The sequence below is a fragment of the Nansenia antarctica genome (genome assembly GCF_963989245.1).
Source record: "Nansenia antarctica genome assembly, chromosome: 7".
NCBI lineage: Eukaryota > Metazoa > Chordata > Actinopteri > Argentiniformes > Microstomatidae > Nansenia > Nansenia antarctica.
The window spans coordinates 17,252,567-17,324,655 of NC_137677.1; the positions used below are offsets into that span (position 1 = coordinate 17,252,567).

Here is a 72,089-nt window from a genome sequence, read left to right on the forward strand (position 1 = left end):
TTGGTGGGGTGGGTGGGGGTACAGTCATGGGTGTAGATGGAGTACAGGAGAGGGCTCAGAACACAGCCTCTACACACACTATACACACAGGGCTTCAAATTAAACTAACACTTACAAGAGCAACGTACTAAATGATAATGAACATAGATCCGGGGCGAGCGCCCAATTTATGTTACGAACCCCAGGTCTTATGGCTCTACGTCTAGCTCTAGGGGGTGTAGGGGGAGCCGTAACATAAAGGGTGTAAGTAAGTTGCCACTTGTAGATGTGGGAGGGAAAATAACTAAAGAAAGGCACAACACGAACGAACTTAAGTGCAATGATTTAATAAACAAATGGTGGTGTACAAAAACATAAGCCATTGGACAACAGGTAGACTATGAGCGGTGTCAACCCAAAGAAACAAAAGAATAAAGTGAGACCCTACCAGTGATTACAATTCTACATAATGACAGCCGCTCCTTTGCCTAATGTATTTAACATAGATGAGCCTACGTGATGTAATGTATACCCAAGGGTATCTCACCTACGCCTGTTTCCTATGGCTAGTGTGACAATACAAATAGAAAATAAACTGTAGTCAAATACTAAATCAAATAAACAAACAACCAAACTTAATCTTACTCTAAACAAACAACTAAATGGAAAATGGAAAAGGTACGTACGAAATAACACAAAAAATAACCTAAGAAACTAAGAGCTGACAAACTAACAAACAAAACACAACCAAACAGTCAACTGACAAGGAGACACAATGAAGAACATTTAAACAGACGGGCAGCCCTCTGATTGGATGATGAGCAGCCTTCTGATTGGACAGGAGTGGGATGATGAATGAGGGAATGATTGGCCAATTGACAACACCTGGATGGAGAATGACAGAGGAGAACACAGAAGGGAAGGAAACACAACAAGGACACATGTGGACGTAACAACAGCCAAAAGAAGAAAAAATTCTTCCCTATCCCATTACATACAGTGGCTATCAAAAGTCAACATACCTTCACCTTCACTTTTTCCACATTCTGTTGTGTTATTGACTACATTTAACATTGATTAAATAAATAAAAAATGGCATCAATCCACACACAATACCCCATAATGACAAAGTGAAAACAAGTTTTTAGAAAATGACAAATTTATTACAATTGAAACATTGTATGTGCATAGGTTTTCACACCCTTTGCTATGAGTGTGTGAATCAGGTTGTCATTATAAATTGAGCAAATGGAGAGGAACAAAACTGCTCAGGAATGCAACCCTGAGGCCTGGGGAGACTTACAAAAATCAACAACATTGATGGGACATCATCTCAGTCACTCTACAAAATTGGTCTATATCCAAGTGGCCAAAGATAATCCCTTAATGGAAAAATAATATCTCATACGTATGTCTCATTTGTGGAAAAAGTGAAGGGGTGTGTTGACTTTCAATAGCCACTGTACACATGGCACTGACACACGTATGAACATATTCTACATGCAATTATACATAACCATCTCAGTGTTACTGAGCCACATGCAGAATGACTGGAAACATCACTCTTGACAGAACTGGAACACAGCAGTCAGTGATGTCTGTGTGTGTAGTTGTCAATTTTCACACACAGATATCACTGACTGCTGTGTTCCAGTTCTGTCAAGAGTGATGTTTCCGCTGAGAACATGCCTTATTTTATTTGATCTTGTGGAGCTTTTTAATGTACTGCCCAGTTGTCTGCGTCTTCGTTTGTCTGTTTGTCTATGTATCACTTTCATGTTATGAAAATAAAGAAAAATGTTAATCACAAAAAAAAGTGATGTTTCCAGTCATTCTGCATGTGGCTCAGTAACCCTGAGATGGTTAGGTATAATTACATGTAAAATAATTATGTTCATACATGTTTCTTATACAGTGTCATGTATACGTAATGGGATAGTGAAGCATTTTTTCTTCTTTTGGCTACTCAAATCAAATCTAGCCTACCTTGAACTTCAAATGCCATCAGACATTCATCAAATAATCATTGTCTTAGACAGCTTAGACGTTCACCATGTTTTCCCATAATTCCAATATGATCAGTATTTCAATGTAATCTATTGACTTTAACATTCAACACAACATAATAATGTACACAATGCGGTTACAGGATGGAATGACTTGCCATGTTGCCAGTCAGCATTTTGCCAATTCACATGAGATGGGCACATTGAAATGTGTTTGCTAAACAGATTGGTGTTGTGGTATGGCATGCATACAAATTATAGTTTAATTCTGCAGTTAGAAGGTAACAAATTAAGAAGGTAACAAATGAAGGTAACAAAGGTAACAAATGAAGGTAACAAATTAGGTAACAAATGAAGAGAGAACAAAGCATTAAAGCGCTGCTCTTGGTTCAAAATACAGACATTATAAATCAACACAGAAGGGGTGACCTATGATCTTCAACTACACAATGGGGGGGGTCATGCGGACTGTAACTACTTCTAGCCACAGAGAGACATTTTGTCAGTGCAGCTACAGCAGGTGTCATAGAGAGAGCAATTTTAAATTGTCCATTTATTTTCCAATGACATTATTTGATGTGAGATGAGACAAAGGCTGTGACAGAACAAACAACCCTCTGTCCTTGATTCGGTTTGAGGCACCAACAATATAAATAATTATACAACAGTTAGTTCCGACCAAGTAATTTGATTGGACAAAGTAATTTGATTGGACAAAAGGCATTCCATGAGTGCCAATATACAGTATAACAGCAATGGGACTTTTAACTATTACCGGTATGTATCACTCCGCCGCACAGGTAAAGTTACTGGAGACCATCCACCGAGAACAGGAAATTATGGAGCAATGTACTATCTGATGTCAACTCGTCTGAATCGCATTCACACATGCCACCAAAGCTACTGTCAACCCAGTCATATTTCACTGGTTGCACAATAAATGGAAACGTACAGATAAATGTACATGATACAAAGTAGCTAGCCTGCGGATGTTTGTGTTTTTTTTTTGTTGGCCGAGCCAAAATAAATCTAAATCTGTTATTGCTTATTACTGTTAACCAATAAATGGCGCTGTAGAACTGTTGTATAAAAGCAATATCACACAAGAGGGAGTGCTGTTATACTGAATATCAGCACGGCTGTGATTCGGTCGTAGTAGTACGAGGCCGCACCGAATAGGAGTTATTCATAATATTATACCATCTAGCAGTGCATAGCAGTGTCTACTGTATATCGATGTTTGGGTTGTATGTTGCAGTGGCTTTCAATAACAAAGGATTCTCACAGATATTTTTGGGGGGGTCTTGAAGTGTCAAGTTAAAGCTCTTCTTTCTTCTTTAAGATGATCTGCCGTACCATTTCAGATATTTTTGGTTTGATTTCTTTGACAGAAATAGTTGGACCCCAAGCGTCTACTACTTGTCCGTTTACGTCGATCAGAAACTTCCAGAAGTTCCAGTCAGGCTCCTTCTCAGTTGACTCTGTAAAGAATAACAAGAGACACTGAACATAAAGCCAAATGTACCTATACATAATATATATATATAAATATATTATATTATTATATATATATATATATATATATATATATATATATATATATATATATATATATATATATATATATATACATAACGCCAATATGCCTAAAATGTTGCAGAAAAAATATGGATTTAGAGGTACTGTACCTATAAGACATCACTAACATTATTATCTCCTCCTTCCTAAGCCTTTCACTGGAACTCTTAATTGCAATTATTGTACAATACACAATACAAATGTATGCTTTATTTGTTCTTCTTCCTTCCTTTCCTGAAATGTGCAGAGCATGTTCTGATGTTCTCCTTCCCGTGCAATTACTTACTTACTTACTTACACACACACACACACACACACACACACACACACACACACACACCCACACACACACACACACACACACACACACACACACACACACAAACACACACACACACACAAACACACACACACACACACCAGGGTTCGCTAATGATTCCACAAAGGCTGATTCTCCAGGGATCTTACTACTACCCATGAGTGCATGCTGATAACACCATCACACCTCTACATACTCACCCACAAGGAACTTGAAGGCATTGTTGGCCCCTATTCCAACCACAGCAATTTTGCTGAACAGAGGAAAGGAGACTCCATAGACACGACGTACAAAGCTGTCAATCTCCTTGTCGCTGCCAGGCTCCTGTTGACCAAACTGGTTGCAAGGGAATGCCAGCACGTTGAAGTGGTATGGGCCATAGTCCTTCTGCAGCTGCTGCAGATCTAGGTAGTGCTCCTCAGTGAAACCACACTCACTGGCTACATTCACCACCAAGGACACCTGCGGATTTCCCCCCCAAAATTAATGCAATGTAGTACTGATAAAAACACCATCATCATTATGAAAATTAACACAGCTCAAAGTCATAGCCTTCCATTGGATTCGCTAATTTCTGTCTGTAAGTAGAGTATGGAGATTGTTGATGCTGTAATATCAAGTCAAGTCCGTTATAGAAACCCATTATTTACATTAGATAAACAGGGATATGTTTTTGTTCTGAGCCAAAGGAGAGGTTTCAATGTTGAGTGAAATAGATGTGTAGTTCTTCTCCTAGGAGATTATCTCTTAATTGTACTTTAATATTATTCAATATATAATTCACCAATCAAATAGTTGTTCTCATTCAATACAACTATGACATTAGCAGACATTATCCTTAAGGCTCCTAGACTGTTAATGGGAAACACACAGTAGATTCCTTCTGCTCCACTGAAACACACAGTAGATTCCTTCTACTCCACTGAAACACACAGTAGATTCCTTCTACTCCACTGATTTTGCATTACATTTTTCAATGTTATTTCAGCAGGTCAATCACTGATTGTCAACATGTTGCATTATTGCATATAGTCCACTAACAGTTGTCTAGTAGTGAAACCTGCTACTTTTCCATAGCACACATGGCACTGTACCCTCTCTCAAAGGCTCTGAAATGCTGCTTTACAGAGTTTTGCATTCATGTTAAAATCCCATCAGATACACAGGTATTTATAACCGGTTTTCAGCAGCTGTTGAAATACTCTGCTGATGATTATGTGTAAGAGTATTAAGAATATAGTATAGTAGGCTATAGGGTTTGTATTGCTGACATTCTGTAATGAGTTTTAATACTTCAAGAATGGTATCTCTTCTACGTATTCAAGAATAACATAAATCGTCCTTTCTGGATAATTATTTAGAGTGGCCTAGGCTATTCAATGCAATCCCATGCACGTGTTATCACACCACATCATGCACATAAACTGAAATTATTATAATAGTATTATTATTATCTTATTGGCGAGGCTAACATGTTGATGAATAATAACTTTCTCTCTAGGTATTTGCCCTACTAATCTACATTACATTTACCCTGTGATGTTATCAATACAAATAATAGCAACGACGGTTAGTTAAACATAGATTATGGATGACCAATTCTCACCTTTCGGTCTTTTGTAAACTAAGCTTGGTGATGTCAGTCTTGATATAGCCATAGTCAAATATTGACATCTAGTGTCAAGACAATATTATTACACGTCCTGCGTCCCTGAACGTATTTGCGTTTGCGACAGAAATACAAGCAGTAAAGTCATGTTGAATAGCATGTCAAAACCGTTGGACAATTTTAGACATTAAGATCTTCCCACAAGATCAATACCTATTCAGGTTGAAACTGACTTAATCACACTCGAGAGAAACACAAATGTATTCTCCTACTGTAGATCTACTTAAAGTCATATAGCCTAACATCGTCAAAACAGCTCAGTGATACTATTCCAATGGCTCACCTAGGAAAAGACATTGAGGAACTGGTGCCACGTAGGCTACAGGCTGCAAATGATGGACACGCACCCCACATGTCTTCAGTAGTGTTAGCATTTTATTCCAAGCATGATCCATGCAATCAGAATATGCATGTTTTGGAAAAAAGAAGACTGCATGCATACTCTACATACAGTGATATATAGCCTTGGCTAAATAACCGCAGGTCCAGTCCAAATGTAGAGGTTTTGTCGCTGACTTACCGAACCTCTGTATTTTTCCAAGGATACTAATCTCCCTCTGCTGTTAACTACTTTAAATGTGTAAAAGTCTTTTTGTTTGGCCTCGATGAGGTTGGATAAAAGAAGTAGAAATGTAAGTGCAGCGAAAAGCATTTTGTATTAACAAAATTAAGAGAACTTCTGTGGACTGCCTGGACTGAAGGTATCCGGTGTGTGCAGTGTATAACACCGACCACTGAGAGGTAATAAAAACCTCCCACATTTAGCTGGCCTGTTGCGCCAGGAGGGCGGAGTTCTCCAAAATGAATGGAACATGGAATGGAATGAAATGCGTCCCCCAAAAATTCTACCCTTCGCCATTATAGAATCAAGCGGACCTTATAATTCCACAATAGTAGTAGATGTTTTTTTCTAAAGGGACCATGTGCAAATATGATGTTTGCATCATTCAGGCCAGGAATAATAGTAAAAAAAAAAAGTGGAAAAACTAAATGTAATTAAGTTGCATTTTAACCTAAGACTGAATGACACATTGTTGTATAAACTTCGTTAGGGTAATGTAGACTGCTTGTATATTGACTGCTAGCCTATTTAGACATATATAGTGTGACTTTTATCTACTCATATTATCATCACGTCGCAGACATGCCTGCTACATAGTATATCAAATTAAAAGATACGTTATACATTGCATTTATTTATGTATTATTATTATTATTATTATTATTATTATTATTATGGTTCTACTGTAGTGGTCCGTAATTACAGAAAACAACAGAAATAAGCTCATTACTTCTTATTTTATTGGACCGCTTCAGTAGAGGTTCGTTCCCATCATGCAGTGAGTACAGGGGGGTATTCCATCAACGTTGCTAAAGGAAAATCCTGGCTTATTTTTTATAACTTCTCGCGAGACTTATCAGAATATGCCTGGATATTTTTAGGAACTCTCGCGAGACTTATCAGACTAAACCTGGATTTTTATTTAGCGATGTTGATGGAATACCCCCCAGGAGTTAACATGGCGTCTATGGCTGCTGTTTTGATCAGGGCCGTGAAGGAGGAAAACCAAACGATGAGCAGGAAGATGGAAAGAGTCTAGCAATATTCTGATCTGAAAAACTAACCAATTACCAGTAAGTTAACACAGATTCTTTCACATGCTATCATAAGGATTTGGTCTGGCAACGTATATAAGCAGGGTATGTATGTATGTGTCATTAGTTGTCAGCTAGCATAGCGGAGGTGGCTAGCTAGTGCACATAGCATGGCTGTCTGGTAGGTAGCTAGCTAGCTGTCTATCTACGTAACTAGCATGTTAGCCAGCATGATATCATTGCTTCAGTGTAACATATGATATTGTGTTTAGACTAGTAGGACATAACAAATGCACTGCCTCGTATGTTGACGCGTGGACACACAGAGCTACACACAGCTACACACAGCTACACACAGCTACACACAGCTACACACAGCTACACACAGCTACACACAGCTACACACAGGCAGTGAACCATGGCTCCGGACGCCAGGCGGCCTTTTTCGGGGATGTTGTTGTTGTTGTTGTTGTTGTTGTTGTTGTGGTTGTGGTTGTGGTGGTTGTTGTTGCAAATAACAGTCTGTTCATAACAGAGCGAGCCGCTTTGCTCTTTAGCAATATAAACGTAAGAATTGTCGCTTTTATTCAAATTAATTGTGCAATTGAATTCAACTAACTAATGATGCATCTAGTAAAACGGCCAGGACAGCTTTCTGCTGTTAACTGACTACATGGCTGCTTGAAATGTAACTTCATTATTGATTGTTTGAAGGGTACGTTCCATGTCGACCATCGTTAGACTGGCTATGTCCATCATCAACATTACATTTTAGGGATTTGCTAGAAATTAGAAAAAACAACAACATTGTTTTGATAACAGTGTATTTTGAAGTGCTTACATAAAGTGCTTGTGATACTCTGTGTGGAGAGTTGAGACACTGTGCTTCCAGGCTAATGTTGATGACCTCTACAAAGCATGATCAATTTCCATCTCTCCAGGTTCTCATTTGGGTCGTACTCTGCCTCCCTGGTCATCCTCATCACAGAGTAGTTTCTTCAGTCCGGGACATAGAGAGGGAGAGGACGGGAGGCATGGAGGAGTCCAAAAGCCCACTAAAATCAGTCAAGCCCTCTCGCGACGAGGCCAGAGGAGCTAAAGCTCCGTCCTCCAAGCCCCTTAAAGAGGCTCCCGCCCAGAGAGAGGTCACCAAGTCTGTCAGCAGCAGCAGCAGCAGCAGCAGCAAGGAAAACGTCACCACAGCAAAGGATGACCATAAAGATGTAGGCAGCCAGGGCAGTCGTGGAACAGGCAAGACACCCATGAGTAGCCCCCAGGACCTGGGGCGAGGAAAGCCTCGCAGACTGACTGGGAGGACCAGCTCTGGGGAGAGGGGTAAAGGTAGAGTGGGAGGCCAGCAGCAGCCTGGGCAGGCACCTGACACAAGGGCATTTCTGGCCCCAGGCTGGAGCCCTTCAGAGAACAGAGTCACGGTGGCTGGTATGGTGCCCAGCACTCCTGAGGAAGGCCTTACTACGCAGACCAAGTCCTCTAAAGCAACACCAGTGAAGGAGAAGTCACTTGGTGTGTCATTAGACATATTTACACACATTAGCTGTAGGCCTATATTTAACGTTTAATGTATGCTTGATGTGTTAGATCTCATCTAGGAGAGTACCTTCTCTTCTGTGTCATGATTATTATTAGTTCTAGTCCAAACCTGTGATTCCTAAGTGTCTTTTATGCTCTGAAATCAAGCCTCATCTAACTGAGTTTGTGTGACTTGTTGGCTGTTGTTTTCAGGTGAGAAGGCTGGGGTACTGTTGGTTCAGCCCGTTGAGGTGCGTACAGTTCTGGGAGCAACGATGGAGGGTGGTGTCTTGACCTCAGAGCAACAGCTGGGCCTCAGACAGGCAGAGGAGCGCCTTTACAGGGACTACATTCACAGATTGGTGAAGGTGAGGATGACAGCTTTTCAGGAAAGAGTGTCAATTCAATGCCTATCAAACACAATGGAAAATAGACATTCATTGACCTGAACATTACATAGCCCTAAGCCTTTGTCAGTACACTACATTTAGTTTAACCTTGCACATTACAGTCTTGCATGTCTGAAACAGATCTCATGCCAGATGTTAAACCATGTAGTACCAGTGAATCTTATAAACAATGGCTGTTGAAATTATATTTTCTGATTTAGTCTACACAACACTACCAGCTATCAGTTTGTCAAAAAAGAGAGTTGTCTGTGAAGGTTGGGGAGGTGGCGCTTTTCAAACTATCTTTATTTGCATGTCCACAGTATTTGGCCTTGTACTCCCAGCAGTCTCTCACATGTGATTGGTTTCACTTCTCCTTTTGTCTTTACAGCAGTCTCCTGAGTACCCAAACTTCCAGTACCTATGCAAACTGTGTTCTGTGCATATTGAGAATGTACAGGGTGCCCACAAGCACATCAAGGAAAAGAGACACAAGAAGAACATCATGGTATGAAAGAAAGTTAGCCAGTGACGGTCTTTTTTAAGGCCTTTTTCTTATTGTCCACTTTTTTGAGTTCTATAACTTCTTATTTACTGTGTTCATGTTGGTACAATGGAAGGAAATTGGTATGACAAGGCTCAATTTAGAAATGATTTTAACTTATTTAGTTTAAGAGGATTATGTAGACTGTGCCATTTATGCATATCCAGGATGAACTGTGTGGGTCGAGATTTGGATGATCACAGTTATTCATGGTTGTCAAAGTGTTCAGGGGTTTGTGTATGCTGTATTGGTATGCCTTCCTTCTTGCTGCTTCCTAAGGCTATTGCCATTTAGTTTTTCAAAGGTAAAAAATTGTGACTAATCAATGTCACACTCTCCTCAACCAATTAGTGAACAGTTATGTCTATTATATATGAGGCCTTGTTTGTTTTCTGTCTGTTCCAGGAGAAGCAGGAGGAGAATGAGCTGCGGGCCCTGCCACCCCCGTCTCCTGCCCAGCTGAGAGCTGTGCACGCAGCGGTCCTGGAGGCGGCCAGCCTGCATGGCATCTCTGAGGAGGACTTCCAGGTCCGACATGCTGTGGTCAACAGGATGGAGGAGACCATACAGCAGCACCTCTCAGGTAACTTCCTGCCCCTGGCCTCCAGTCTTATCAACACTTATCAGCACTGTCTGGATAGGTAGGGCAGACTGTCTCACTGCTTTCATATATTTCACTGTTCTGTACTGTGTGAAGTGTTTTTATGTTATGACTGGATCCAACAGCTAATGGGGCTCCAAATAAACTAAACTAAACAAACTGATTGATTGGTAATGGTAGTTGAGAAATATTTTACAGATGACTTAGCTGTAGCATTACTACTACAGGGAGTTGTAGTCTAGCTAGGCCTCTAAGAATTATGAAATAATCGTCTAATGGCGAGTATTTTACGTGGTTGCTTGAGATAGAACACATAAATACCTGGACTAGCTAGGGGTTTGTTGAGAGTGACGTTTGATTGAATGTTAGAAATATGGCGAGAAATATGGCAAGTCAAAAGAATTTCAGAGAAGAGATCATTGCCTTGCACAAACAAGGAAAAGGTTACAAAAAGATAGCAAAAGCACTGAATGTTTCTAGGGATACAGTTGGAAGCATAGTTCGCAAGTTCAAAGTTAAAGGAACAGTGGCTACACTACCTGGATGTGGCAGAAAGAGGAAGCTATCAGCGGCTGCCTCCAGATTCCTGAGGAGGCAAGTGGTCAAAAACCTGATGGCCAATACGAGTTGCCTAGTAAGACTTACATCTCCAAAACTGCCATTCCAAATTTGTACGAGAAAGTGAAGGGTGACAAAATACGTTTTATGATAATAAAGAGGCATGGTTTACTTCATAAATTGCTGTGTTATTACACTTAACTGTGAAACGGTAAATGTATTACACTTATATAGCTCCTTATTCCAAAGAGCTTTACAATGGCCTCTCATTCACCCATTCGCACACCAATGGCGGCATTCTACCATGCAAGGCGCCGGCCTGCTCATTGGGAGCAATTTGGGGGTCAGTGACCATTATAACTGTCAATGACAATTATTTCTGAGACAATTAATTGTCCAGAAAAAATTGGAATTGTTACAGGCCAGCATGATATTTGGTACTCTGTGTTATGTGTATGTTATGTGTAGTTTATGGCAATGTCAAAAGTGAAATAATTAGTGTCTTTTCCAGTTTGCTCCCTGCGTCTCTATGGCTCATGCCTCCCCCGATTCGCCTTCAAGACAAGTGACATCAACATTGACGTCACATATCCATCTACTGTAAGTCTGTCTGTTTCCTGTCTCTCAGATCACATATCCATCTACTGTAAGTCTGTCTGTTTCCTGTCTCTCAGATCAGTGGTAACATATCCATCTACTGTAAGTCTGTCTGTTTCCTGTCTCTCAGATCAGTGGTAATGTAAAATAGGAAAGTAAAGGGGGTAATTTATTTGCACATAGCCTTGCAGTGCTCGACATTAAGGCTTGGAAAAAGTGTGTTCGGACAAGAGGACTTCCTCCTACAGTTGTCCAACGGACAAGTTAAAAAAATAAATAAAAAATTAACATGTTCCTCCTTCCGATCTGAATAGTAAAACATTTATTAGCAATCTATGCCACGCCTCATTCTCTCTGCCTATGAGGCTATTTAAGTGCTCTCGTAGTTCATTATCGTCGATGTTATAGTGTAGGCCTACATTGTGGGTCGCCTATCATTAGTGCCATTCGCGTGAACACGTATTTGCTTCTTCTCAATGGCGCTAATTTTCCTTCATGTATTAGTTCGATGCGATCGTATATTTTAGGTTTGAAGTTTTAAGACGAGCACATCGCAATGCGAACTTCACAATGGCACTAGTGATGGGCATCCAACAATGTATGCTATAACGTTCACACGATCATGAACTACGAGAGCACTAAAATACGTAATAGCACAACACCGGCAAAGGAATTAGGGTTAGGGAAGCTAAGAGGGTGAGAAAGTTTCTATTGAGTTGGACAATTTGAGGCAGAAAAGGTGGTCCGTATGTGGTGGACCACCGGTCAAAACTGTCAGCCAGGATTCAACCCATGGGGATTTAGGAGGGTGCTGGAGGAAGATTTCTCATTTTGAATATGGGATACTATCCAAAAGCTAGCAAATAAGATTGCTTCCATTGGGGAGGGAGGGGTGGAGGGGGGCTGGGTACTTACCGAAAGCATTTTTGGTAAATATTCATGCCTATTGTGGCCAATCTTAATCTAAAAGAAATCACTGATCACCCCTTCATAATAATTTTATATAATTACAAAATGTTGTTTAATGAATCATTTAAAAAATAAAGGATACATCATTATCAAATCAATACTAGTCAAATTTGTTATTTGCACTAACATATATTGCTTTTTCAAAATCTTTGTATTTGGACCAGTTAGGCTGGACGCATTGATCTATACATTCACTGAACACCTTATTAGGAACACTATACTAATACTGGGTAGGGCCTCCCTTTGCTCTCAAACAGCCTTAATTCTTCATAGCATTGATTCTACAAGTAGGTGGAAACATTCCTTTGAGATTCTGGTCCATGATGACTGCATCACGCAATTCCTGCAGATTTTTTCAGGTGTACTTTCAAGCTGTTCCCGGTCCACCACATCCCAAAGGTATTCTATTGGATTCAAGCCCGGTGGCTGGGAAGGCCACTGAAGAACACTGAATTTATTGTCTTGCTAATGAAACCAGTTTGAGATGACTTTTGCTTTGTGACATGGTGCATTATCATGCTATGCTGGAAGTAGCTATTAGGAGATGGGTATATTGTGGCCATGAAGGGATGCACACGGTCAGTAATAATACTCAAATATTCTGTGGCATTCAAACGATGATTGATTGGTATTAACGGGCCCAAAGAATGCCAAGAAAACACTCCACACCATTACACCACCTGAATGAATGAGAAGGTGTACAGGTGTCCCTAATTAAGTGTTTGGTGAATGTAGATTGGACAATGTAAAACAGAACGCAATAAACAGTAGAATGAATATCAACATTGTTGCCCTGGCTCTATCTGATGGTCTTGCTGTTTTCTGTCTCTCTAGATGACTCAACCAGATGTGTTGATACAAGTACTGGAAATCCTGAAGAACAACTGTAAGTGGGACCCTCCTTGAATTGACACCCAGTGTTGAGACTGTAAATTCAGTAGAAGGAGGATTGTGGCATAAGATTCAATGAGCTCTTTGTTCTTGCTCACATGATAGAGCTGTGTTGAGTTGTGTTTGACTTGAGTGCCCCCGTTGCCCAGAGCTTTTTGTTATGTGAACAGAAAATCATTACAAAACTGCTACTAATGCACTATTTGCACTATAATCCACTTTGTCAACTGTAATCATGTCCATGTTGTTAAGTCCATAGATTCCATCCTATACAGTATGTGCTACACATGCTTGTTCTTTGTGTTTGGGAACAATCGAGTAAATAATCTTCACGTTTCTTTTTCCAGCTCAATATTCTGAGGTTGAGTCTGACTTTCATGCCAAAGTTCCTGTAGTATTCTGCAGGGACATCAGCAGGTCAGTTCAATGTTATGATTACATTTGTATATGACAATGGCTATGATTGCCTTTTTAAAAAGCTTTTAAATGGGATGTTTTGAATGAATGAATGAATGAATAGTTTAATGACCACACGACCTAGGTCGGTGGAATTTGTTGTCGGTACAGCTCAGAAGCAGTGTCAAAAAACATACACACATTGTACATGACTATTACATGGACATGAACACACATAACCACAAGACAAGACAGAACATATTTACAATTTACAATTTATACAGTGCAGTGAGTCAGGTGTTGAGAGTCCTTATGGCAGAGGGGAAAAAACTGTTATGGCTGTTACTGGTTACTTTTATACCATTTCATGGATTCTCATGTTTTTTTAACAGTGGTATTGTTGTGTAATGTTTTCTAGTCATAGTTCTCACAAGGACCATAAATTGATAAATCAATTACACAATTCCCTTCTAATAAGATAAGCAAGCCTTGCATGAAAAAACCCAACCGAGCATGCTATTGAACTTCAACCAGCCCTATTCTTATTCTAGTGACCAACCACTGTAGTAGAGTATCCTCTGACTTTGCTCATGACCAGTCTGTCTGTTCCTCTGTCCTCACAGTGGGCTGATGTGCAAGGTGAGTGCCGGTAATGATGTTGCCTGCCTCACCACCAACCACCTGGCTGCACTGGCTAAACTCGAGCCCAGACTCGTACCCCTCGTCCTGGCCTTCCGCTATTGGGCAAAGGTAAGACAGGAGCAACTATTATCTGTCATGGATATAGTATCATATAACATTGCTCTAGTATCTAGTTATTTTATGTATAAAAAGGGGTCTGTTTTCATCTCTTCCATCCCTTTTGTTTTCTCCTTAAGTTGTGCCACATCGACTGCCAGGCGGAAGGTGGCATCCCTTCCTACTCCTTCTCCCTTATGGTCATCTTCTTCCTGCAGCAAAGGAGGGATCCCATCCTTCCAGTTTACCTGGGCTACTGGGTAAGTGTATTTACCTGGGCTACTGGGTAAGTGTATCTTGATTGTCTTTTAGTTTGTATCTATTGTTGCTCATGCTGACATTGTTGTTTCAGTGATTCAATGGTTTGTTTTCAGATTGAAGGTTTTGACGTCAAACATGTGGATGAGTACCATCTGACTGGGGTGGAGATGGATCTGTTTGTGGGGTGGAAGCACAGACCCCCCAGCACTACAGAGGGACGAGGGGAGAACAGAGGGGAAGCTAGGGGGGAAGGAAAGACCAAGCCAGAGCAGAAGATACCTGCTGGAAAGAATGGGCATGTCGAGGAGGGTAAGGTGAGTACTTTGGCAGGGTCCAAAAAGCAGAGCTTTTCTAACAGCACACATTACATCTCTTTAGATCCAGCGCCTCTACTCTTTGTCAGCCTCTCACATCATTTCTTAAACTGGGCCTATTGTCACATATCTCACTTTACTTTTCTCTTGCTGTCCTTGACAGACCCCTTTGACCCTTGAACTTGGAAAGGGCGTGTCCCTGGGGCAGCTGTGGCTGGAACTATTGCGTTTCTACACACTGGAATTTGCCTTAGAAGAACACATCATCAGCATCCGCCTGAAAGAGCTCCTCTCCAGAGAGGGCAAGAACTGGCCCCGCCGCAGGCTAGCCATCGAGGGTAAGAGGGAGACCACTGAACAGGTCTCATAGATATGTCCGAGGCCCAATCTCAATTCACCCCTTGGCCCACTTAGCCCTACCCCTCCGTTTTGCGCGTTCATGTGTAGGGGTAGGGTGTCCCAATTATTGTTGACATGGAGTGGTAGGGCTATTTGGCCCTCCAAACTGAGTTTTTTCAGAGGCACACTCCAAGGCGAGGGTTAAAATTCAGTTGTAATCTCCCAGAATGCCTTGCAATTCATCAACAAGCAACAAAGGAAACCCTCAAATGTAATTATTTTCTTTGTTAATAAAGATTTTAAAATGATCATTACTATCATATTCAGTGTTTCCTCCAGGATTTTTCACATTAGTGGTGGGGTGGTCAGTTTTTTTCGCGTGCACGCGCATGAAACGCGCACTGGCGCTCAAAACAAAGACGTATTTTCACCAAAAACTAGAGGGTGGCAACATTTCTTTTAAAGAAATAGCGGTTAAGCCATTAAAGCCGAGTAGGTGATTTTATATAGAAGGTGATCAAATACCAAGATATCCTACAGCTGCAGCAGAACATGGGGAACGCGCATACATACAGCACTGAACAAAGGTTACCGTATAATATACATGTGACTGACAGATACGCCCTAGACACTGACACACACACACACACACACACACACAGCAAGATCATCAGCTCATCGAATATGAAGTACACGATAGATAATCAGGTCATCGAATATGAAGTACACGAGTAGAGTACACATGGAACCGTAAACGCGCATACAGCACTGAACAACATCCGTAGAATAAAACTTGTGACTGACAGTCACATACATACATACTGTATATGTGTGGCGGCCTGGGAAAACCCTTCACATGGTGGCATTTTGACATTTTCATTTTTTATATTTCCATAAATTAGAAGTTCTCAGCTATTCATAACTGGTTGAATGACTGAGATAGCCCTTTATTTTAAAAAGTTATGAGCATTTTAATGTATCATGTCAAAAAAAGTGAAAGGCTTCAAACCACAGGATCGACGTGACGTTGACGTTAACGGTACGTCAACGTGACGTTGTTTCGCTAGCAAACTACCCACCACAAAAACATAAAAATAAGTACTTTCTCTTTTGTTTTCTTAAAATGTTTATTCACCATAATGTAGTATGGAGTTCAAAGTACTAGAATACCACATCATATCAAAATCACCGAAATAGGACATTTCCATCTATTTTTGCTCTTTGCCACAAACGAACGCCAGCGACATCCGACGGGTTTTCCCAGGCCACCACACATATACACACACACACACACACACACACACACACACAATAAAAGATCATCAGCTCATCAATACGAAGTAGGCCTACATGAGAGTACACGCACAAAACCGGCTAACGTTACTCATTAACTGTTTACACAAGTAAAATCACAGTGTGACAGTCGGATGGAGCATTCGGTAAACAACTAACAGCAAGGTAATGCATATTATCAGCTGAGTTAAAGAAAACCAACTCTTACCTTTGATGACACCGACATGAGCCCTGTTTACCCGTACCTCCGCCGTTCTGTTTGGTGATGATTTTAGAGGCAATAGATTATTTTTGCCCTGTAATTTTTGCCCTGTAATTAGAGCATGCGACCACAGCTCTCTTGTGTCTCTTATTGTCCAAATGTTCCCTGAATTTTAGCTGCATGTTGTTCCAGCATGTATATCCGTTGTCAATAAAAATTCGACTCCCCTTCTTTTCCCCTGTCAATACTGTGTCGTTTATGACATTTACCAACGTTTATGCTATGAATAGTTCGAAGCTAGCGTTAGGTGCGAGGCTGCTCGGTTAACCCATTTGCGGGAACATTATTTGTTTCACAAAATAGCCTGATTTAGTTGACCATGAACATCAGAGACTACATTACGAATGTTCATTTAAAATACTCTATACTGAGCACTGGTATAAGAACATGAACCAGAGAACAGCAGTAAATGCAATAACCCACAGTTGTCGCTGATGCAGTGTTGCCAACTCAATCTGTAATGGAAGTAGCTGTTGGCTCTCCCAAAAGTAGCTAGAAGTAGCTAAATGACGTAATCAACTCATTTGCATAATATGCCATTCTGAAAGGCTAAATTAATAGAAAAAGGCTGACCAGCTTTACAAACTAACTATTTACGTATTTACAAACTTGTTTATTTTTTTGCTATAAGTTTTTACTGAGCGGGTGGACCTGAGAGGGTGCGACTCATGCGAGAGACTGACTGAGACAGAGTGAACCGTTTGAGGGATTTTTGAGTATGAAACTAAAAGACAGAGTGAATATTATTTAAATGAAAACATATCTACAAATATTATACTGAACTGTACAAAATCATTGTTGTGATTGGACGTTAGCGGTCCGCTGCAGCAAGACTGCGAGGCTGCTATCAGACTGGCCGCGTGAGTGAGTTGATGTTTCTTTTCAAGGGACCGGCGAGAGGAGAGGGATATCCTGAAATCCAAATTTCCCGCTAAATTCGGACCAATCACAAAACAGTTTTGCAAGCGCGTCGCGGCGATTAAGTCTGCAACATTGCAACATTGTAACTTACTGCTCCCTAAATCGGAACGAAATGTAGGTCTGAAAGCGGCCTAAATCTAGCTTCAATCTGTTTTTTTTTTCATAATACCTCGCTGCCTTTCTCGTTGCGCAGCCTGAGGAGAAATCGTGGACTGAATCAATTAGTGGCGGAGAAAATTCATTCGTGGCGGCCCGCCACGAATCAATGCATATAGAGGAAATTGATATTATACTGATACTATATTATTTTAATGTAATTTCAATATATTATAGACCTTTTCTTTATAACAAGCATAACAAAAAAATCGCTAACGTTACAACAATGTTTTACGGCTGATTTGGGCAGGACAGTCCCGCATTTTGACACACTTCCATGTTACATTTCCCCCCTTTCATGGCAAATGACGTCGAAATGTAACTTATGTCCAGCTGTGAAGTTGTTGCACTTGTTACCGCTCCTCTACTATTAGTGCACACTGGCAGGATAGGAACATGGCTTGCTAGCCTACAGAGCAAGGCTATTCTGTCATGAACTGGCCTGGTAATGAAGCATTGTTCTTTTTTATTTGATGACTTGTTTGATCGATTGATAGCGTGAAACTTAAGTTGTGAATGAACCGTGAGCGTCCATGCTTTTCTATGATACTACTGATGACGTATCAGGGTCTTGAAGGGTTATCCCATTTCCCATATCCCATAGGGAACATCTTCTACCACTACCCCTTGTAACTCTGTTCCGATGGGCAAGCCGAAAAGTGAGTGGCCCTCCTTCTGGTGTTAACTACTAGTGAGAGGGAGTTGTTTGAAACTTACCGTCCCTACTTTTCTCTCAGATCCCTTTGCCCTGAAGAGGAACGTTGCCCGCAGCCTGAACAGCCAAATGGTCTTTGAGTACATCCAGGAGCGCTTCCGCACTGCCTACAAATACTTTGCTTGTCCTCAGAGCAAGGACCGGGGCGGCGGGGGGCGCCAGAGAGGCAGACATATTGGGAAACATGGCACGAAATGGGAAGAAGGAGAACAAAAGGAAGAGGTGTTGGTGAAGGCTGGACAGAGTGATGGGAAAGAAGGTGCCAGTCCGAACCCTGAGGGAGGGCTGCAGAAGATGAAGGAGAATGAGGATGGTGAGAGCAGGTGTCCGGATACAGCACAGGGGAAGGAAGAGAGGGCATTGAATAGGAGCCTTATGGACTTGGTCCTCATTGAGGGAAGCAGTTCCACTGAAGGGGCTACAGTTGACTGTTGTGCCCAAGACGGACAAGCAACCCTAGAGCCTATATCCCCAAGCTCTTCTCCCTCCACCCAGAACGGCCTGCTGGACAGTGACGAAGAGGAAGAGGAGGAGGAGGAGGAGGAAGAGGAAGAAGAGAACCTTGTTTCAGAGATGCTGGGAGATATTGCACCAGAGGACCTGCATTATATTTTTGATAGGATGATATTCACTGGCGGAAAGGTAATGCATAATCTCTGCCATTCATCCTTGATTAAATGGTTTGATTGTTGTGAAAGAGTATGTTGTTATTGTGGCTGTAGTTTTTGAGTATAATTGGGAGTTGGTGTTTTTCTTAGCCTAGGAAAAGATGCTACGGTATTATCTATTTTCACAATCTTTGTTTTCAAATTAGTCAATAATTTAGATTCATTCATTCTCTCCTCTGCAGCCTCCCACTGTTGTGTGCAGCATCTGCAAAAGAGATGGCCACCTGAAGGATGAGTGTCCCGAGGACTTCAAGAAGATTGAGCTTAAACTGCTGCCTCCCATGACTGACCGCTTCCGTGACATCCTAGATGGCCTTTGCAGACTCTGCTACCGTAAGTCATCCCCACCTTCAGCACATCCTACAATCTTTAATCAGGGTTATCCCCAAAGAATGTTAGAGTGGTGCTGCCCCACTGTGTGAACTTTTCGGTGCCACTATGTAAACCTTACAAGGCAAATTAAACTATACATTTAGTAATGATAGAGTAATTATCTTTGATCTCCAACTACATTGTTGTTAAAAATGAAAGTGGAAAATGAAAGCATTATGATATTCCTCAGTGAATTCAGTGCATTTTTGCACATTTTCACATGAATCAACATGTGGGTTTTGATAACGCAATCCAGTATCTTGCACCCTTGAAAAAATCCTGGGGAGAATCCTGGAATTTGTTTTGTGTTAAAAAGTGTTATTCAGTTTTTGTCCCTGCACATTTTCCATGTTGATAAGATCAACTTTATTGTCCAACCCTAATTTGTTACTATATGATTTCAAATGACTACATAATTATTGAAATTGGTATTTTAACCATGGTCATGTATCTGTTGTATTTGTAGTTGAGCTGTCACCTTCTCTTGGAGAGCAGCAAAAGAGAGAGCAGATCCTGGGCAGTCTGGAGAGGTTCATACGAAAAGAATACAATGGTACGTATGTAAGGCCTAAACAAACAGCAGACCAAAGGGGTGTGGTACTTCCTGTACATGCATATGATTATGATATACAGTGAACTTCGTCTAAGTTACAATAATGAACAAACACAATCTCTTTTAACTAATAACACACAAATTATTGCATTGTTCTTTATTATTGTCCATATTGAATACATCATTCACAGTGCAAGTTGGAAAAAGTATGTGAACCCCTAGGCTAATGAGTTCTCCAAGTCATCTCTCAGGCATGATAATCGCTTACCTTTTGTCGAAATTAGCCGTTTTGAATCCAAAATAGGTGACTTCCCTGAATCATATAGATCCGCAGAGTTTTTTTTTTTGGGGGGGGGGGAGCGGAGCGGCTCTTTAGTCTGGAACGCACGTTGAACGTTCGAACGATTAGATTTAGATGGGCCGTTGATGGTGGTTTGGGCTACAGAAAAGAGAAGCAACAGGTGCGCAGGCGTGAAGGGCTGAAACTGTAATGTGAAACTCCTTGGTGAAGAAATTGGTGACAGAACGTCAGCCGCGGTTTTTGTATGCTGAGCGAAGACAAGGACTGAAGTCGCAAATACTGAGATAAGAATGTAACGTTAACAAAACACAAATTGCTAGCTAACGATAGATGGCTAACTTTGGTACTAACATTTGGTACTAACATTACTAAGTGCAGTACAGATAACTACTAACGTTAGCGTTGTCAGCCTATTTTGCAAGATGTTAGCCCCTTTCACACATAGTTCCCTGTAAATTAAATGGAATCGCAACCCAGGTCCGCCAGTGATTTTCGCCGTTTAATGAACTAAATGCCCGAAAAATATGATGATGAATACATATAAAACTGAGGTATGATATATGGCAGATATATATAATATGGCAGTCTCAGGCGCCTGTCACGTCTCTAGTAGCTACATTAGAACTTTGCATCCTTTGTACATATAAGGATCTTGTAACTTCGCAAACAATGGCAACATTTAAATAGTTTACTCTATGTTCAACTGGAAAAGGTAGTGACAGAAGATTTTCGTGTTTTGATTTCGCTGGGAGTTCGTTAAAAATGCCTTTCCACCAAAGAACCGTGGAGCCGCGCCGTGTGAGCAGGCTGAGGGTCATACAATATTTGTATATTAAAGGCAACGCCGCGGCAGTTGAACATAGAGTAAACTATTTCAATTTTGCCATTGTTTGCGAAGTTACAGATCCTTACATCCCGCCATATTTATCAAAGGATGCGAAGTTCTAATGTACTGGAGACCTGACAGGTGCGTGAGACTGCCATATATATCATACCTCCGTTTTATATATATATATTTTTTTATTTGCCTCTTTTCACAGGGTTGTATCTCTGACACAAAGCCTATAATCCTTATATTGGCATTCTGAGGTGAAGACCCAAATAGACCCAAATCTCTAGGGTGGGACATGCAGAGTACTCTGTGTCTGTTGTCGAGAGACTAACGATTATTGGTCACACACTCTTGTACAGCCGCACCTTATTTCTATTTAATGAGTAACATTCTGTGTTGGATGATGGTGAAATACGTTTTTCCATTTCCTATAGACAAGGCCCAGCTGTGTTTGTTTGGCTCCTCAAAGAATGGCTTTGGTTTTCGTGACAGTGACCTTGACATATGCATGACCCTGGAGGGCCATGACACAGCAGAGGTAGGAGGACTAGACCCCTTGATGTTCTGACATATGGACACGTGTGCCAGTTTGAATTATCTGCTCTCACCTCCCAAATCATTTACTATGCTTAATTGTATGTCGGCATCTTTACTCAACAGAAGTTGAACTGCAAAGAGATCATCGAAGGGCTAGCTAAGGTTCTAAAGAAACACACAGGTAAGAGGCATTTCCTCCACATCACCTTTTGATATCCCCCTCCCCCCCCCCCCAGTGTAGATTTCACTGCCTATTTCTTAGTGTCTGTGTCACACCAGTGTTATGGTTATTATCTTGCCTTTGGTTGTCCCTCTCAGGTCTGAGGAACATCTTGCCTATCACAACAGCTAAAGTGCCTATTGTGAAGTTTGAACACAGACAAATTGGCCTGGAGGGAGACATCAGCCTGTACAACACTCTGGTAAGGGGGCACTCCAATTCTGGTTCACCATACATCTTGGTGACTTATTGGTAGATAATTCACACATTGTCCCTACCAAACCAATGCAGAACTGTATAAGGGACAGAATACTATCAATAGTAAATGGGTCCCTTGTAACCTATGTTGGGTCTTTGTTAGCTGTAACCAAGCCTGGAATTTCATCATTTTAGTGTAACAACATAATTTATGGGCAACCTCTTGGCCTTTGGTGTTGTACATTTTAGGGCACAAGCTGGAAACAGGATAGCTCGGCAGCTTGCATGCTTAACTAGTCTGCATTTCTATGGTTCATCGGTATCTCCCACAGGCTCAACACAACACCAGAATGCTGGCTACATATGCTGCATTAGACCCTCGAGTGCAATTATTGGGATACACAATGAAAGTCTTTGCAAAGGTAGGTAAATCCTGGCAAGCAGCTGCTTATACTGACAACGTTTTTCTCCCCCCTGACGATTGCCATCTAATCCTGTGTGTCCTTTGTGATGTCAGCGCTGTGACATAGGTGACGCATCCAGAGGAAGTCTCTCATCCTACGCCTACATTCTCATGGTGCTTTACTTCCTGCAGCAGAGACAGCCCCCTGTCATCCCTGTCCTCCAAGAGGTAGTCCAGCCACACACTATCCTTGAAATCTAAAATATATAGCGCGTAACAGTTTAGTTTAGTTTATTAGTTTATTATATCGAGGACAATCCAAATACATGAACCATATAAAATACAGTAAAAAAGGCAGCGTTAGCCTAGTCGGCTAATTTTCAGCTGAAGTCCCCGGCCAGTTGCAACATGGCATCCTAAAAAGTAACGTCATTAGTTAAAATAAAACATTTCAAGTTTCAAATTCAAATGTTACCCCATGATGACTCTTGGTTTTGATCTCTTCCTTAGATCTTTGATGGAGATACTGTTCCACAGAGGATGGTAGATGGCTGGAATGCATTCTTCTTTAATGACATTGAGGAACTGGTGAGTTGTTGACACTGATGCATGCTTCAATTGTTGAAGGGGCAAGCCTTTCTACGGTGCTTGTTTGCTTTTGTTACTAGTCTGTGGTTCAAAGCATACTCTCAGAGAGTGATGAATAGGATGATCAACTTCACAGCTGTCCTGTCTTCTCCTTTCAGCGCCGTCGCCTACCAGAGCTGCAACTAAATCGTGAGTCTGTGGGGCAGTTGTGGCTAGGTCTGCTGCGCTTCTACACAGAGGAGTTTGACTTTAAAGAGCACGTCATCAGCATCCGCCAGAGGAAACGCCTCACCACTTTTGAGAAGCAGTGGACCTCCAAATGCATCGCCATCGAAGGTATTCAAGCAAGACAACTGCTACACTCACTCTGTTTACAGTGCTCTCAAAACCTAACCTGCGCTTTTCTCCTCAGATCCCTTTGACTTGAATCATAATCTTGGTGCTGGAGTTTCTCGCAAAAGTAAGTTGCTATGCTTTATAAGTTGTTTCTGTGTTGTGTGTAATGGCCACCATCATGGCCTAACATTGTCCCTCTGCCTCCCCTCAGTGACCAACTTCATCATGAAGGCCTTTATAAATGGCAGGAGGCTGTTTGGCACTCCCTTCTACCCCCTGCCTGGCTTGGAGGCGGTAGGTCTCACACGGCTGAGTTTCACTGCATGCCCAAGGACAATGTTTAGACTTGTAGAGAGAGTTGCATTAATTAACTTATAGTGCTTGAGGTTTGACTTTGATCTAATGTTCTTATTTCCTCTTCTGGGGCAGGACTACTTCTTTGACTCCAAGGTGCTGACGGACGGGGAGCTGGCACCTAATGACAGGTGCTGTAGGATCTGTGGCAAGATCGGCCATTACATGAAGGACTGTCCCAAGAGACGCAGGTACACAGGGAGCACTTTCGTTTTTTTTTATCTGAGCACTGCCGACGAGAGTGTTTTTGTGATCGTCATTGCATTTTTAGGGTGCACTAATTGCCACTATTCTTTGTCCCCAGGATGAAGAAGAAAGAGAACGAGAAAGAAGAGGATATGAAGGAGGAGGATCGTGAGCCCAGGGAGAGGCGCTGCTTCCTGTGTGGGGACATGGGTCACGTACGGAGGGACTGTCCAGAGAACCGTCATCTCAGACAGAGGGCTGCAGGGGGACCAGGTACACACCCAACTACTGTGTCAGAAGAGCCTAGTGCATCTCAGAACAGTGAAACATACTATTTAGCAATCGTGATTTATGTTCCACTTTTAACCCTACTTGGGATATATTGGTTTAAATAGATGCTACAGGATTGTTTAAACGTTTCATCCACTAGTTCTAAAATGTGTGCTCACAAGCCAAAAACGTGTCCCTGAAATAGATAGAAATATTGTCAAGAAATTATATAATTGAACAGAGAGGGCCATACTTCCCAACCCCCATGAGCAAAAGCTTATTTTGCAACGGTTTATTGGCCTTAAACTAAAGACTGTGGTGTAATGAGATAGGAAATCACTTAACATTATGTCATGAACCATACTGTCAACATTTTTTTACACTCAGAATTTGTGTAAAAAATCTGTCCAAAGTGTCTCTGGATGTTGTGAAGAAGTGAACAAATCCTTAATTTAGCTAAGGGAGGTTATCCTCCTTTTGCTCTAACATATCTTGGACATTCTGTCCAGTAGGGGGCAGCAGGGACTCATTAACAGAGTGGATTTGTTTGCCCTTGTTCCCACAGTTCCCCACATGGTGCGTGCCATGGTGAGCTCCCAGTCCATACCCATCCCCCAGACAGCCCAGGATCGCCCCGGAAGGACCAGACAACCCTCCGAATGTGTGAGTACAGAAGGACATTGGCTCTCTGTTCTCAAACCAAGCTCAAATGTTTTGCATTTGATGTCTGTTATACTCAGGGGTGCACATAACTGGTGCGCCAGTGCGCATGCGTCGCCAAAATGCATGCTGCGCGGCAGATCAGCGGCATGAACGCGCTCTTGCGCACTAACAGCTGGAACCGCTGGGAGAGGAATTTACTTCCTCAAAATCCAACTGCTGTCTGCTGACTGCTGCATCACTGCAAGCCCCACTAAGTAACTATTTGCCGTCCCCTCAGCCGAAGGCCCTGTTGTAATCCATCACAACAGTCGACCGACGACGACCACGGCGACTCCCCTCACGAAAACATTCGGAAAGTATCGTAACTCGTACTTTCATATGGAAGGCCATAAGCGCAATAAACGTCTAGACACATCGTGTCCACACGTACATTTTTCACGTGTCCAGACGGCAATATTTGCCGTGTTTATCGCGTATCGCACGGTTATCACGCCGACACGTGAAAATTCAGTCCCGAACGACTCGTCGCTAAAAGGAAAAACACCAAGGAACTTCACGTTTCTTTTCTCTGAAGCTTTCAAACGGTCAGACGTTTGTTTTACAGCTTCATTATCGCACCTCGACCCCTGACCCAGGAAATATGGTTGGGAATTCTATTAGAAAAAAAAAGACTTTGTTGCACAATCAAAATAATGAGCTATTTAAAGTGATAGCCTACAACATCCTCTACCATGGTTGAAATTGAGGACAGTGATGATGAGGATTAAGCTTGTAGCATAAATAAATGCTTAGGCTGTAACTTTTTGTTGAAAAGTTGATTTCAGTGTTTACAGAACAGAGCAGTGCTTAAAGAGATGTCCGTTTATTTCAGTGTGTTTAAAGAACAGACATTCAGTTAGTGCTTAAAGAGATGTCAGTTGATTTCATTGTGTTTAAAGGAGTCTGACAGACTTTCATGCTTAAAGAGCAGTCATTTGATTTTGCATTTGTTTCTTTTGTTTTGCACACAAGCATTTGTTCGTTCATCTTTATTTATGAATAAATGTTGTTTTGCTAATATAAGTTATCCATGTATCCCTTTTTTATCCATCATGTGGGACGGGTCGTGACTCGCGAGCTCGGGGAGCACCAAGCAGCATCCCTAGGTGCTCCTCTGAGCACTGGCCCCAAAAAGTTATGTGCACCCCTGGTTATACTGTTATATTCTTTATGAATCCATATTTTATGAATACAGAATTTTCAACTGATTCTTTGTCTCTCTATCCCTCTGTGCTCCATTGCTCCAGTCTGATACTCGTCAGACACCGCCCTACTCCCCTCAGCCTGCTGCGTTCTCCCAGGGCTCCTCCCAGTGTTCCAGTTCCCCCCAGTCCTCCCAGAGCAAGACCATCTCTACAGGCCCCATCAAGCAGCCCCCGCATCCCCAGGTCCCTCTGTCTCTCTTCAGTTTCCCTCCTTCTCACCCGGGCCAGTTCCACCCTGCGGCTCTCACCACCCTGGGGCTGCTACCATCTCACCAGCACCAGTCACATCAGTCTCAGGGGCAACCCCATCACCCAGTCCCCCTCCCCTCCACCTCCTGGCCCATCCATGGCCCCGTCCTCCAGACCTCATCCCCCTCTGGCCCCTCTCCGCCTGGCCTCAAATTCCCTCTGCGCTCAGCCTCTGGTAACGGGAATGCTGGAGGCTCTACTGGCAGCCCCAGCCCTATGAACCTCAATGATCCAAGCATCATCTTTGCCCAGCCAGCAGGGAGGCCGCTGGGCATGGCCGCTGGGCATGGACGGGATGGGCACTGGCACAACCACCTGACTCAACCGGGGGCACTGATGGGCAATGGCACTGTGGGCAAGTCAGGTATTCACCGGGTGATCATGCATGTATTTCTACGTCTTGTCTATCAGCATGTCTGTTTGTGATTGTGTCTGACCTCAAGCAAAGTGACTCTCAAAATGTGTCTTGTGCAAACAGTCAGTGTGTGAAAGAGTAATCATAGGCCAACTTACTGCTATGTAATGTGTTTTGTTTTCATGTAGTAAAATAGTCAGTAGTCTGGTCAGATTGTTTTCTTGTTCCTAACAATCTTTGTACATGTCGGTCTCTCTTTGCTCAGGTAAGAGACACTAGTGGTTTGGGACTATAATGCACTGTGCACTAAAACTGGTGATGGGACATCAGTGCTGCTCAGAAAAGTGAAGAATTTGCCTTGTTGAGACAGTAACAGTCATTTTGAATATCAAATTGACTGTCTCTCTGCTTCCCCCTGCAGACCCAGGGTACCAGACCCAGTTTGGGGGTGTGAGCCAGGGCTCTCGGTCCTGGGAGCACAGTAACGCAGCTCATTACTCCATACCCCCATCCTGGCCTTACCGCATGCCACAGAACTTCATCCAGCAGGGCAACGGAGGCTACCAGCCCGGCAAGCCCTTCATGTCCCAAGGTAGGAGAGGCTTGTCACTAGAATTGTTTTATTTTATACATCTATGACTGTTTGGACATTTTCCATCCGTTTTTATTTTTTATTTTTTACTGTTTGTACTGTACCTCAGGTCCTGTGGTGCACCCCAATCAACATTTCCCACTCCTCCCCCACGGCCGGCACCATGTCAATCTCAACTACATCCAGCAGAAGAAATGAAATGGTGGCGTTTTCAAATAATTAGGCTTATGGTCCCTACTGTGAGAAAAGAACACAATGTAATCTAATTTTGCATCATTTGGTCACATGACTTTTTAAAAATGAATTTTATCATTTTGTACAGTTTTTATGTTTTTCTTTTGTCTCATTACATTGATTTGTGATACAAATGTTAAATATTTTAATACCCCCATTTTTGAAGGGGTCAAAAAAGTGTTTTTATTTTATGTAAAGTAAGGAGGTAAAATGTATTCCTTTATTTTTATTAGCTGTATTCATACTGCTTGCTGAAAAACAAACACATTTTGAATAGACATTTGTTTAAAAAAAATATATATATTAACATGCCACCCCTAATTATATAGTACCATGAAGACGGATAGTAAGAAGAAAAAACATAAAAAAGGAAATAAAAAGAGAAAAAGTATGAAAAGCCTAAAAAAATAAAGAAAAGCAAACAACATTTGTGGTTATTTGTTGACTTGGGGGTTTTCATGACCAAAAACAACACATTACTCCTTCAGGCTGTGGGAGTTACTGCCCTCTTTAATCAAGGTGCTGAAGAGGTCAGGCTGAAAAGCACAGTCTGCAGCAGGGTCCCATATTAATAAGCATCCTGCATGCAAATGTTCCCATCACTATGATCTCATGCTACTCTTCTGTTGGTAGACTACAAATGAAATAAACATTTCAGAGCAACATATTTGATTGACTTCACAATTCAGTACTCAGTACCATTTTACTCTCCTTTGGTTTGCATAGGATGTTCTAAAACAAACTTCTAGAACATAAAGTGATGGCCATATTCAACAAGACGAGACATTTACATGTACCTATGGAACTCAGGGATGACTTTAATGAGCCATTAGAAAAGTGAAACCAAGCACAACGCAGTCGCGCATGCACACACACACACAGACAGATACGCAGAGAGAGAGATGGGAGGGTAGAGGAAGATCATCATTAGCGCACAAAGAGATGACGATACATAGAAACGGGTACCTTGTCTTTGAAAGTTCAATTCCACAGTCAAGTTTTGGGTTCATTATGAAGATGCTGGAGGAAACAGGTATAGCCAGACTACGGTTTGCAACTGCACATTGGGATAAAGATCCTCTGTCCTCTGGTCTCATGAAACATCAATTGAACTATTTGGCCAAAATGACCATCATTGTGTTTGGAGGAAAAAGGGGGAGGCTTGCAAGTCGAAGAACACCATCCCAACCGTGAAACACGGGGGGGGGGGGCATCATGTTGTGGGGATGCTTTGCTGCAAGAGAGACTGGTGCACTTCACAAAATAGATGGCATTATGGGAAGTTAGGGTACAGTACCAGTCAAAAGTTTGGACACACTTTCCCATAAGTGTGTACACACTTTTGACTGGTACTCTATTGAAGCAACATCTCAACACATCAGCCAGGGAGTTAAAGCTTGGTCGCAAATGGGTCTTCCAAACAGACAATGACCCCAGGCATACTTCCAAAGTTGTGGCAAAATGGCTTAAGGACAACAATGTCAAGGTATTGGAGTGGCCATCACAAAGCCTTGACCTCAATCCTATAGAAAATGTGTGGGTGAGCAAGGAGGCTTACAAAACGGACTCAGTAACAGCACTTCTGTAAGGCTACACAAAACGTTTGACCCAAGTTTAACAATTTAAAGGCAATGCTACTACCGGTAAATGCTACTTTTATGAGATTATAACATTTTAGTAATTACAAGTAGAGATTTTTTATTTGAAAGCTTTCAATGAATTTGTACTCATGTGATTGTACAAAAGAAAAATATATACTGTGTCTATAGAACATATGGCAATTACCTGAGATTTATTGGTCATTACAAATTATGTAATATTGCATGGTCTAATTTCTTTCTTTGCCATGTAGAATAAAGGTTATTATCAATTATTTTTGATTGATTGAGAATGTTTATTTTGGTCCCCTATACAATTCACAATACAGATATAAGAACATGTACACAGTCACAATATAACACCAGGACCAAAAAGGTGTAGGCTGAAGCCGTGGCTTATTGCGCCTACCCTTGTTACATGTATGCATGTCCCCCCATGAATGCATAATCAAAACATTGAAACTTTTATAAACAAAATTTCTCTTTTGACGCATGTCAACAAAAAGTTCAAAAAAATACCAAACAAAAACTATATTTAAACCTCTGTTTTATACTTGTTAATCATCTTATTTTTAAATAATTTTTTATATCCTTTTAATGTACTACACATTTTCATTTCCTTTTCAAAAGTATTCCATAAATTAACTCCTTTAACTGTTATACATCTTTGTTTTGCATTTGTTCTAATCTTTGTTTTCATAAACATACATATTCCTCTGAGTTCATAATTACTCTGTCTAACTTGAAATAGTCTCTGGATACAGTCTGGAAGCATCTTATTTTTTACTTTATACATTACTTGTGCCATTTTGAAGTCCACCAATTCTTTAAATTTTAGATCATAGGTGTTTATGAATAATTTGTTAGTTGGTTCTTGATAGGCAGCTCTGTTTATAATTCGTATAGCTCTTTTCTGTAGTAAATACATTGGATTTGTGATTGTTTTGTATGTGTTTCCCCACACTTCCACACAGTAAGTTATGTATGGAACTATTAGAGAACGGTACAATATGTGTAATGAATTTGGATTAAGTATGTCTTTCGTTTTATGCAGTATTGCAATAGACTTTGATATTTTAGTCTTTAAGTAGTTTATGTGTGTTTTCCAACATAGTTTGTGGTCTATAACAACTCCCAAAAATTTGTTTTCATAAACTCTTTCAATTTCAACATTATCTATCTTGATTTGTACTTGACTATTAATTTTTCGATTTCCAAATATCATAAGTTTAGTTTTTTCTAAGTTCAGTGACAACTTGTTTGTGTCAAACCATCGTTTTATAGTTTTTAGTTCCGTTTCCACTGTATCCAGAAGCTGCTCCAAATCTTTGCCAGAACAAAATAAATTTGTATCATCTGCAAACAAAACAAAATTTAACAACTTGGACACATTGCTTGGACACACAACTTGGACACATATTGAACTGACTATTGAATTGTATGCAGCATGAGATGAACCTAAAACTCAAAGCTTTCATTCTTCATTATCAACAGATAACATTTGTGCGTCATACATTAATTCTTGTGAGGGATGTGTTAATTTCAGGAGTATCACATTAATACCCAATTAGCCCCTGGATGATCTTGGATCATTGTTAATTGTTAATTTTATTTATAATGCGCCCCCCATCCAACTTTTACATCGGCCCGGGGTGCAGAAGATAAGCGGTTACTTATCATGTAAGTCAATTAGAGTCTGATGAGATGTTCTTGAATTGAATCTGGTCTCATTCTGCAGACTATCTGGTCTCTGGTATTGGTGATGAGACTACAGGCCACCACCACCACCCCTCCCTCCATCTGGGTTATGTGCCAGGGGTGGGAGTATCACTGTCTGAACCCCGATCCCATGTAGTCTCACCACACCTTTGAAGGAGCCCAGGGGCCTCATTTATAAAAAAAAGTACTTGAACGTCATCTTTGACTTTCACGTAAGCACATTTTTCTAAACGGACGTAAGCATTATTTATAAAACGGGCTGAGATGGTTTAAAGTTGCGTACGTGCTTCCTTCTATAAATACCAACGCAGGTAAAATGAACGCAGGTGAATGAGGTTTGTATTAACGCCCTGTGATAGCGACTCAATTATAGCGGCTCAATGATAGCGGCTGAATTAAGACAAGTGCTATAATATAGTAGGGTAGGCGTTCGTCTAGAAGCGGGAGAGGGCAGAGAAGGGTGGCTTCTCGGTAAGTTGCATTTGTTACGTTTGATCATGACAACTAACCAGGCAAATGCTTATACTCAGTACTCAAGTTGTAAAAGAAAATCAGGGGAGGTGGTGGATTTGATCATAGGACAATTTTAGCATCCCCTCAGCGTCAGTGACTTCAGTGTCAGTAACTTGGTAAAAATGTCATTGCATGTGTGCGTACCCCCTCGCACCTTGAAATAGCAGTAATACCACGTTCATTGATAAAATGACAAAGTATGGAAAGAGGGGATGGCCGTTTTAGAAGGGGGACGATTTTGACTGTTTTTATTTCAGGGGGGATGCCATCCCCCCTCAATTCGAGTGCTGCTTATACTGTAATAATATAATGGTCTTATTCTTATCGGGTGGTCTTATTCTTATATGGCTGCGAACTCCCTTTGCGAACTCCCAGACACCGGAGAAAATCCAGTATAATTTAGCGCATGGCCGGGCAAGGTCCGTTGTGGAACGCATGTTGAAGGGGAGATAGACAGCTCCGCAGGGATATCAAGGAAGACTGAAATACAATCATAAACATCAGTTCCTTTTACATCTTGAATTAAACTAATTTTCTCGGTTGATAACAACATAGTTCATTTTATTACGAGTCACTTGCATGAATTACAGTATAGGCAGTGCGGCTCACATGCCTGTAATAACTCTGCATAAACAGTAGGTAATGTGCGTCCGCAAGGTCAATAGTCGACGTAGAGCTACGATCGTTTCCACGGTCAAATTGACTCAAGTTGAAATTGTATAAATCACTACGTGGACGTGGTTTTCTACGTACAACACGGGTAAGATCAACATTTGATCTGAGTACTTTCTATAAATGAGGCCCCAGGAGATGTCTGGTGGATGGGTAAGGCTGCAGGACTTCCAAGTGGACCAGCAGAGGGCAGGCCTGTTGTTATTATTGTCTTCATACAGTACTAGCATGTAATGCCATGTATATTCTATGATGAAAAATGTTCAGCTAATTCTTAATGATTTATTAACAAAAGCTCCATGGGCTATTCTTGTTGCCAAAGACCTACAATGAGGTATTATGTAATAGTAATAGAAATGTTTATAAATGAGAGAGCTTGATAAAAAGAATACTTTTGTCTACACTATGCTCACACTTTGCTCTCCTCAAGAAATGAATTGTAAGACCTGTATTGTATTCTTTTGACTCTCTCTTTTCAGTGATTAGCTGGGTTTAAAATGTAAAATGATTAATTGGATGTTCAAATAATTGTATACACAGGTTGTGTAACTGCTATAATAATACAGTTAATAAATAATATGCACTGTCATGATAGAGTAAGCAAACCTGTTTTAATGCGGTAAATGATCTAAAGTGATCTCAAGGTGAATGGGTTTGGTTATCAGAGGCGTTGTATAACTGGAGATAAAGAGGTATATAAAACAGGTATATAAAAATGGTTGTAGAACAAAGGTTCCTATCCGGTTATTGAACTGATATTGAAGGAATTGTATGCATCACTAGATTAACCTAAAACCCAATGCTTTCATTCTTCATTTCAGGGATGTGTTAATTTCAGGAGTATCACATTAATACCAAATTAGCCCTTGGATGATCTTGGATCATGTAAGTCAATTAGAGTCTGATGAGATCTTCTTGAATTGAATCTGGTCTCATTCTGCAGACTATAGTATCTGGTCTCTGGTATTGGTGATGAGACTACAGGCCACCACCACCACCCCTCCCTCCATCTGGGTTATGTGCCAGGGGTGGGAGTATCACTGTCTGAACCCCGATCCCATGTAGCCTCACCACACCTTTGAAGGAGCCCAGGAGATGTCTGGTGGATGGGTAAGGCTGCAGGACTTCCGGGTGGACCAGCAGAGGGCAGGCCTGTGGCATCTGGGACAAAGGTATTCCCTCTGGATGCTGCCTCATAAGGTCACATAGGCAGCTCCTCAATTTGGTCAAGTGGGCATTTTGGGCAGTAGTTGGTAGAACAAACTTGGTCCCTATTTGGGAAGAGTAGAGAACATTAAACATTAAAGTCTAAGAGAGACTGAAACATGGTCGCTCTCTTTCTTCTCATGAATGTAAAGAACATGAATGATGTAAATAGTCCTATTGAAACTCTGAGAGGTTCTAATGTTTAAAACATACAAAAGTAGCCTACAATACAGAGTAAAATAAGGATGAAGCTCGCCTCTGTTAGTCTGTGTTCGTAGGGCGTCTCTATAGGACTTGATTGCTGGTCCACGGTGGTTCTCTTTCCCCATCATCTCTTTTCTGGATAACAATGACTATTGGTGGATATATTCAAGTCTTCATCAATTATTGGGAATAATTTGACAACGTAGGCAATGGTATGGTGATGAACGTATTGTCTAGAGACATTAACTATTGAAACGATGCATTTATGTATTTTGATTTGCAGCACATGAGCATCACCGCTGGCCACTCAACTACTGAGACACATGTTGCACGCTCTCGACCGCCTACTACTACTGTAATCGGCCTTGTTTTACTACATTTTAATTAAAACTAAAATAACGATCGTGCCATTTACACATTTCCATGTGCAAAATAAAACGTACCATGCCGTCGGTCTGTAATGCGCTCCTATTTTCAGATTCAGTTTCTCAGAAATGAAACTCTAAAACACTTCCTTGTCTATCGCGTGGGGGAGTGGTTTAGCTCCAACTACTAAGGGGTTTTCCTTTACAGGTTTTCTCAGTCGCTTTGGTGCATTTCTCACATCACTATTAACATTTGCACAACAGTTAGTGCTTTTCTCAAAACAATTAGTACAAACTGCAAAACCTAGTTGATAACCTGCAAAAGCGTGTCACTTGCTCAAAATGGATAGTTCATTCCTCAAAAGCAAGTATTCATGTCAATGAAAGTGTCAGTGTCATCAAAATGAAAAGTCCTGACACCATTGTTTATGAACAAGATAGTCAATGGCTTTGTCATGTTTTCATTATGACAGTTCACTCTGTAAGTGTTTTCCAATGCAAAAAAGTCAGATCTTGGTGACACTACCTGAAAATGCTCAAGACAGTACTAAACACTATTTGCACAGCAATTTGAAATCTACAGTGGGTTACACATTACTGTATTTAGTGAGGTTAATGAGTACAAGACACTGAATACGTATGTTTCACATTTTTACTGCATATGCTCTTTGCAATTCTAATTTGTTCACAGTATTGTGCAAAAGAAAAATACAAACTTATTTACAACAAACATAAGAAACACCCTTTGGGTAGTGCTGTGCACAACTGTAAACAATATTGCAGTACATATTGGAACTGAATTGGAACGTACAACATAGACAGTACTGTAAATCATTAATTCACATCCAGACGTTCCTGTCTGTCTGGCCACATATTTTCATCGACATCACAGCGAATATCATCCCTGGCAATGCAGCGAGGAAAGTATCTCCTTGAGTGGCGAATCCACCCTCTGCAGGGCTGTGCTGTGATGTCATCACATGCTGCATCCATGGCCGCTAGCAAGGCCATTTGGGTATGTGGATGCCGGTCATATACCTTCCACCTCCAGGCAGAGAAAAACTCCTCTATTGGATTCAGGAATGGGGAGTAGGGAGGGAGATATTCCACCAGCATCCTTTCATGTGCTGCAAACCACTGTCTGACCAGATCTGAGTGGTGAAAATGCACATTATCCCATACAACAACAAACTTGTTCAGATGGTCTCCATTTAGACCCCTCTCATTCTCAGGGATTATGTCCCTGTAAAGAATGTCTAAAAAAGTCAGCAGATGTTGTGTGTTGTATGGACCAAGACAGGGTATATGGGTGAGGATACCGTTTTCTGAGATGGCTGCACACATTGTAATTCCCTCCTCGTTGGCCTGAGACATCAATGGTTGCTCTCTGTCCAATGCGATTTCTTCCACGCCTTCTACCTTTTGCCAGATTGAAACCCGCCTCATCAACGTATATGAATGTGTGCAGCGGTTCCCTGGCCTCCAGCTCCAGTACATGCTTTATCCCAGAATAGAGAGAGAGAAAAAAAAACTATAAAAACTTTTCCTGTGTAACATAATGCATTTTGGACAACATATTGTACAGTATGAACTGTCATGTAAGTGTACTGCATGGCACTACACAAAGTAACCAGTTTACAGCACTGGACATTGATTGATTGAGAATGTTTATTTTGGTCCCCTATACAATTCACAATACAGATATAAGAAAATGTACATAGTCACAATTTATAACATCAGGACCAAAAAGGTGTAGGCTGAAGCCGTGGCTTATTGCGCCTACCCTTTACACATTAGAGTATGCATAGAACACATAAATGTTTTACCTGTACATACTGGTGACGGATCTCCTTCACTCTGTTGCTGTTCCGTTCAAATGGCACATTGTACAATTGTTTCATGCGCATTTCATTTCTCCTGAGCACTCTGTCAATTGTAGCGATTGAAACAGATTCAATATTCCCAAAGATATTGTCATCCTCTATAACAGCGCTTTGTATCTCTCTCAATCTTATGGCATTGTTTGCAATCACCATTGCACAAATGGCTTCCTCTTGTTGTGGAGTAAAAAGGGGCCCTTTTCCACCTTGTCATGTCTATGTGGTGCAAAATTACAGTAATGTACAGTAAACATTAGATATACTGCTTTAACCCATATTACTGTAGTGTACAATAACAGTGCTTCCCACTTGTAAAATGCTGCAGTACAGTACCATACTGTAAATATGGCAAATCTTTACTGTAACACTACTTTACACTACAATACAGTAAATCTGTGCTGCAGTAAAGCTGTAAGTCTAAATGTAAAATGTAAAAAGTGACAAGTTATTGTCCCACTGTAAGCTTCATGTATGACACAATGACAGTAGTGCAGTACAGATTTAGTGCTGAATTACTGTCCAATATACACACCTGTTCTCCCGACGAAATGTTTGAATAATTGAATTTACAGTGGTTCTCCCAACATTTGGCTGCACCCTTCGGCCAGCCTCAGCCATTGTGAGGCCGTGATTGACAACATGGTCCACAATTGCCCTAATTTCATCAGGAATCTGCCTATATACCTGGCCTCTTCTTCCTCTTCCCCTGTTTTGTCCACTTTCCCTTCCTCCCCGCATCCTCGCCCCTCTTCCACGATGCTGACCTTCTATTTCTGTGTCACAGTATTGTCAAAATGGTACACACTATGTCCTGCTCGGTTCATATATGCTTGCCAATTGAGGGTTCATGGGATTCAGCTCTGAGTGACTGTAGAGAAGTGGCTTATCATTGGTTACAATTACATGTAATGCTTCACACACTCCTCACATCAGTGAAAGCTGAGGTTCACCTGAGAGAAATTGTTTTTTCAGGAAAAAAATTGAAAGAAATGTGTAAAATTTGCTTGACAGATTTTGACAACTTGTTCAACATTTTTGTATGTAATGACTCAAGCAATGAAAGGAGGACTATTAGTTTTATGGGGAATGACTATTCAGCATCCAAAAGTATAGTTAATATTTTGACTGACATGACATAAAAAATGATAATGTTATAAAACAGCAGAGAATTGTATGACAGCAATTGATGTATGTCCAAAAGCATTTGCAATTTGTTGGAAGCAATGAGAAACTGCTACTATGATGTGCACAAATGACTAAATGTTGTGGAGGTTGAACTAACAGTTATGAGAATGTTAATTCTGATCAGAGAAATGCACCAAAGCAATTGAGAAAAACTGTAATAAAAAAAAAAATCATCTCTGACTATGTTATGGTTTCCGTGTCTAATTTGAATGTACGATGCAGTTATTTCCCCTCTTGCACTGAATATTGCGCTGTCTAATTAATAAATGCTATCCGGTGCTGAAATCGACTTGGGACCGCAGTGCGCAGTTTCCGCCTAGACAGTAATTGATGACTCCAACGTTCCAAACCACTGGATTCTAGAGCACCATATACCTATTCGGAAAATCACAGCAACAAAACATCTCCCTACGTTTTGAATTGCAAAGGTCTGTCATATGTGTGCCACTTGAAAACACTTGGGTATTGATTGACACATTCTAAACTTGGCTAAACAGTTCAGTCCAGCTATGATGTTTTATTTGGTCAAGTGGCGGGTGCCATGGCTGTCTGCTTTGACGGGCTGACTGTGCTGATCGGGCCTGTCCTGCAATGGGGCCCAGAGGAGGTGTTGGGTAAATGGTTGGAGGGGCTGTCTCTGGTCACCCAGATCATAGCTTAGCCAGTGTACCTGGCTGGGATGGCACTTGTGGCCGTGCTCTCTGCATTCTGGGCCGTCACGATGGGCCCGATCCATGCTATGAAGAGTCGAATCAGAAAGTGGTGGATACTTTGGACGTGGAGGCTAAATTTATACTTATGGGACATTGAGTATGCGCTGGATGAGGATCAGTACAGATCTGTTGGAGCGTATTGCACCACCAAGAGCAGGTACTGTGCTGTAGCAACTGGAAAGCCTCTGGTAGTGGTCTTATTTCGGTCTCCTGAGTTGAGAATAGACATGAGTTGTTGTTGTTGATTTTTTTTTTTCAAGGGCAGACAGGAGTTGGACCACTTGCAGATGCTTCACAGAGTAGACAGAGGTCACCGTGAAGACCATGATGAGATGGTCCATCCAGCACTTCCTAGACAACAGCAGGAAGTTCTTTGGCTACCGCAACTCTCTGCTGTACACCATGATGAATTGTGAGGCTCTGGCTGAGAGATACAGGTAAGAGTCAGAAAAAGACAAACACACAGGTTAGATATAGAGAAAGGTATACAAATAGGTGTCTGGTGTCACATAGGTGTCTGAGATTCCTTGGGGGAATACTACATTTTTCTAAAATATCTCTACTTAGTCATAGCAGAGCAGTATATATGTAAGTGGCTCCCACTAGCCTTTCACTCACAACACATGGCAATACATCATCATCAACACTTCAGTAATATCTAATTATCAACTCTTATGCCTTCTTCAGTAGCCATGTATCTGTTGACAGTGACATACTGTATACGCCTGGAAAGGGAGGGTGACATAAGGGTATTATGTCATACCCTTCATGCTTTGCCCTCTGCTCCATCTCAGCTGTCTGCATCTGTGTCTGTCCCCTCAGAGCTACATTGACAGAGGAGCAGCCCCAGGGAAACCCAGGGCTGCTGGAACAGGTTCAACTAGCTATACTCATCCTACAGCAGGAGCAGAGGAACCTGGAAACAGAGCTATGCAACTGGACCTGGGAGTGATGGGACGATCAGCCAGATTATGCACCAAGCATAGAAACATGTAGTATGTATTTCTGTGGCACCAAATGGCTAGTCAGATAGGATGCATTTCAATTCATTTAATGTCATAAAAGATTACAATATCCAAATAACAGTGTCTTTCTTTATTACTCGCTGTATAAAATCATTACTGAAAAAATAATTTATTTTTAATTCTTAACACTCAATGTTTAGTTATGTTTATGTGGGTGCCCATTTGGCTCTATAAATTAATGATGTAGTAGCTAAACAACTGCTGCTGACAGTCACATGTAAACAATCACAAACCTACAATTACCCTGAAATTGCAGACAGAGCTGTTTATTTTTGTGAGATATAGATATAAAACGGATGTGTATCCTAATTTGTCACATAATTTAGTTCGGCATCATTTAGTGCTGAATGTTTATGTTACCAGTGTTCTGGCTGTCACACAGCTTTCTCCAACCTCTGAAACCTTTAGAGCCACATCTCTGTTTCTGTAGGGAAGCTGGTGTTGGCTCACTGCAAACTGAGGCAGAAACACTGGCGACTCCTGATTTATGTGACACATGCCCAGCTTCTGTCTGTGAAATGAGAGGAGCACATAATACCATCAGTTTCAACACGATATAGAAAATAGAATGTTACAGAGGTGAGAACTGAATGAATTAAATGTTAATAATGAGTTGATAATCATAAAAAATGTTGTCTTGTCATTGTATCTGCAATGCCTGAACCTTGAAAACACTGTGATAGCATTATTTTGCTAGCCTTTTGTAGCTCCTCAGGGAATAAAATATTACTTAGGAACTGTAGAAGATCTCTGTAATGCACCTACAAGAACAATGTCACAATATACAGTACAGGCCAAAAGTTTGGACACACCTTCTCATTCAATGCGTTTCCTTTATTTTCATGACTATTTGGTACATTATAGATTCTCACTGAAGGCATCAAAACTATGAATGAACACAGAGGAATTATGTATTTATCAATAAAGTGTGAAATAACTCTAAATATGTCTTATATTTTAGATTCCTCAAAGTAGCCACCCTTTGCTTTTTTGTTGTTAATAAAATATATTATAATAATATTAAATATAATATGTGTTAATAATAATGCTATTATATATATATATAATATTATTATTATATATTTTATTAACAACAACATTTTTTAATTTTATTAACAACAAAAAAGCAAAGGGTGGCTACTTTGAGGAATCTAAAATCTAAGACATATTTAGAGTTATTTCACACTTTTTTGTTAAGTACATCATTCCACATGTGTTCATTCATAGTTTTGATGCCTTCAGTGAGAATCTACAATGTAAATAGTCATGAAAATAAAGGAAACACATTGAATGAGAAGGTGTGTCCAAACGTTTGGCCTGTACTGTATAAACATCAGGCTCACATTGATACACTGAGGTGAACACAAAATGTTATAGCTTATTAATAACACATCAATTCTATTGTTTTTCCTGTTGGCCTACTGCCAACATCAGTGTTTGTTTCATACTGTTGTGAACCACAAGTGTTTCCTGTCAAATAAAAGATTGAAACCCTTTGAGACAGCTTTGTGGTTTCTCGTTTTGGACTGTACCTGGGGCCTCATTTATAGAACGTGCTTAGATCAAGTCTAGTCAATTTGACCGTGGAAATAGTAGGGTCCAAAACCAAAATTCCGTGACCACTCTCTAGCTAACATGTTTTGATGATTTATTTGACTTCTAGGGACCTTTTATGAAAAATGTAGCCTCCAGGTCCCTCCCAAAAATCCTGGGTTTTTTTGCCAGAGGGCCAAATCCAAAATACCTGTTACCTTTAAGGCAGGTGAATAGGGTAAAAAATTTTAACTAATAGCTATCACTAAGAAACTTCCCCAGTTAATCACTTACATTAAGACAATTATTTTTTGTATTACAAGTTTTCTGAAATTGTATGTTTAAATATGCAAATGAGGTGTTACCTAATTAAATATGCGGTAATTTGCATAACATTCAAGAACTTAAATCTGAACATTGGATAAAGCCAGGTTAAAAATTATTGTTTCATCTTGTTGACATATTAGAGTCAAAGGCTTGATTAATTTTGTAAAAGGCTTGATTAATTTGTTTGTTTTGTGTTTAGCTCCTATGAACTAGATTTCTTATTTATCACTGAGACCTGGTTAGATAAAGATAACAAGACACCAATTCTTATTGAGTCAGCACCCCCCAATTTTAGAACCTTAGCCAGTTTCACAGACAAGGCTTAAGCCTAATCCTGGACTAAAAAGCATCTTCAATGGAGATTTTACATTGAAAGTGTGATTTAGTCCAGGACTAGGCTTAAGCCTTGTCTGTGAAACCGGCCCTAGATGTCGTTAGATCCCACAAAAAAGGTGGTGGAATCGCCTCTTTCTTCCGAGACAGTTTTAACTGCAAACAGAAATCCTTCGGGGAATTTTTATCATTTGAATATCTTTCAGTTGTTTTTAAATGTTCCACTCGAATTCTTTTTATAATTTTATACAGACCACCCCAATACTCTACTAGCTTCTTTAATGAACTTACAGAGCTTCTCTCCATCATTACTACTGAATTTAATGGTCTGATCATTGCTGGTGATTTCAATATTCATGTAGATAACTCAGAGGACAACAAAGCCAAAGAACTCTCTGTTCTGTTAGATGTTTTTGGACTTCAACAACATGTGAACCTCCCTACTCATAATCGAGGTCACACTCTGGACCTTATCATCACCAAAGGCCTAGATATTTCAAATGTTGTTGTAACTGACATTGCCCTGTCTGACCACTGTTGCATATTCTTTGACGTATCTATCTTTCCTGTTATTCAAACTATGTCTAAAACTATTTCCAAACGATAATATCAATGAAAAGACCAGTGCACTGTTCACACAGGCCTTTTCCCTAGCCCCCCCCCCAAAACTTCTATTCCAACCTCAGTAAATGACCTTCTACACGATTTCAACTTAAAAATCACAAAAACCATTGATGATATTGCACCCATTAGATCCAAATGCATCTCTGGTAAGCAAAAAGCTCCCTGGAGAACTGCCCCATCCGTAAAGACCCAAAAAAGAGAATGTCGTAAAGCAGAGCGCAGATGGAGAAAAACAAACCTTCAAGTCCACTATGATATCTATAAGGAGAATCTTCAGAACTATAACTTAGAAATAAGAAGTGCCAGGCAATCATTTTTCTCTAAGATCATAAACAATAACATCAATAATGCCCGCATCCTTTTCAGAACTGTTGACAGACTAACAAATCCCCCAACACCCATTGCTCAGGAATTTCACTCAACTAGTAAATGCAATGAGCTTGCATCCTTTTTTAACAATAAAATAGAAACCATTAGACAAGGCATTAGGTCATCTGTGTCAGGCATGAAAAACATGTCCCCATTAACAACCCCAAATAGGGCGGACATAACAACCATGTCACAATTTAACACCATTGATTACAAGACCCTAGATAAAATCATGTCACGTCTTAAACCATCCACCTGTGCCCTTGATGTCCTGCCAACAAGCTTTTTAAAAAACATATTTAGCTGCATGGCAGGTGAACTAATACAAATAATTAACACCTCCCTTTCATCAGGAATCTTCCCTGAAGCCCTGAAAACTGCAGTTATTAAGCCTCTACTAAAAAAGAACGGCCTAGACCCATTTGTACTAAACAACTACAGACCCATATCAAACCTTCCCTGTACAGGAAAAATTATTGAAATGGTTGCCCACGAACAACTTAGCAATAATTTGACCCTAAATGATCTCTTTGATGACTTTCAATCAGGCTTTCGCCCCCTACATAGCACTGAAACGGCCCTTATTAAGGTCCTTAATGACATTCGCGTAAACACAGACTCCGGAAATATCTCAGTTTTGGTACTACTAGATCTTAGTGCTTCCTTTGACACTGTAGACCATGACATTCTAATAGATAGACTAAAAACCTGGGTAGGACTTTCGGGCACTGCCCTAAACTGGTTTAGATCCTACCTACAGGACAGAAGCTACTATGTCTCCATTGGCAACTTTGTATCTGACCAAATTAAAATGACATGTGGGGTTCCCCAAGGGTCAATCCTTGGCCCCCTTCTATTCAATCTCTACATGCTTCCATTGGGACACATCATAAAAAAGAACAAAATTGCCTACCACAACTATGCGGATGACACTCAAATCTACATAGCCCTCTCACCGAACGACTATAGTCCCATTGACAATCTCTGTAATTGCATTGAGCAAATAAACGCCTGGATGACACAAAACTTCCTCCAACTAAACAAGGACAAAACAGAGATAATTGTATTCGGTGCACCTGACAAAAGATCGAAAGTCAGTGCAAAACTTGATTCTCTCTCTCTTCACAGTAAAAAACAGGTCAGAAATCTTGGTGTAATTCTAGACTCCGATCTAAACTTCAACAGCCACATAAACTCAATAACTAAATCAGCCTACTATCACGTGAAAAACATAACAAGAATGAGAGGTTTCATGTCCAAGCAAGACCTTGAAAAACTCATCCATGCATTTGTTTCGAGTAGACTTGATTATTGTAATGGTCGCACTGTAGAGCCCTGTATCTAAAGGAGCTGTTCGTAAATTGCAGCTCATCCAAAACGCCGCTGCTAGGGTCCTAACAAAAACAAAGAAATTTGAACACATTACACCAATCCTGAGATCCCTGCACTGGCTACCAGTCTCTCAGAGAATTGAATTCAAAATCCTCCTAATTACATACAAATCACAAAATGGTCTTGGACCAAAATACATATCAGATCTCCTCCCACCCTATATTCCCGCAAGGTCCCTAAGGTCAGCTGAGACAAATCAGCTAATAATTCCAAGAGTAAAAACAAAACACGGTGCAGCAGCTTTCAGTCACGCTGCTGCATGCTCCTGGAACAAACTCCCTGAAGAAATCAAACAGGCCCAAACCCTTAAAATATTTAAATCTAAGCTAAAAACCTTCATGTTTTGCACCAGTTATGATTAAACACAAACACTTCTATCAATGTCTTTTTTCCATTAACTATTGTCTTTTTAAATGTTTTATCTATTTACTTCTTATATTTGCTTTTATTCATTGTAATTTTTATTTGCTTATGCTCCTCTTGTGGAGGGATGTGGAGGGATATGGAGGGATATGGAGTGGTGTAGAGGGATGTAGAGGGATGTAGAGGGATGTTGAGGGATGTAGAGGGATGTGGAGGGATGTAGAGGGATGTGGAGGGATGTAGAGGGATGTGAAGGGATGTGAAGGGATGTAGAGGGATGTAGAGGGATGTAGAGGGGTGTAGAGGGATGTAGAGGGATGTAGAGGGATGTGGAGGGATGTAGAGGGATGTAGAGGGTTGGAGAGGGATGTGGAGGGATGTAGAGGGATGTAGAGAGATGTGGAGGGATGTAGAGGGATGTAGAGGGATGTAGAGGGATGTGGAGGGATGTAGAGGGATGTAGAGGAATGTAGAAGGATGTGGAGGGATGTAGAGGGATGTAGAGGGATATGATTAAACACAAACACTTCTATCAATGTCTTTTTTCCATTAACTATTGTCTTTTTAAATGTTTTATCTATTTACTTCTTATATTTGCTTTTATTCATTGTAATTTTTATTTTCTTATGCTCCTCTTGCTGTATTTTTAAATAATGCATGTAAAGCACTTTGAATTGCCTCTGTTGTATGAAATGTGCTATACAAATAAACTTGCCTTGCCTTGTTAAATTGGATACCCGTTAGTTGCCACCAGGGTATCAACTATTATGAACGTATAACAAGAGACATAATTATACTTCAAAATAAGCTCTTTAATAGCTGTAACTTGAATAGTTATAACAGAACAATTGAACCACTTTAAACACATGTGATCACTCTGAATCAGAACATTCTGCCTCACTAGATTCTGAATCCTCCTCTCCCTCCTCCTCATCTCCCTCCTCACTCTCATCTTCCTCCTTGTCTTCAGCTGGCCCTGGTGCAGGTAGATTCATTGGGAGAGCAGGTTGTGTGTGGCGGACAGGACGACAGTGACCACCCACCAGCTCCCAGCCATGTCCGAGGGGCGAGGGGTGGTGCTTCAGGGAGGGGTGGCGCACTAGATATGCCAAGTAGTTGGCACAGAGACAGTGTTGGCGTTCTGCATCTGGAGGGAGACGGATGAAGTCCAAGAGTTGTTTTTCATTCTCTTCCACTTCTCGGCACGGGCCTCAACCATGGTGCTGCTCTTTTTGTGGCCATAGATTACATCTTGTGTGAACTGGAAGAGCTCCTCTACCACCTCCTCCTCAAGGTGAAGGCTATCTCCACACCGTGAGAGTTGCCGTCTTGCCACAGGGCTCTTAAGCCACCTTGTCATACACCGACAATTTCCTTGTTCCATAGAAGCCTGAGTTGGCATCACAGCCTGTAATACAATGTAGCTGCACAATACAGTCTGCCATCTCCTCAGTCACTAGGCCACGGCATACAATTATCTCCTGCTTTCTATTGATATAGAACATACCTGGCAACTGCTGTGAGATGGCCGCTGCTGCGACATAGGCATCGGTGTCAGCTGCATCTATGACAACAGGGCCACTGTAGCCTGACTCACGCAGAACTGCATAAGCAGAGAAGAGGATGGTGTCAGCCTCAGACTGGTCAAAGATGTAGTTCTGCATTGGTTGTTGTGTTGACAAGTTGGTGCGATGAGAGTTAACAGAGTAAACAATATCTGCATCTACAGTCTGTGCAAGGTCGGTCAGGTAGCTGCATATTAGTTGTTGCAGCCGCACCTTGTTGCTGACGCTACACAGCAGCGTTTTGAACACTTTGGCAGAGGGGAAGGGGTCGCCCAATTTCATGTAGGTGTTGGGGACGTGTGCCTTACCCTGTACCCGCTCGTCATCTTTCGTTGAGTATGCTCCATCGTACGGGTCATTCACACAGATGATACGGTCAGCATCACCATGGCGGGCAAGGATGATGGATGACACCTTGTGGACGTTGTCCGACCACTTGTATGGGGTGTCATCTTGTGTCATCTTGTGTCTGTCGATCTTCTGCTGATCCTCCAAATCATGCCCATGTCGACGAGAGCGATGTAAGGTCCTTTCAGAACTACAGATTGGAGAGAGAGCTTCTGGATGAGCTTGCTCTTCTGCGTCTTCCTGTATGTGCCATTGGAGTTGAATAAGTCTCCTCGACAACACAGTGTTCCAACAACTCTGGGAGATTCACAAGTTAACTGACCTCAACCAGGTCGATCACTGCCTTGAGAGCATCCTGCTCCATCTCAGCAGAACCTTGGGTTCCTCCCCGGGTTTCTTCGTGCATGGCCCCTTGGCAAATGTCAAGCGTTTGCTCAATGGGACGGATGCATGGAGGGAGGTATTCTTACTGAACACTCTGTCTGGTAAAATGCTGGTCAACTTCTCCTCTCCTGCAGCACGGGCTGAGTTGAAGTCAGCATGGAGCTCATCAGAGGCAGGCATGGCTGACTGTAGGGTGCGGAGGGTGGGTGAGGCCGGGTCGAACGGGAAGGAGTCAAACTCATGCATGCATGCGACCAGGTCCTGCACACACTGCTCATCCTCTCGCATCCGTGGCCACATTGCATGTGCTTCTTCTTGGCTTCTTTTCGGTTGGCCAGCGCGTTGTGAGCCGCCCGGATCTGGGTCACATTGTTCATATTTCTGGAGTGCACTAGCAGCTGCTTCTCATTCTAGAGGATGGAGAGCCAGCCAGACTTCATTTTTCAGCCCTTGTTCATTGTACACTCATGTCCCAGGCCATGTAGGACTAGGGGTTGCCTGTGATGGACTGAGTGAAATCAAATCTGATCAGCAAGGAGAGCTAGTCAGCATTGCCCAGAAGTCAGGCAGCGACCTCCCATACCTATTGTTATCGTACGCTACGATTATTAATTATTAATCAAGCCTTTGATATGTCAACAAGATGAAACAAGAATTTTTAACCTGGCTTTATCCAATGTTCAGATTTAAGTTCTTGAATGTTATGCAAATTACCGCATATTTATGAATGAATGAATAAATGGTCTTTATTGTCATTGCTATAGTACAGGTACCAAACAACGAAATTTGGGAGGGGTGGCTCCCCTGGTGCTAGGAAAGAAAAAAAAACAAGAAGGGAAAGGAGCTGGTTTACATAAATAAACACCACCATAACACCAGCACCTCCAAGCCGACTCAAGACCCGCCACCCTTACAACAAGGCAGCACAAGCCATGCTCAACTTCACCTCTGAGGACATCTCCAGAGATGCATGGTTGGCAGCAGCTTGGAAGCAGGAGTGGGAGTCAGCCGGGCCCTCCCGAATCCACCGCTACATCTGGGACCCAGGAGATGGCGCCATTGGAGGAGACGACCTACCACGCCGGCAATGGACCACACTGAACCGTCTACGAACTGGTGTCGGTCGCTTTAAAACATCAATGAAGGCGTGGGGCCTGGCGGACAGTGCGGCATGCGAGTGCGGTGACCCAGAGCAGACCGCCGACCACATAATCACCATCTGCCCCTTATATAGACCACCCTCAGAAGCCAGCCTCTTCGACCTAGAACCAGAGATGCGGGCATGGCTACGCGACACCGAGTTGGACCTCTGACGTTACACGAAAGAAGAAGAAGACATAAATAAAGGCTATGTACACTATCCACTATACTATACTGTACAGATAAGACGACTAGGGTTGTCATATTGCACATAGTGTTATTGCACATTCATTTAAAGTGTCGCAGTTTGCAGGCTTGAAATGTACACATTTGTGCCTCAGCACTACACCTGATTTTTTTAATCCAGCAGCTGCCATCAATCCGTCCAGACTGTCCAGGGCCCAGAACCTAGGTCTTTGCTGTGTTCAGGGCCTGGATGGCCCTGGGGTAGAAGCTGAGCTTCAGTCTGTTTGTCCTTGCGGCCATGGTCCTGTACCGCCTTTTCGAGGGCAGCCGGGCAAAGTGTTCGTACCCAGGGTGGGTTGGGTCTCTGGAGATCTTGGAGGCCTTCCTGAGACAGCGTGTGTTGTACAGCTCTTCCAGAGAGGGGAGGGGGGCGCCGGTGATCTTCTGGGCTGTTCTCACGACTCTCTGTAGCGCATTTCTCTCCGCGGTTGTGCAGCTGGAGAACCAGTTGCAGATGCCGTAGGTGAGGATGCTCTCCACTGCGCCGCGGTAGAAGGCCACCAGTATCTCCTGCTTGTTGTGTTCCTTCCTGAGGACTCTCAGGAAGTAGAGCCGCTGTTGTGCCTTCTTGATGGTGGCTGCTGTGTTGTTCTTCCAGGACAGGTCATCCTGTATGTGCAGCCCCAGGAATCGGAGGGTTGAGACTCTCTCCACGCTCTCTCCGTCGATGAGCAGGGGCTGGACCTCAGATTTTTTCCTCCTGAAGTCCACGATGATTTCCTCGGTCTTTGACTTGTTCAGCAGCAGGTTGTTAACCTTGCACAGCTTGCTCAGCTGCTCTACCTCATCCCTGTACGCCGCCTCGTCCCCCCCCGAGATGCAGCCCACCACGGTGGTGTCGTCTGCAAACTTTACGATGGAGTTGCTGGGGTGGACGGGCGTGAAGTCGTAGGTGTAGAGGTTGTAGAGGATGGGGCTTAGCACGCAGCCCTGGGGGGACCCAGTGCTGAGTCTGAGGTCTGTGGAGGTGTGGGAGCCCACCCGCACCCTCTGGGGGCGGTCGGACAGGAAGTCCTTGATCCATGCACATATAGAGTGTGAAAGTCCCAGGTCTAGTAGTTTGGTCACTAGCCTGTCTGGAAGGATGGTGTTGAAAGCAGAGCTGAAGTCCACAAAGAGCAGTCTCGCGTAGCTGTTTCCCCTCTCCAGGTGGGATAGAGTGGCGTGGAGAGTCATCGCGATGGCGTCCTCTGTGGACCTGTGGGCTCTGTAGGCGAACTGGTATGGATCCAGGTTGGGCGGGAGGCGTGTGAGTATGTGGGCCTGGACTAGTTTCTCGAAGCACTTCATGATGATTGGTGTGAGTGCCACCGGGCGGTAGTCGTTTAGGCAGCTCACTGTGCTTTTCTTTGGGACTGGGATGATAGTTGAGGTTTTCAGGCAGGGTGGGATGGTGGCCTGAGACAGGGACTAGTTGAAGATGTTGGTGAAAACCCCGGCCAGCTGGTCGGCGCAGTCCCTCAGCACCCGTCCCAGGACGCCATCCGGCCCAGAGGCTTTCCTGGGGTCCACCGCCTTCAGCACGCGTCTCACTTCATGCTCTGTGAGGGTGAGGCTGCTGAGAGCTGGAGAGAGTGGTGTTTGTGTTGTGGTTACCTCCGTTCGCCCCTCGTCGAACCGGGCGTAGAAGGAGTTCAGCTTTTCCGCCAGCAGGGGGTCGTCCTCTGCGGCTGTGAGCCTGTTGGCGCTGAAGTTTGTCATGTGCTGAACCCCCTGCCACATCCGCCTGGAGTCGTTGCTCAGGAAGCATTCCTCAATCTTCTCTCTGTGGTCTGCCTTGGCCTCCCGGATGCCGCGCTTTAGGTTAGCCCTGGTGGTGCTGTACAGCAGTGTGCCCTTCCCTGCGAAGAAGGCGTTGTCCCTCTCATTGATCAGTTTTTGGACCTTCCCAGTCATCCATGGCTTCGTGTTGGGGTAGACCCGGACCCGTTTGTCCACGGTGACTGAGTTGGTGCAGTTCACTATGTGGTTCAGAATCGACGACGTGAACTGTTCCAGGTCCTCATGCTCATATTCCTGCCATGAGGTGTCATTTAGGCAGATCTGCAGTGGAGCGGACCCTTCTGGCCAGGTTCTGACAGTCTTAGTGGTGATGGGAGCACTTTTCCTCATGGTAGTGTAGGCTGGGATCAGGAGGATTGACACGCCTAGATGAGCTAGCGGTCTAGCCTTGTAAGCACGCTTGATGTTGGTGTATACCTTATCCAGTGTTTTTTCTCCTCTTGTTGCACATTTAACATGCTGATAGAACTTGGGTAGTACTACCTTCAGGTCGGCATGATTAAAATCTCCGGAGATAATGTGGACTGCCTGTGGGTCCGAGCTCTGTTCACCACTGATGACGTCATATAGCCGCGCCAATGCTAAGCTACCATCTGCGTTTGGTGCAATGTAAACACTTGTAATATACACTGCGTTGAATTCCCTCGGGAGGTAAGTGGGTCGGCATTTAACAGTCAAGTATTCCAGGTTTGGGGAGCAGTGGCTACTTACAGTTTTTGTGTTTAAGCACCAGCTGTCCTTCGTAGATATAATGAGCCCACCTCCGCGGGTCTTCCCACTAAGCAAAGTCCGGTCTGCCCGGTGAAGGGTTCTCCCTTCTAGGCTTACCGCGGAGTCCAGGATAGTGTCATTTAGCCAGGTTTCAGTGAGAATAATCACACAGCTATCTCCCACGATGTTATTTGTGATGACCTGTAGTCTCAATTCGTCCATCTTGTTAGCCAGGGACCTGACGTTGGATAGGAAAATACTCGACAAAGCAGGCTTATCCGGGCTTCTCCTCAGCCTGGCTAACAGGCCCCCCCTTCGTCCTCGGCGTTGCTTACGGTCTCGCCTCCGACGTTTGCGCTTGAGTGTTGGGAGAGCGTAGTATTTTTCACCCGGCGACCGGGCAACGTCGAGTGGGATCCTTTGTTGTTTCAAGAACTCCGCCGTTACAGTCCCCTCGTTTTGCGCACCAACTTCTAGTAAGTCTAGTCTGCTGTAGGTACTATTTACACAACCGTTCCCTATAAGTACTAAAATAAAAATGTACATACAAATGTACTTAAAAACACTAAAAAACACCAGTGTTGAAGCCACGCGTCTGTGCGTGCCGCCATCTTAATTAGGTAACGCCTCATTTGCATATTTAAACATACAATTTCAGGAAACTTGTAATACCAAAAATAATTGTCTTAATGTAAGTGACTGGGGAAGTTTCATAGTGAAGGCTATTAGTTGTTTTTTTTACCCTATTCACCTGCCTTAAAGGTATTTTGGATTTGGCCCTCTGGCAAAAAACCCCGGGATTTAGCGATTAGCGATGTTGTTACCAGCCGAGAAAATGAGTTAAATTCAATATTTAAAGGGAACTGATGTTTATAATTGTATTTCAGTCTTCCTTTATATGCCATCATTAGGCTATTGTATGGTGTAATCACTCTAAATTGAGGCGTGATAAAGTGATAAAGGCGTGATAAATTAATTGTGATTCCTCAGGTGTTGCACATTAAAGACTATCCTACATATACTCTACTACAGTAAGCAAACAATTGACACTCAACCATGGCTGTGCTTGTTTTATTGGAGGACTTGGCAAACCATGCGTTTCGTAGGGAGAGAGTGTTTAGGGACCGGGCAGACTTTTTTGCCCACGACGATGAATGGCTAACGAGCCGCTACCGGTTCCCGAGAGCCATTCTCATTGATTTGTGCGACCAACTATCCCCAGGCTTGGGGAGGAGGACACGCTGCAACAGGCCCATACCTGTCCCTGTACAGGTGCTCTCCACCCTGGGGTTCCTCGCCACGGGGGCATTTCAAAGGGAGCTGGCTGACCGGTCGGGTCTATCCCAGCCCTCCTTCAGCCGCATCCTGCCAGATGTGATCGGGGGAATTCTGAGAAAGTTTGCTATTTAATCCGATAAAATAAGAAAACCGTATTGCTTTTTAGATATTAGGAGCCCAAATCCGATGGCCAGTTAGGCAAACTATTATATAGTGTCGTTGCCGATCAATGATCGACGTTGTTATATGGAGACAATTTATGAAATAGACTGGCGGTCAATGTAAATTTGTGGTATTTGCTACTTTAATCCGATAAAACAAAAAAAATGTATCGCTTTTTAGATATTAGGATCTCAAATCCGATGGCCAGTCAGGCAAACAATGATATAGTGTCGTTGCCAATCAATAAGAGCAAGGGTCCCTCTCATGAATGTAGGATAGTGTGCGGTCACCAGATGGCGCTGTCACGTACTGTCTGTTTGAGGCCCGTGAACCAAAACAAATGAACATGCTGCTACAGCAACAGTGCAGCGAATTCCCCCTTTCTGTAGGTGCAATATTTTTCTCTCTCTATGTTGACGCTGTCCGCTCACGTAGGTTGATATGTCTGTATCATTACACCTAAGTGTATAATTCTTATCTACTTCTGAGTCTGAAGGGCTGAACTCACACCACCCATTGCCTGTCTAGGAGATGTTGGCACTGTAGAGCTGTGTTTGGCTGGGGGTTCCTTTATAATGCCATCCACAGTGTCAAGAGGTCTGGTTCTTGCACTGGTTTAATTAAACAATAAACCATGAGAAGCAAATGTATGGCAATACGAAAATTAGGCGAGACAGAAGGCCGCTTCACTTTAAAAAGGTGTTAGAACACAGCTGGTTCTTCCATTGATTTTATTCAAATCACTTTTCTAGCTCTTCAATGAAATACTTGACTTATTTGCTGCCTATGTTCTTGACTAGTCTGGGAATTGCATTTGTAGGATTCTTCCAACAAAACAATTTGTTCCCTCATAATGAAGAAGCAATTATGAATGTAATCAGTTCATGTGTATCCATTACACAGAGCAGTTGGATTATCTACCACATAACAATGTGAACAGACAATTGGCTATACTCCTTGTTGGATACATGCCAACTCTATGGTACGGAGCCTCCTAATGCAGCCTCCTGCGTCAGGTGTGTGTGTGTGTGTGTGTGTGTGTGTGTGTGTGTGTGTGTGTGTGTGTGTATGTGTGTGTGTGTGTGTGTATGTCTGTGTGTCTGTGTGTGTGCAAGCGCATGCGTGCGTGCATGTGCGTGCGTATGTGTGTGTGTGTTGTGCTCTTTCTGCACCATGGTTGACTCACGCCATAAACCCAGTGCTCCATTGAGGACTGAGACTTATTTAAGCGCACAGACAGTCATGATTTACGACCTTTTATTATTTTATTGAGTCTGTCTGTGTCAGTGCAAACATGATAAAAAACCAGCAGAGTAATAGGTGGGAAGAAGAGTGCAGGTGAACTAGTTGGACATAAAGTAAAATCAACAGGACGGGAGAAACAGAGACATGTTAGTAGTAGAACATGTTGGTCATAATAGCACACAGTGACTTACAATAAGTGCATTCAACTTGAGTAGGTGAGATAACACATATCCCCAATAAGGGAAAGCACTGACTGAGTAGGACAGAGGATGGGTGTGATGTGAGAAGGGGATTTCACATCGTTCAAGAATTTGGTACCGTACCACACTAGGTTAGGACCCCAACATGTAGGTTGCCACAAACTGTTGCCACAAAGTTGGGAGAATACAATTCTCTAGAATCTCATTGTATGCTGTAGCATTAAGATTTCCCTTCACTGGAACTAAGGGGCCTAGCCCAAACCATGAAAACAGCCCCAGACGATAATTGTGTCCACATACTTTTGTCCATATAGTTTTTTTTTTGGTTTTTCACATCATCCTGTGATTAAATCAATACATTTTTGGAGACTGCGTTTCATGGCCCCATGCTGAACTTGCTGGGGGGGGGGGGGGGGGGGGGGGGGTTCTACACCGACAAAGTTTAAATGAATTAAATCCTTAAATTTAATGGGTTTCTAATTAAATGTCTATTTGTGATAAGGAAATACCTCATGATAAGAAGCCTGAGTAAAGATAAAGAGAGAGTATAATTTCCATAATGAATCTATACCTTAAGGAAAACGTTCTGAATTATTTAAGTTCTGTAACCTTGTAAGCTTTTGATTAAGTCATAGAGTAAAGCACTAGGTGGACCACTATAAGGTTGGCTTTTGTCCATATCTGGTATTTGTACAGATTTAGTCCACAGAACATTGACTGCTTTGTGCTCCTACCTTCAAGAGAGAGATCTGCACACTAGGGTTGGGTACCGAAAATCGGTACCGGTAGGTACCGGTTACTTTACATTCGGTATAGTACCGAACCGAACTGCAAAGGAGATTTCGGTGCCTCATTTCGGTACTTTTCTATCTCGCCCCCTGGTGTCCGGTGTCATGCAACAGTCAACTGGTGACTCGTGACGTGACATCGCCTGTTAAATTTCCACTCAGTGCGTGTCGTGGTAGTGAGCTGAGCAGTTGTGTATCATCATATTATCGAATTTCGCTAGCTAGCCTAGCTACGAGGTCACCGAGAAGACCTCACAACAAAAGCTCCAACAAAATTGTCTCCTACAGGCTGTCTACTGCGCTAGATAAAGCAGGGGATGACGCCATTTCTGTGGCTCCAGCTGCAACACAGCGAGGGCTGCGTTCGTAAATTCGCTCCGAGAGCGCCGGAGCGCACACTGGGCTCAACGTCATAAAGCGACCGAGTAATTTGATTGGACAAGAGGCGTTCCACGAGTGCTGGTCGGATTTCCTGAGCGTATTTACGAACGCACCCCCAAACACTTCAGACAGTAGTCAGGATTCAGGAAAGGTGAACACACACACACAATCGCGTTTGTGACCACCGTCGCAATTCACCTGTGTTTATCTGAATCATCCCTCTCTCTTGGACGTGACAGTCCTTGAAATGAATGAAGCCAAATGGCCTAATGATCATTTATTACTCGATTCGCTCTCAGTGTTGTCTTGCATACGCAGCTCTCCGCGGACAATCATCGGTATATCTTCTTGTAAGTGCTATGATAACAGCCACGGAAATATCAAACAGAACTAAACTATAATCGAAACAAGCCAGTGGTATTATATATAATCAGTTATAGGCCTAGATGACGAGCAAACAATATTTGTTTACTTTATGTTTATAAATCTGTGCCATTAGACAATTATGTCAAAACAAAACAAAAGTCAAAATGACAATAAAAAAGTCAAGAGAGGTGTCGTATTTTGCCAGAGAAGGCAAATATGCTGATCTTTTTGCAAAAGAATTGCTGAGGTGGGAGTTTTATTTTTATTTATTTTTATTTGAGTGTATATTTCACTGTAATATTATATATATGTATATTGTGCCTCAGTCAGCAGGAGTTTTATTTTCATTTATTTTAATTTGAGTGTATATTTAACTAATATACGTATATTGTGCCTCAGCAATAAAAAAGTGAAAAGCTGTTTAATTTTGTGGACCGTGTTATTATTATATATATATATTATGTCATTTTAAAAAATCAAAAGTACCGAATTAAGTACCGTTTCGGTACCGGTACCGTTTTTAAAGTATCGGTTAGGTACCGGTACCGGATAAAACCCAAACGATACCCAACCCTACTGCACACTGCTCAATCTACTATACCGCTGTGGTCTCCCACTCAGTTTGGTTTGCAGGAATTAAGCCATGAAACAGTCCTAATGACTGTGGAAATGACTGCTCATTCTTCAGCGCATTGTCAGTCTCTACACGCCCCCGTCTCCCTTTAAATGTCCTAATACGGTTGAAGTGTGAAAGTCAAATGGTAAAGTTCTGATCTTAATGATCAAACCAATGAGCACTCACAAAAAGACAAGGAGAGGAGAATCGGGACACCAGCCAAGGGCTCGATTACAGATGGCAGCATCCTCAAAGGCCCATCTGGAGAGGTGTTGGTAAAGTGTGAAATCACTACCCTAAGAAAAGGTCTGCTGTGCTCACAAGACGTCAAGCTTTCATCCAGAAATCGTTTAAGATAGGAGACCAGAAGCACAGCAGCCGTGAGAGGAAAGATGATGAATCATTCTTTCCAATCCACTCCTCTGCACTGACATCTTTTTTTTTACCTGATAGCAAGCTTACACTTGGCCCACGAGTGGCCTTATGGCAAAGTCAACGACCATCACCCATGTGTATGGTGATGACCTTCACACCAGATGCCCTGTTATGTTACATAACATACAGGGCACTTATGTTACTCTCTCTCTCTCTCTCTCTCTCTGGGAGATGCAGATGGTGCTGTGCTACTGTACGTAGCTCTGTCCACACCACCATGGGACTACCTACCTACTAGTGAATATCGCTATATATTCATCTTTAATTTCTGTATCATGTAGAAAAAGATTCAATCTTTTCAGCTTCGCATTATATTTAAAAGACAGAGGAGTATTTGTCTGCTAATTTATTATGAGTGTGTACCATAGAATGATGCCATGACATTGTGGGTATCCGACCTTGACTACCCACTGTGACAATAACAGGCATATCAGGGTTTCACACATACACAGTGAATGCCTTTTAAACATAACATAAAAAATAGACGTTATCATAACACAGGGCTATTAAGATACCTTTAGCAATAGATCAAAAACTATAGGTACAGTATAAGATGACACTCTGGTTAGACTGTTTTCCTTAGTATTCAGCAGGAGAAGCTGCAGCAAAAGACGTTTGACAGGAAAGTTACTGAGGCCGATCTTGATAAAGTGCTCTACACAGAAAGTTGGTAGATGGTGTTTTGACATTCTGTTGACACAAAATCTGACTGGAATATGTAAATTGTAGAATACATGTTTGCCATAATCCTTGTTGTGGGATCCTGACTGTTCCCAAAGAGAGGAAAAGCCATGACATTCTTTACCAAAATGAGAGAAAAATGTGTTTGTTGATGTGATGCCCCCTTGATCAGTTAAAGCCCATTTACTGTTCTCATCTGAGAACAAATGAAAAGCAGTTAAAAAACAAACCTCTGATGTGCAAAATACCCCTGCTGTCTGTCTGTATAGTCTGTTTATATTACTAATATCTATTCTACACAGGTCCTATTGTGTAATGTGCTTTGATTCTTGGTCATTTATGCGTCTGGCCAAAGGGAAGTGTGTGTGCACAGGGCTTAATTGATTAGCAGCCCAATTAAACACCGGAGATGGGGACCTGGGGTGGAGGAGACAGTGACAGAATCACGGTGCTCACTTCTCTTCCTGAGTGAGTAATTCTTTTACAGAGGGTCTAAATCGGGTTTGCCTTGGACAGATAATGGATGTCCGGGCTATCTAAACATGCACCCGAAAGCCAGCTCAATCCCTCAGCCAAAGATAAAGCAGACAAATTACACAAGGGAAAAATCCCAAAAGAGCCAGACAGCTTTCTTAACAGTGTGTGTGTGTGTGTGTGTGTGTGTGTGTGTGTGTGTGTGTGTGTGTGAGCGTGCCTGTCTGTGTGTGCCTGTGTGTGTGCCTGTGTGTGTGCATGTGTGTATGCCTGTGTGTGTATGTGCAGGCCTACAGTTTGTGAGTGATTTGGGAGATGGAAAGGACGAAAGAGGAGATAAATATTGAGTGATTAATTGATATTTTAATGGGTTATCTTTCTGTCGTTAACCTTCGTCAGTGTGCAAATGACGCTTTGGATTAAACAATGGGGTCTGAACATGGCAGGTACTACATCTCCTGACTGGCTATGTGGAGAGACACATTGATCAAAGCTTCACGTCCAGAATCTCCAGCTCTACTGCTGGGCTCCAGGTGATCCATCACCACTCCCTCCTTTGGTTCAGAGGGCATCGTCATTTAACATTTTTATAAATGCCTTTTGCTCAATACACCAGGCCAGAAGTTAAGGCACATTTAAACGTCCTTCAAGACGGCTGTACTTCTTTCAAGTGTCAAATGTCTTTAGGCCCTCCTTAGGGGAGAACTGAACATTTAAGTTGATGAATCACAGAACAGTCTGAATTAATTGACTGGTTTTAAAACATCATTTGCAAGTATTTGTATCTAAGGGGAAGAGACCATGGACATAATCTTGCACACTCAAATCACTCCTTGGTTTAAGAAATCCTTTGTTTATCTAGGACAATACAGTTATGATTGTTACTAAGACAGAAATACTTCTAACATTGTGGACCCTTCTTGCACTGATGCCTGAATATTTGATTCAAGTTGCTTGTGGTTGGACATCTTATAGCCCAAACTGTCTGATGACAGTATCATTATTCAGAGAACATTGTGTGTAACCAGGGAGTAGCTGAAAAGGACTGTATAATTTAGGAAGGGGCTGGTTATCTAACTAATGGAGCTAAATAGGCAGTGTAGGAGGATACAGGCAGGGGGCGCCAGCAAACCGGTAGACTAGCAGTTACTATAGTTAGCATTAGCATGGGAACTAGCATTAGCATTAGCCTTTAGCATTCAAACAACTAGCATTAGCATTAGCCTTGTACTTAGCATTAGCATACAATTAGCATTAGCATTGGAACTACAAACAACTAACACACGGTATTACATATGAACAACACATTTATTACACAAATGGTATATGTCTATATCTCCCACAATATACACTCCCTCCCAGCCGGCCACACACGCACTCAATCACTCACTGACAGTCTCGGGCCTGAACAGGCTTATAGTCCAGGGCTGTGGTGCGCGTTGAGGCCTGGTTGGATGGCATGTGCGTCGATGAAGTTAGCCGACGAAAGGGGGGGGTGACGTAGCAACGCGGAGGGAAAGGGCCGTCTTCGTGGTCCACCACGAGGTGAAGGGCCCAAGTCCGCGTGGTCCGCGTCGAAGCTCCGCTGGAGTCAGTGTTCGGTCGCAGTCCGCTTGTGGAGGCGACGATTAGGTCCAGCTGGCGTCTCGCTTGGTCCAACGTTGAACAGCCGGCTGCTGGCAAGGCGGTCCAACGGGAACACAACTAAACGGGCTACAGTGGTACACTAAAATAATCGCTTTCCTGGCGTCCTCAGCTTCTGCACGGTGTGCGTCGTACTGAATCCGCCATCTTACATTGACTTCGCGTTACTCTCTCTCTCATTTGGTCTCTCTCGTTCTGATGCTCAGTACACACACTGACTCGCGGACTACTTCCGTTTCTTATATATACACCACCGAACGTAGCATCCGGGTCACGGACACACCCCGGATACTACGTCATCAAACATATGCATAAACATTACAAGAATAATACATACACTTCACGAAACGTATATGAATTGTATAGAAAACAATAAAGAAATACCAGGGGCAAAATAGGGCTGGTTTGGGGAAACTAAACTGGCACTAAACTGTGGGCCTTCACAACAGCCGCCCCATGAAACCCTCGGTTTCAGTTAACTAAGAAGGCACACTGGCTAGGCTGCTCTAGCAGCGTGAGGTAGGAGGTGATAGGACCTTGGTCACTCTGCCTGTCTGCCAGGCGGCGCGTGGAAGGGACTGGTCGATCACCAGTACCACGGCACCTTCGGACAAGTGGTCTCTCTCCCTCAGCAGAGTCTTCTGCTTCTCCTCCTTCTCCAGGGCGCGGATGTGCTCCTCGAAGCAGATCAGAGCGTCTTCCTGGTCCATGTTCTGCAGCTCCTCGTACTCAGCGAAGGTGGGGTCGTCCAGCAGGTACTGCTGGGCCTCGGACCAGGTGGTGCGGTAGGTGACGTTGGCCATGTTGTCCAGAATGCTCGTCAGCGCCTCCCAGTTCCTCTTCCTGAGCTGCTTGGCTTGTTCCTTCTCCTTCTTAGCCTTGTAGGCCTTAAACGCTTGCTTCTTCTCACTCAGCTTGGGCAGGGCGCTGTAGCGTGGGTCGTTGATGATCATTCTCATGGTTTGCTCCCATGACGCGTCGGATGAACCACCATCCTCCTCCAGAAGCTCTTTGAAGGCCTGCTTGGCCTCCTCTTTTGGGTTCCACTTGTACGTTTTCTTCGCCAACTCCGGCCTTTCCTCCTTGGAGGCGTCTACAATACTGGCTGAGACTTTCATGGCTGACGTGTACCCGACGGAGTTGACGGGTGCGTCAATGCTGACCTCGGCCACGTGAGGGTGCATGGCCACCTGCAGGTGTTCCTCGGCAACAGCTGTTGCCGCCATGGCACGGTAGCGCCACCACCGGGACTCCTTAGTCTGGGAGTTGTAGTAGTAAGGCTTCCCATCCAGAGACTTATGCTCTGTCCACAGAGACTTCTTCTTTGGTTGGTCATCCTGTGGTGAACCATTTGTGGTACTAACTGTTCCAGGTGCACTGGCAGCAATAGATTCCACTCCAGGCGGTCCGGTTGGTTGGTTTGCTTCTTCGGTTCGGACATGGAGGGATGACGTAGCTCTCCCGTCTCTATCTCTCCCCTTGGTAGCGCCTTGGAGGGCCCACCCAAGCGCAGTCTTAACAGCCATCGGGCAGCCTCGTGGTCCTCTCAGCGGAGGACGGAGCGACACGATCAGTTCAGCGTTGTCCGAGCCGATGAGAAGGGTTGGCTCCGCTCCTTCTATCGGATGTAGGTCTACTCGCCGTAGGTGGGGATATCTTGCGCGTAACCTCTCCAGGGGGTAGTCGTAGCGGGAGAGCGCTAGCTGGTCGGCGGTGAAGACATTCTGAAGCCGATGTCTATCCGACGGCCGCCCCGCCGGGGAGATAGAGAAGTTGATTCTCGCCCCGGTGACCTCTTTAAGGTCGCGACGTATCGTGCGCAGAGTCAGCTTCTCCGCAGTCCCTTGGAGCCCCAACTGGCGCACTGCCCCCTGGAGAAGGATGGTCCGTTCCGACCCGTCGTCTAGAACGGCGTACGTGTCGTACACAGCGTTGTTGTGGTGAAGTCGGACCTTCACCACCTTCAGTAGAACCTTGGAGCCGCTGCTCTGTGGCGAGTCTAGGTAGTAGACAGGGGTTTCCTCTTCCGGTGCGCGACCGGACCTAGGGCTTCTGTTGCCCTCCGTGGACCTGGCGAGGGAGACCTCGTGTAGGATGTGGAGGTGGACCTCCTCACAGCGGTTGCACTTCCTCCTCAAGGTGCAGTTCTTCGCCAGATGGTCGCGCCCACAGTTCCAGCACCTCTTGTGCTCCTCGAGCCACCTCTGCTTGACCTCGGTACTCAGGTTGTTGAAGTCACTGCACTCATTGAACCAGTGCTCGCTGGGGCAGTACGGACATGGCGGTGGACCTCTCCGTCCCTTTTGAGGGGGTTGAGAGGAATCCTTTCCCTCAGGTCGGGTGGTCCTCTCTCTCCGAGGCTCCTCCTCTGTGTGCAGCACTCCTACTGGGCGTCCTCTGTTCGAGCTCGGCCCGTCCCAGCGGTCTCCCTTCTCCCTCTCCTTCTTCGGCTCAGCGTAACCCATGGCGTCTACGTTGGTGTCATGCACTTCCTCCAGTAGGAACTCCGCGAAGGCAGCCATGCTCAGACCCAACTTCCCGGGGTTACGAACGCGCTGCTGCCGCCGGAACCTCTCCTGCCGGAAGCGTGGGATCTTGCGGAGCAGCCGCTCTACGTTGGAGGTGCTGTTGATCTCGCTGGCGCCAGCTGGGCCCTGCGTCTTCAGCATTCCAACCAAGGTGTGTACGCGGAGCGCGAAGTCATCCAGCGCCCGGTCATCCTTGATGGGGGCCTGCTGTTCGAGGGCTTGCAGTTCAGCAAGGGCGTGGTTCCAGGGACGACCGTAGCGGGCATCCAAGTCAGCGAGCGCTCTGGTGTAAGGTGTCGGTGCGGAGGCATGGGCCAGTACCATGTTGTGGGCTCTGGGGTTCCTCACATGCTGAAGGAGAATCGCATACTTGTAGGACTCTGAGCAGGAGGCGTCCAAGAGCGTGTCTAGGCAGATGCGTAGCTCCACATACTGGCTCCTGTCCTCGTCCTTGAAGAAGGGGAACTTGGGTCCCTCCACCTGGGGGAACATCCTGTAGTGGATCATCGGGGCTGGAGTGACGGTCTGGGTGTCCGGCCTGCATGCATTTTGGTGCACTGGAGGACCTAGGGGTGTGCTACGCTCTTGGGGGATGGCTCCCCTCCCGGGCAGCGACGCTGGCTCCCTCTGGGTGGTGTAGCGGTCGGGTCCCTGGTCCTCTTCCTTCCAGGTGGTCAGCTGGGCCTGCAGTTGGACAGTCATGGCGGGGGTCATGGAGCCATCGGCGGGGGGTTCAGGAGATGGCACTCGAGAGGGCCGTGCGGATGATGCTCTGGAGCTACGGGCCGACGGACCTCTGCTGATGCACACGTCGCGCATGGTCTGCATCACTTCCTCCATCTTCTCCGCGTGCAGTTGCTCTCTCTCCATCTGGAGGCGGTCGCGCTCCATCTGGAAGCGTTCACGTTCTAGCGCCTCCTGGCGCTGTCTCTCCGCCTGGAGGCGGTCGCGCTCCATCTGGAAGCGTTCACGTTCTAGCGCCTCCTGGCGCTGTCTCTCCGCCTCGCGTTCCGCTCCGTTCATCTGGAAGCGTTCACGTTCTAGCGCCTCCTGGCGCTGTCTCTCCGCCGCGCGTTCCGCTCCGTCCATCTGGAAGCGTTCACGTTCTAGCGCCTCCTGGCGCTGTCTCCCCGCCGCCTCCATCTGGAGGCGCTCGCGTTCTAGCGCCTCCTGGCGCTGTCTCCCCGCCGCCTCCATCTGGAGGCGCTCGCGCTCGAAATGGATGCGTTCCCTCTCTAACGCCATCTCGGCCTGTTGGCGCTCCCGCTCTAACGCCATCTCGGCCTGTTGGTGCATATATTCTGACAGCGCGGCACTACTCCCTCTGGAGTGCAGGCTATCCGCCCCAGAGGCATAACTGCCCACGGAAGCCCTGGACCGGTAGGAAGCCACTGAGCGGCAGGAGCTAGGTCTCGAGCGCGCCGTACTGGGAGGCAGATCGTTAAGGCTGAGGCCCTCCCTCTTCCGCCCGCAGGCGCTGTCGGACCGGGCCTCTCCTTCCTGTTCTTCCGTTTCCACGGCAAAACCCTGCGGTTCTGCCATCTCATCCTCAGGCTGGTGCTCTTTGAGGGCTGTCTCAGTGCTAGCCACCCGCGCGCCGGCGGACACCTCGGCCTCTCCGACCACTGTATCCCGTGGAGTGCGCTCCTCGCTACCACTCAGTGAGCTTTCGAGCTCAAGCTCATACTCCTGTAACCTCGGAGGCAACCGCGGGACTCTCTGTGGTCGTGGCTCTGGCTCAGGGGGCGGAGAAGGGGGGGTAACTGTCTGGTCTGGTTGGCTGCGCTCAGCCATGCTATCACTACACTACCAATCCGGCTCGAAGGACCAATTGTAACCAGGGAGTAGCTGAAAAGGACTGTATAATTTAGGAAGGGGCTGGTTATCTAACTAATGGAGCTAAATAGGCAGTGTAGGAGGATACAGGCAGGGGGCGCCAGCAAACCGGTAGACTAGCAGTTACTATAGTTAGCATTAGCATGGGAACTAGCATTAGCATTAGCCTTTAGCATTCAAACAACTAGCATTAGCATTAGCCTTGTACTTAGCATTAGCATACAATTAGCATTAGCATTGGAACTACAAACAACTAACACACGGTATTACATATGAACAACACATTTATTACACAAATGGTATATGTCTATATCTCCCACAATATACACTCCCTCCCAGCCGGCCACACACGCACTCAATCACTCACTGACAGTCTCGGGCCTGAACAGGCTTATAGTCCAGGGCTGTGGTGCGCGTTGAGGCCTGGTTGGATGGCATGTGCGTCGATGAAGTTAGCCGACGAAAGGGGGGGGTGACGTAGCAACGCGGAGGGAAAGGGCCGTCTTCGTGGTCCACCACGAGGTGAAGGGCCCAAGTCCGCGTGGTCCGCGTCGAAGCTCCGCTGGAGTCAGTGTTCGGTCGCAGTCCGCTTGTGGAGGCGACGATTAGGTCCAGCTGGCGTCTCGCTTGGTCCAACGTTGAACAGCCGGCTGCTGGCAAGGCGGTCCAACGGGAACACAACTAAACGGGCTACAGTGGTACACTAAAATAATCGCTTTCCTGGCGTCCTCAGCTTCTGCACGGTGTGCGTCGTACTGAATCCGCCATCTTACATTGACTTCGCGTTACTCTCTCTCTCATTTGGTCTCTCTCGTTCTGATGCTCAGTACACACACTGACTCGCGGACTACTTCCGTTTCTTATATATACACCACCGAACGTAGCATCCGGGTCACGGACACACCCCGGATACTACGTCATCAAACATATGCATAAACATTACAAGAATAATACATACACTTCACGAAACGTATATGAATTGTATAGAAAACAATAAAGAAATACCAGGGGCAAAATAGGGCTGGTTTGGGGAAACTAAACTGGCACTAAACTGTGGGCCTTCACAACATTGTGTGTAACCCTCATGACAGCTATCATCCATTTACAATCTCAGCCCCGAATGGACATGTCTGGAACAGCTAGACTTGAGCTTTGTGTACCTGCTCAAGTCACTGAGGCATACCACAGCCATCTTGTTGAAGGTCACCTCAACTATTTCTTCAAACTATCCAACAAAAAACACATTTCAGTCAGACCCAGTTTAAACATTCAGAACTTGCACTTGTACTATGGGGAGTTACTTATGTTTTCAACATCTGTGCTGGTAACATAGAACAACTTAGCCTAGATTTTACTGTGTGCGTATTCAGCCTGTGGAATAATAACAAAACACAGAGCCCTGTATCAGCATGAGTGGGAAAGTAAATCTAGTTTGTCAGTCAGAAGGGTGTTGTGCAGCGATGCCTCTCTATTAAAGGGATGTCAGAAGCGACTGCAGAGCGTCCGCCCTTCAGGGAGCCCTGGTGCAAGAGTGAGGCTTCCACTCCACACGCTGGCCCCCGTGTTAAAATGCAAATGGCTTTTTCCTGACCCCTGCACAGTGGACAGAGGAAGGCCTGTAGCGTTCAGAGTTACCTGCTTTTTGCTTTAAAAGACGACACACTTGGAGGGGTGAAGCACAGACAGGGCGAGACAGGCTACAAGTTAACAACAGCATAGAGCCACAGCCAGACATAAACACTCATTTTAGAGGATGTACATACAGTACATGAATCTTATGAAGCTCATTATTCTGCTTTATATCCCTCTAGATCCCTTTTACAGGTAAGGAGAAGCTGTTTGATAGGCTGAGGGTCTGTACATAACCGGGAAAATGTTAATCATTCACATTCCACTGTAAAGCCCAATTTATACTTCTGCGTCGATTTTACGCGCGGCTACGCACGGGCCTACGCAAGGGCTCTCCCGGTTTATACTTCTGCGTTGGTCGTTTCTGCGTCGCGTTGGGTCAGTGTACTCATAGCGGCATAATAGCGATCAAAAAACGTATTTTTGTTATGCTTGTTGTGAAGAAAATGTCTATAATGCATTGAAATGACAGTAAACTAAGATAATAAGATGGTTATCATCATTTTTCTAATCTTTATTCACAAGTAATTACAGAAAAAGTAAATGACATTTCTGTCATGACTTCCGCATTTACGAGAGAGTCGGAATGTGACGCTACCAAGCGGACCAATCACAGTTCTTATAGATAACTTTACATTAAATATGTCTATCATAAACATAATTTAAACCCAATGAACAGCCATGGGGCTCCCTGTAACTAATAATTTATTTCTAAATAAACAGGATTGTACATCTCGTAAATGTGAATCGCGCTCCTTATAGTGCCTGACGCTTCCATAGGGCGCTCCGTTGGAACGGTGTACTCAAAGCGGCATAATAGCGATTTTTTTTTATGCTTGTTGTAAATAAAAGTTCTATGATTAGGGATGCTCCGATCTGGATTTTTGGGGCCGATACCGATCACCGATTTTTTTCCTCAAGATCAACCGATACCGATACCGATTTTTTTTTAAAATACATAACTGTAGGCCTACTGACTGGATAGCCTACATATTTTTAGCTTTTTAGACAAAAGTTTTGATCCATTAGGCACCAAGCAAACGCAGACCCATTTTTATGGCATAGTAAAGGTCTGGCCTATCACCCAGTTAGGGCCTGAAGCCCAAGTCAGTCGATATGGCTGTATAAAAGACATCATAAACGTGGCCTTCATGGTTTACATACTGTTACGTCCTCCTATGTTTTCTGTTCAGTTATCTGTCTTCCCCAGGAAAAAAGGGAAAAAAAAAAAAAACGTTTTTTGCGATCGGCCATTTTTGCCGATCACCGATCGAGTCATTTGGAGTGAAATCGGCCGATTTAAATCGGTGGCCGATAAATCGGAGCATCCCTATCTATGATGCATTGAAATTACATTAAACTAAGATAATACGATGGTTATCATCCTTTTCAAATCTTTATTAATAAGTAATTACAGAAAAAGTAAATGACATTTCTGTCATGGCTTCCGCATTTTGGCCGACGAGAGAGTCGGAATCATATCGGAATCATGTGCTACCAAGCGGACCAATCACAGTGCTTACGGTTGCGTAGGCACTGCCGCGTAGTTAAATTTTTGGAGAGGTGCGCGTCAACCTACGCCGTAGCCTACGTCGTAGGCTGCGGGCCTACGCAAGCTACGGCGTACGATTTTACGCAGAAGTATAAATTGGGCTTAAGCCTTCACACAGTAGATGCAGGGATGTTGTTACAGCACTGATAGGGCTTTCACACGGGCAGTTCCGAACGCCGGTTCGCGTTCGCGTTCGGAAACCTCAGAACGTTGGCGCTGTCTGGCGAACGAGCCCGCGTTCATACCAGTGTATCGTTCGCCAGACAGCGCCAACGTTCGGAGGTTTCCGAACGCGAACGCGAACGCGAACCGGCGTTCGGAACTGCCCGTGTGAAAGCCCTATGAGAGGATTGGAGGTGTAGTCTCATTCACCTGCCTGAGAGACACAACTGTACAGCAGGGTCCTTCTGGCATGCAGGAGTGAGTGAGGTGAGGACTTTGCATGTCAGTAATTTGTAGAATTACAACATTTAGTGCCTTGGACAGACTATTGAACAGCACAGCCAAGGTTGCTTGCCTTCATGGCTTTGTGACAATAAAGTAGCTCACAGTGATAACTGGGGTTAAGTGCAGGTCATGTATCTGTGGATCAGCCTTATTACTCTAACTATTATGAAGTCATCTCACTTCTAATGGATGCAAAACAAATTCCACAATGCAATATCTCGGCACAGCTTTAACAACGCACTCAGCCCAAAGGATCTCACTTATTCATGACTACTGAGGTATGGGTGGTCTGATGTGAAGCCATATTTCTTGAGCTGACAATCACCTGCAGCAAGAGACTTGTGTGGCTTGTCTTTCTTGCTTTGTCTGTCTGACTGTATGTCTGCCTGAACTCACCCAGGGGAGAGGCAGATTTAATAGATGTGGGCCTAAAACCTCAGGAGTCCACTGGGAACGCTACAACAAAGAATTATTTGGACAAAGTGTGAAAATGGCATAGAGGAGTTATTCAAGAGGAATGAAATTCCAATGAATGTTACGCAGAGAGCATTTCATCACAGTCGTGTAGAAAATTGCCATTGTGTTCCTCTGTGGCTTAAGGGGGGGCTGGGGTTCCAGATACCAGATATACTGTAATCTACTTTTTTTTTTCTACTTCTCTGCCAGCCTTGTGTTTCACCCTGAGGTGTTTTTATTTGGGTGGTTAAGTTTGAACAGAGCCATATCATCACTCAAGAGCTTGATTAATTTCCAAATTACAGTTGGGTTGGGTTGAGTTGGGACCCTCTGCCAAGAGGCTTAAAGAAAAAACACTTTGTGCTTTGTGTCCCCATAATAAGTTATTTATTTACTGACAGATCGGCTGGCAGGAGTTCTTGCAGTAAACAGAAGGAAAAAAAGGTTGCTGTGTGTGCCCTGTATATAGGGTAGAGCCTAGAGCAAACTGACCGGTCTGCCACGTGGCATTGCTGGTCTGCTAGCAGAGCACGGGAATAAGGTTAATAAGGTCTCCCTTTTGCCGGAGAGACAGCACCGACACTTTGAGAACGAGAGAGCCTCAAACAGGTCTTCGCCACATGCAGTGCAGGAATATTTTAGAATATTAATTGCACACTTAGTATGGCTTTTATTAGTATTCCATCAACTCAATGAGCCGTGAAAGGGCCAGATGCCTTGTCCCCATCTATCCCATATATATATACCCTGCCGTGTCCCCATCTGTCCCATATATATACCCTGCCGTGTCCCCATCTATCCCATATATATACCTGCCTTGTCCCCATCTATCCCATATATATACTCTGTCTATCTGTCTGTTTACCTGTCTGTCTATCTGTCTGTCTATAAAGGGCCAGATGCCTTGTCCCCATCTATCCCATATATATACCCTGCCGTGTCCCCATCTATCCCATATATATACCTGCCTTGTCCCCATCTATCCCATATATATACTCTGTCTATCTGTCTGTTTACCTGTCTGTCTATCTGTCTGTCTATAAAGGGCCAGATGCCTTGTCCCCATCTATCCCATATATATACTCTGTCTATCTGTCTGTTTACCTGTCTGTCTATCTGTCTGTCTATAAAGGGCCAGATGCCGTGTCCCCATCTATCCCATATATACACCCTGCCGTGTCCCCATCTCTCCCATATATATACCCTGCCGTGTCCCCATCTATCCCATATATATACCCTGCCGTGTCCCCATCTATCCCATATATATACTCTGTCTATCTGTCTGTTTACCTGTCTGTCTATCTGTCTGTCTATAAAGGGCCAGATGCCGTGTCCCCATCTATCCCATATATATACTCTGTCTATCTGTCTGTTTACCTGTCTGTCTATCTGTCTGTCTATAAAGGGCCAGATGCCGTGTCCCCATCTATCCCATATATATACCCTGTCTATCTGTCTGTTTACCTGTCTGTCTATCTGTCTGTCTATAAAGGGCCAGATGCCTTGTCCCCATCTAGCCCATATATATACCCTGCCTTGTCCCCATCTATCCCATATATATACCCTGCCTTTACAGATGCCTTGTCCCCATCTATCCCATATATATACCTGCCTTTTCCCCATCTATCCCATATATATATACTCTGCCGTGTCCCCATCTATCCCATATATATACCAGATGCCTTGTCCCCATCTATCCCATATATATACTCTGTCTATCTGTCTGTCTATCTGTCTGTCTATAAAGGGCCAGATGCCTTGTCCCCATCTATCCCATATATATACCCTGTCTACCTGTCTGTCTATCTGTCTGTCTATAAAGGGCCAGATGCCTTGTCCCCATCTATCCCATATATATACCCTGTCTACCTGTCTGTCTATCTGTCTGTCTATAAAGGGCCAGATGCCTTGTCCCCATCTATCCCATATATATACCCTGCCTTTTGTCAGTTGTTGTGCATCAAGCGCCAGTCCACTCATCCATTCACTGATTTGGTGTCTTGTATTTATTAATCGGATTTATGACAGTTTATCACAATTAAAATGTGAATTAATATGCTCCTGTATGATCTCCATTAGGGGAGTGTTATTAGTAACTACAGCCTTCTGAGAATCGGTTTGCAAGAGTGCACACACACACACACACAGACACATGCATGTACGCATGCATGCACACACTCACACACACAAACACACACACACACACACACACACACACACATACACACACACACTCACCAATAACAACATCAACCCCAAAATCTATAGTCAGATTTTGACTACCTTTACACAGTATTGTTATATCTAACTTTGTTATTTTAATCCTGAATAACAAAACTGACACATGCCATCCCTGTCCTGATGCTTGTGTATGTAAGGAGACTATCATCATGGAGCTAGGAGATAACTCAGTGTCAGAGGGGCAAACACTCTCGCTTGCGGTCGGCAAATCCCACAGCGGGGGCAGTGTGTGTGTGGGAGTGTGATCTGTGATGATGAGCTAATGATGCCTGGATCTCACTGAGCTGTGCTCGTCTACTCAGCGGTCAGGGCGGCAGCCCACATCTGACTCCTCTTAAATGCCACTGTCAGGAGAGGAGGGATCTGTCTATTGGATTGACAATAGTCAATCTATTAATAATACTCACTACTGTGTTCTGATGTGTTGACGTGATTTTATCTAAACAAGTTGGGTAAGTTGGACAGACCCATACTGAGTCTCTACTCGTGGTCAAACATTCTGGCTGCAATACTATCCCTATGGGGATGAGTTGAAAGTCCTCTGTCAGGCAAAATAGCCGTGTCGGGACTTTTTAAACTGTTCAAAATATTTCAAATAATGCAAAATAGTGTACATTTACCTGTTAATTCACGTTATCATTACACTTGCTGCTTAAAACTGTCAGTGTTTTCTTCTTAGAAACAATAGTGTATATACAGTTAGCATCTGTTGACAAGCATAAGCGGTTGTGCTTTAACACTAGAAGAGCCACGGATGGGGTCACTCACCAAGTGAGTAAAATAATATATCCTTTAAGACTTTTCCTAGATACAGTATGTGCGTTCTAACACCCAGTATCCTTACACTTTCTAAATCACATCAGGATAAGCCAGTATAATGCTATTTTGCAGGGTAATTTACAAGAGCCATCCTTTGTGTGTCAGTAGCATCTTCCCATTCTAAAGACTATGGCCATTAACCCCTGAGGGGGGCGTCGGTGAACAGGTGGCGCAGCTGTTGTAGTGTTAAGCAGCAAGCAAATCAAAAGATGAAGCTTAATAATAGACACATATTTATAACCAGCAACTTGATGATTTATTACATGAAAAATAACTGTGAAGCGAACTACAAGTCAATCGATATCTAAGAGTGGTTATTTTGGTCTAAAAACATGGTTTAAAAAACATTGTAGCGACGATGCCAGTCAACACTTAACCGCTGTTCGAATTCTCGGCCTGTTTTAGAAGCAAAGTGTCCAGAGAAATATTTGTCGCTCCCCTTATTCAACTCAAAAGTCCCCAACCACTCTTTCAATAGTTTTTTCTATTAGATTAGATTCAACTTTATTGTCATTGCAGAATACAAGTACTAGACAACGAAATGCATTTCAGCATCTAACCAGAAGTGCAAATAGTGATATATAAGAACATGATATTAAAAAACATGACAATGATAGTAAAGGGTACAGTAAGGCATGTATGGTAGTTTAGAGGTATATACAGTTATGAGCTATGTACAGTTAAGGTAGCTTATGTACAATAAGTAATGTGCAGATGTATAAAAAGAGGCCATATCAGAGGCTATATAAAGAGGTATGTGCAAAGGTAGTATTGTAAACATCAGTAGTGCAAAGGTTAAAGAGTGATCACATTAACCAGGGATGTGCAACCATAATGGTATTGTCATTGCCAATGTCATTGTCATTGTATCTGGGGGGAGGGGGATAGTTCAGCGGGGTGTGTGCAGCAGTGATAATTTCGTTAAGGAACATAGCTCTATCTACAGCCAACCCCTGTCTTATTTTCACCTTGGTTGTGGGAATTTGAAATTGGTAGATATCAGGTGAACATGTTTCGTTTTACCTTGACCTCAATGGCCAGCTCTGGAATTAATATCTCACAAGCCGAATGTTATGAGTGTCTTCCAATGTCTTGTCTATGACAAACTGAAAACCACTAACACTTTCCATTTGGGGCATTTTTAAATTTGTGTAAATAGCAGATTTGCGCCCTTGATTTCGCCTACAAAAATCCTCTCTCCATGCCGCGCTAGTTTTGTACTATGACTTTACTCTGTACTCTATTTAAAATAAAGGCATGTTTATAAATATATTTTATCTTATATACCATATAAACTCCTAAAAAAAAGTTCGGAAACGTTATTTTGGTCCATTATTCCTCCCCTTTAATAATACCAATTGGTGTCCTTGTAAGGATCATGCTTTTGTGGAATGAGCAACACAGCTAAACGTGTGGGTAGCGGCCCACAAATATTTGCCAAAATCCCCTATATTCTTCTGTTGGTATTCACTCTCGTTTTGAGTTGCTTGGTGGATTGAATGATTGCACTCTCCCACAGTAATAAGGAAAAAACAACACATATTGGCCATTTTTACACTTTATTAATTTTACACTGTCAGGGACCTCAGTAGCGTGTGGAAGATCCATCCATCCATCCAACAGCTTGGCACCTCCTCCTCATGCTGGTCACCAGCCTGGTCACACACTGCTGTGGGACGGCATCCCATTCCTCAACCATGATTTGCTGCAAGTCAGCCAACATGGTTGCGTTGGTCACTCTGGCGCGTACAGCACGCCCAAGCTGATCCCACAAGTGTTCAATTGGGTTGAGGTCTGGACTCACGGCAGGCCATTCCATCCTCTCCACTCCCAAATTCTGGAGGTACTCTGTGATGATCCTGGCTCTGTGGAGGCGAGCGTTGTCATCCTGGAGGATGGAGTTAGGTCCCAGATTCTGGAGATATGGGATCTCCACTGGCCCCAGAATATCATTCCTGTCAATTAGGTGCCGATCAGGTGCCAGTCACACACCTGTGACTGACATACACCTGCCAGCACTTGAAGCTCAAAACGAGAGTGAATACCAACAGAAGAATATTGCAGGGGATTTGGCAAAAAGAATTGGGCCGCTACCCACACGTTTAGCTGTGTTACTCATTCCACGAATGCATGATCCTTACAAGTACCTCGTTGTAAAGGTGACTAATCAGGCTTTCCAACGATATAACATACAATACCATTTGGTATTATTAAAGTGGAGGAAGAATCGACTGAAATAACGTTTCCAAACTTTTTTTGAGGGGTTTATAAAAGCTTCCCAATGCCTCATAGACATGAGACAGGTGTAGATATATATTGGGGGAATCCAACACTGTGT

General features: G+C 43.4%; 2 protein-coding genes across 3 annotated transcripts; one reads left to right on the forward strand and one right to left on the reverse strand.

Moving 5' to 3' along the window:
• Window positions 1-3,302: 3,302 nt before the first annotated feature.
• gpx7 (glutathione peroxidase 7) lies at window positions 3,303-6,203 on the reverse strand (the record flags this gene model as incomplete). Its single annotated transcript, XM_080535801.1, has 3 exons — window positions 3,303-3,466; window positions 4,083-4,344; window positions 6,072-6,203. 3 exons carry the CDS (start codon window positions 6,201-6,203, stop codon window positions 3,303-3,305), a joined length of 558 nt encoding a protein of 185 aa, XP_080391927.1.
• Window positions 6,204-7,104: 901 nt separating this feature from the next.
• Window positions 7,105-28,196, forward strand: tut4 (terminal uridylyl transferase 4). Of its 2 annotated transcripts, XM_080537272.1 has the most exons (30): window positions 7,105-7,186; window positions 8,089-8,671; window positions 8,891-9,045; window positions 9,458-9,574; window positions 10,016-10,193; window positions 11,281-11,369; window positions 13,170-13,221; window positions 13,574-13,643; window positions 14,246-14,372; window positions 14,501-14,620; window positions 14,735-14,935; window positions 15,099-15,273; window positions 18,644-19,263; window positions 19,472-19,622; window positions 20,128-20,214; window positions 21,782-21,885; window positions 22,008-22,065; window positions 22,203-22,306; window positions 22,635-22,724; window positions 22,820-22,933; window positions 23,216-23,293; window positions 23,452-23,629; window positions 23,706-23,753; window positions 23,841-23,923; window positions 24,059-24,174; window positions 24,288-24,442; window positions 25,005-25,102; window positions 26,389-26,959; window positions 27,372-27,542; window positions 27,652-28,196. In XM_080537272.1, the coding sequence occupies exons 2-30, from the start codon at window positions 8,182-8,184 to the stop codon at window positions 27,738-27,740; spliced, it is 4,689 nt and encodes a 1,562-aa protein (XP_080393398.1). In that variant the 5' UTR covers window positions 7,105-7,186; window positions 8,089-8,181; the 3' UTR covers window positions 27,741-28,196. The 2 variants fall into 2 exon arrangements, with proteins under 2 accessions (XP_080393398.1, XP_080393399.1); XM_080537273.1 differs by lacking the exon at window positions 8,089-8,671 and having other exon boundaries at window positions 7,113-7,186.
• The last annotated feature ends 43,893 nt before the right edge of the window (window positions 28,197-72,089 follow it).

Excerpts from the sequence above, each read along its gene's own strand:
- tut4 (XM_080537272.1), top strand. The coding sequence starts at position 8,182 with ATGGAGGAGTCCAAAAGCCCACTAAAATCAGTCAAGCCCTCTCGCGAC. Across the intron at positions 14,373-14,500 it reads CCTTCCGCTATTGGGCAAAG|TTGTGCCACATCGACTGCCA; the intron begins GTAAGACAGGAG and ends TTTCTCCTTAAG. Across the intron at positions 23,754-23,840 it reads TGCTGGAGTTTCTCGCAAAA|TGACCAACTTCATCATGAAG; the intron begins GTAAGTTGCTAT and ends GCCTCCCCTCAG.